Source organism: Lineus longissimus, chromosome 17, assembly GCF_910592395.1.
Source record: "Lineus longissimus chromosome 17, tnLinLong1.2, whole genome shotgun sequence".
NCBI lineage: Eukaryota > Metazoa > Nemertea > Pilidiophora > Heteronemertea > Lineidae > Lineus > Lineus longissimus.
In genome coordinates, this window is record NC_088324.1 from 2025253 (window position 1) to 2097341 (window position 72089).

At 42.5% G+C, this 72089-nt stretch overlaps 1 protein-coding gene and 1 long non-coding RNA gene across 2 annotated transcripts; both read right to left on the reverse strand.

Annotated features, from left to right (window-relative positions):
• Window positions 1-18402: 18402 nt before the first annotated feature.
• Window positions 18403-19660, reverse strand: LOC135501455 (uncharacterized). The gene is made up of 2 exons (XR_010449592.1): window positions 19230-19660; window positions 18403-18634 (listed from the first exon to the last, which is right to left on the reverse strand). It is a non-coding gene; the product is annotated as an uncharacterized LOC135501455 (long non-coding RNA).
• Window positions 19661-22833: 3173 nt separating this feature from the next.
• Window positions 22834-23897, reverse strand: LOC135501703 (P2X purinoceptor 7-like). Its single transcript, XM_064793947.1, has 2 exons — window positions 23404-23897; window positions 22834-23017 (listed from the first exon to the last, which is right to left on the reverse strand). The coding sequence occupies exons 1-2, from the start codon at window positions 23895-23897 to the stop codon at window positions 22834-22836; spliced, it is 678 nt and encodes a 225-aa protein (XP_064650017.1).
• Window positions 23898-72089: the final 48192 nt, after the last annotated feature.

The following is a 72089-nucleotide window of genomic DNA, read 5'->3' on the forward strand; positions in this document are numbered from 1 at the left end:
TGGGAAGATAAGCTACACGATCAATCCCTCTGAATCGACTCAATGCTCAAAAAGGAAGACACAGAAAGAGAGGAAACGCTTCCGCACAGTCTTCATGGTTGAGAAGAAGATAGTTTGTCGGACTTCATTCAGGTTCATGCACTGGTAAGTGTTCTTGCATTCAATTCATACTGTCCTCGTATCTTTAATACATGCCTAACCTTTCAGGTGCAGTTAATAAAGACATTGTATTTTAGTGTTTTCTTTTCAGCTTTGGTAATAGCAGACTAGACAAACTAATCAAAGGGTATGCTGCTGGTGAGGTTACACCACTGATAAAGCATGCAGGTGGCAGATTAGAAAACGCGAACTACCTGACCTAGACGACGTTCAACGTGTTGTTAGCTTCCTCGACAACTATGCTGAAGCCCATGCTATGGTGCTCCCTGGACGCGTCCCAGGGTTCAAGAGGGATAACATCAAACTCTTACCCTCCCATGAAACCAGGAAGTCGATTTGGCAGAAGTACAAAGCTGATGGAAACGTCAGGCGAGTTCATTCTGTCTTACTTCAGGGTACTTGTCTTAGCATTTTTTTTTCTCCAGTCAAATGCAGGATATTAAAGACCTAGACTGGTGACAGATTTCTAACAGTGAATTCTTGGCGAATTGAAAAATGAACACTGTATAAAACACCGCATTGTTGTCATTCATCCAATAAAGTAATGTTATTGCAATAAAAACATTCTTTCAATGCGGCATCGATCGGTCCCACCCGAACGCGATAACTAGCCAGGTTGAAAATAGGTCATATGCAAATCAAGTCGGACAAAGGTCAAGTGACGTATGCGGAGGAATCTCCCAATTCGACCTAGTCTCGATCAAGTGCCAACATCATGGAAGACGACAGCTTCAGCAGCGATTCATCATCAGATTTATTGGATTATTCAGCATCAGACAGCGATGGATCAGAATTATTTTTTGATGAAGATGATCAAGCGAGACTGGACGAAAGCGTTGATCAGAATGAAGCACGGATTCTGCCTTATATGTACGAGCCCGAGCCGACTGAAGTGGACGCTGGTCAACCGGCAGTGATTGCAGCCGCAATGGAACCTGTGCCGGAGATCGACTTTTCCGTCTTAGAAAATTGGTAAGTCACCACATTATCTTACGGAAGTAGGCTCTCTCTTGGCAGGGAATGAGCTGATGAGAATATTAGTCAAGTGTCAACCTTACCATAGATATCAGAATCGGTGCAATTTTCTCGACTACTGCAATATGTTTACAAATGTACATCCAGTATACAAGGCAGTGTCAGTGAGTAGTCAAAACGTCCATGTCCAGCTGTGCATCAATCAGAATGACCAACAAAAGAAAATATTTGTTTTCTCCAAAGTGTTTTATCGACACTTTCTTTCATATAGTGCTCATGAACTAAAAAACATGTTTTGAATAAATATGATAACAATAATTGAAATGCATGATTCATAAAGATGATTGACAGGACCGAAATTATACATTACAAGTAAGTTGCTTGTTGGAGTCTATTATATTACTCCAAGCATGTCGAAAATGTAAGTTGGCCATACAAGGCCTAATTTAAACAGTATTGGTACCATATAGTTAGTACTGGCTCTAGTACGCATCAACCAGAAATCATCACATTATTCTAATTCTCAATGTTCTATCTTACAGGTGCACCTGCGACAACTGCCAAGTTCTACCAAAAAGATCAGAGTGCATTTGCTGCCAAAAGATTGACAGGTACCAGGCAAAATTGGTGGATACTGCCGAGGGTGAAGAGAAGGCAAGGTGCATCACTGAACATCGGGGTTTCGATCCAGTCTGCCTCAATGAATTTGTACTGGCGACTGCTTGGCTCCAGTACACCCAACAGTACGGAAAGAAGGCGTACACTGGACCAAGGCACAAACGTTTACGCCATGTTGCATACAGACAGTTGGTTTGTTGGTGCTACGGATTTGTGGGCAAGGACATTCGCGTGATGATTCCATCAAGTGCAGTTTCAAAAATGTGCATTCTTTCCTCCACCAGAGTTGGAGGAAAATGCTCAATTCGTTGGTTTCATGGATGTAGATGAGGCTTAGATTGACTGATTCATGACAATACATTTTTACAAGTATACTTTTCTCTTTATCTTGACAAAATCATAGTCATATTTACAAAGATTCCATTGCCAAATCATAGACTGGAATACATTATTAATCAAAACAGACTTTAATCTTTAAAATTACTCTGCTGTCTGGTCAAAAATGTTTATGATAGATTATTGTGTTTACAGATAATAAATATTCATCAGAGTTTCAGACATATTTTTGAACTATTTTTGAGTGCCACTTGGCAATGCTTGATTTAATTGAAATTACATGTCTAGACGTTTATAGACAAAAGAGACTACAAATGAGGATACACAACAAAGCGTAATCAGAACAACAACAGGATTTGGTTACTTCATACATACAATTTGTGTAACTATCCAGAAAATAGAAAGAGTCCTGATTGCACACAAGATAGCATTACTTCTGAAAGCGTGCATGAACGAGGTACTCCGATACTGCCTGCTGTTTACTTTCGGGGCGCTCATACGATGCACACAGTACAAACAGTGCAAACGTGTGGTAATATGGTAAATGAAAAGCATTCTTCTCCGACAACCCGTGGAGTGCAAACCACTCAAGGCCGCCGTCCTTTTGATATAAATAAAAGGATAGCATTTACTTTGAGGCAGATGGGGTGTGGGCCTGCAGAATTGGATATGTTCGCTACATACAACAACATGCCCTCATCTATTCACCATAAGTCATTACTGCGGCATGTCACTCAAATTTCCAAGGATATGGAAGTATACATCAGTGACTTCCTACGTTCTCAAGCAGTGATTATTCGGAAAATATATGAGAGCCTGGATGATGATAATTTAGAGAAAGACGTTTTGGACATTTCTGTTTCCTATGATGGAACGTGGCAGAGGAGGGGTGGTGGTGGACATGTGTCCTACTACGGGATAGGATTTGTAATTGAAATATTTCCTGGCTTGGCGATTGACTTCTATGTCATGAGTCAATACTGTTATGGTTGTGTTGGTGCTCCAGACAGACACACCAGAGTACGAAGTGTTGTGGGCTACCCATGGACCCCAGTGCCAAAAAAATTACAGTGGTTCAAGTGGGAACATGGAAGTCCATGGTGCTCTAGTGCTCTGACGCAGGTCAGTCGACAGATTTCATTAACGTTACACAACAATGATTGGCGATGGAGATTCAGCATCATCGAAAAATCATGTCTCGAAGCGCATGTTTACGGCACTATCGAACTTCAAAAAGAAACAACCAGCTGGGGAAAAGATTGGCGGTCGCGGCGGACTCACTGATAAACCTATCAAAAGACTGTCAAATTATTATGGTCGTGCGATCAAGGATAATCCCGATTCAGTGGAGAAAATGAAGGCGGCAATATGGGCATCTCTGTTCCACACAACCAGCACTGATGATGAGCCACATCATCAGAGGTGTCCAAAGGGTGAAAATAGCTGGTGCTTTTACAACAGGGCACTACCCTCCATTCTAATGAGCCACCTCCCTCTCACAAGGGACATGCCAACATTAGACACGAAATTGCACAAAAGATGAAGGATATTTATGTGCGCTTATCCAACGAAGAGCTCCTTAGCAGGTGTACACATGGTCGTACATCTAACCCCAGCCAATGAACGCTTGAATGGCAAGGTTTGGGAGAAGGTTCCTAAGGAGACCTTCAGGTCTAAGGTCCATGTTGATATGGCAGCTGCCTTAGCCATTCAAGAATGCACTTGAAATTCCTTCGGGGCAGCCTGCCAAGGATGCTCTGGTGAAACAAGACGGTGTTCGAAAGCGAAAGAGTCGGACTAAAATATCTGAAAAGGCAGTAAAGCGTAGAAAAGCTCGGATATTCAAAAAAGCTTGTGGTGTGGACCAGGATAGGAACAAAGAGGGGCAAACCTATGGGCCTGGGTTGCTAGATGCCTTGGAGAACACTCCTGGGGCACAGTCTAGTGAAAGTGAGAGTAATAATGACACTCATGTTGAGACTGCTAGTGACACCCGCCGGAAGTCCCGGCCTGGTAGGGGTCCCCAACCCAAAAATAGCAGAAAAAAAGTAGACAATAATAGCAGCTCGCTAATTATAAACATTTGTGTGATGGTATTCTTGTTATTAGTAACAATTCATAACTTTCTAACCACATCTTTTTCCACTGTGGTACAGGATATTCATAAATCAAAGTTTGACGGCCATTTTCTCAAAATGACTTTTTTTTCAAAAGCGACAATATCTCAAGAAGTACTGGGAATATGGGGTTGAAACTTTGCAGTTATCTTCTTTAGATATAGCTCTGTGCACTAATACCAACAGTTTTATCAAATATTTTTTAGTTTGGGGTGAATTAGGTCAAATATTGAAAATTATTGCATAATCCATGTACGCAAAACCCTAAAAACCTGAAAATTTCCTAAATGGATTTTTTGGGAGATTTCTTTTGCATTAGTGCATAGATATGGACCTAAAAAACAAATCTGCTTTGGTTAGAAGTTTATAGCTTCACTCATTCCTGAGAAATTGTGACACTTCTGAACTTACAATATTTGGGCGTGGTCGGCCCGTTACCATGGCAACGATGGCATGAATGACAATAAAATCAATGTTTTTTTATACACATTAGTGTCTCACTATATATCTAGGAGGCTATGCCTTAACTCAAAGGATTTCTTGAAATTTAATTTTTTTGTCTCGGACCACCTTGACGCTTTGGTCACGCTCAACTCTTTTCCGAAAGTGCGTGGCGTCAGGATGTTCTTTCAATCGCAAAGGACACCCGTTTGAAAATGCGGCGCTTTTCAACGAATGGCCAATGGATGATGCACCACCACTGGTTAGGTGTCCCCACCACTGGTTAGGTGTCCTCTTTCTCCCGGGCCATTTCTACTCGAGCTTATCTTTTTTTACAAAAACATGACAGTATAAACGCACGATTGGCTGTTGCAAACGAAGCAATTTTCACGTGAAGCAGCACCATACCCAATACACTTAACGCCATTACGATAATGTCTTGACTCTTGATTCTTGATTAGACCTACAAATTCATTCAGTTTTGTTTACCATAACAATACTTAACTGCATCCTTCAATGAATATTGCATATAAACTTGATCATTCATTCCAGGTTTAAAATGCTTATTTGTTTACTCGCCATATATAATTTTGATACTACCCAGTATATCACGCCAAGGCATCAACGTCTCATCCCAGCTGAAACTGCCCTGCTCATAACCAGCCCTGGGACCTCTAGTTACAGCATCAAAGTCGTAGCTGAGTACCAGGGCTTGTTTCTATGACCTCGGAATACCCATTCTCACTTAACACCTCTTGGTCTTATGTTTATCTATGATCGTAGAGGAAGGGCGAAGGGCAACTAGCCTGATCTGCTGCTGACATCCCCTTAATCTTCCATTGCGTAATCAGAAGCTATATCTAACGCCAAGGACCAACTGCACCTTCATTGATCTCAATACTTCGCACGTGTTTGGAGTGGAGTTTTGTATAGTTTTTTAAAGATAGTGTATTATAAAAAGTCAAAGGCCGTAGAGTTTCCGAGATTTCATTGTCTACTAGGGCCTGCTGGACCAACCCGAGTTAGATTTAGACAGCCGCCGATTTAGACTGCGACAACACAAGAGGAGAATATAAGTAAAAGTTTTACCACATTAAGTAATCGTAATATCATCATCATTGCGTCATTGCCAGATTTATGACGTCAGACAGCATCCTGGCGATGCATTACCTTTATTCTTTGATCATTCTTGTTACAATTGCCACTTTTTCGCTCTAAATGATAAATGCCCGCGCATCATGACACCGTGGTCGATCACCGTACCAAAATGATTTCTGCAGGGAGGCCAGACTCTGGTCCATTATTCGGAAGTTACTTTGCAAATTTAAGGGGGACAAGTGCTCGTACCAATATTCTAAAATGACCCCTTTCTAGGGGACTATTTGGTATGAAATCACCTTTGGAACCCATTTATTTCATCCCATTCTCATTATTATGAGTTTTTTTACTGAAAACAAGGCCAAATACGTAAAGTGGTCACACATTTTGATGAAAAAGTACCCCTTTTGAGGAGTTGCAAGAAATCTTCCTGAAAAAGTAACCTCTCTTCTCGTTTTTTGGGGGGATTTGACACCCTAGATTTGATCGCAAAATGACCCCCCTTCCCCTAGAAAATTGGAACGTGGCCCCCTTAGCCATCTGACAGGGGGGGGGGATAATTAGTCGTGTATCTTTATTAGCTTTATTAGTTATTTTGGCAGTCACACTGCAGCCGTTTAGGCGGCAGCTGATTGATAATGTACGGTGGCCACCATTGGGGGGGGGGGGTCGTTTCATTCACCAGATTTATTATTTAAAGGCACCTGATATATATATACACGTATGCATATACGGCAGCCGTATTGTTGATACCAGGCTATAAAGGTACGGGCTCCTCTTCTTTGCATGCGCACTATTTAAAACTTCATGCCGTATCTAAAATCGACAATAATTTTAGTGATGCGGCAGCTGTTCGGCGAAAATGACCTCTGGCGTCTATTGATACATATAGGCCGGCCCCTAAGATAGGGAAAATGACTGTTGATGAAATCAAATTATTTTGTAGTGAAAGTCTTTTTTATGATAAAAAGACAAATATATATTCAAAAATGATGGGACATAAAATACTTGTGGAAAGATTGAAAAAGAAATCCAGTTCTACGTTAGATTCGAACACGGGTCGCTGAGGTGTGAGTCTGACGTGGGTACTACAACCATTGTCTTCTTGACCATCCATCCTACAAAGTGAACATTTTTAATCATTTAAGGAATTGCCCAAAGAATTCCCTACAGAATATTGCCAAACTGCATTTTGAAAACATGTTTTTAAAAAGAATTCATATGGATGGTGAAACGCAGCCGATGGTATACTCTACCTGACCTTAGGACAGGCATTTTGAACCCCCTGGTTTTAACCTGCCAGGGGTGAGAGAAAAGTCGCGACGGTAGTTGGACCAGAAATAATGATGTATTACGGCTGCTCAAATATGTGACGTATCTTCAGCAAATAGTTTATGGGGTACGGCTGCCGTATTAACGAATAGTAAATATGCTGATAAAAAGCTTGGCCTTACGAAAATAGATGCGGCTCCTTAATGGAATTCATTCGTGTCATTTATAAATTTTTGAAACCGAAATGTAGCACCCTGGTTTTCGATGGAATTTCTCTAAGATTCATATAAAAGTGTCTCATAATTATCATGGTCCGCGCAAGAAGCAATAATTATCAGGTCATGCCGCGGACGACGTCACGGGTAGGACCGCACGATCTCATAAATCTGGCGAATGACGCAATGATGACGTTTACACATTAAGGTAGTGATTATGGTCACGTTTAATTAGTGATTGAACGCGGTATAATACAGTCCGAATGAATAAGTCTGTTTTTTTCATATTATTTCTTTGTTTGAAAATGTATCCCTGGTCAGCAAACAGAAAAGTGAACACAGCGAGTTAAGTAATTCTCACTAGGATATCTATCCTGGGCCCGGTTGGTCAATCAGTGTTAGCAACTATAGCGCTAATATTAACGCTGTTAGAATGGTATTAAATTCTAGATTACTGCTAACGTGACACAATTTTTCCAAATCGATAATAATGTATCTGAGCGCTGCTAATGTTGACGTCAACGCTATTGAACAACCGGGCCCAGGTCCAATGAATGATGCCACTTTTACGGTTTCATTATTTTGGATTACATAGTCTATTATACATTATGTCCCGACCTTATCACATTTTTGACCTGATTTGCAATATGAATGAAAATATTCTAATTCAAAAACACCTTAGCCGACCCCCCCCCCCCCGTCCTGAATAGTTTGAGGTCTCACTAGCCAGTGGTGATCAGGTGTTAATCTTGAAGTTATAAGGCATAGAGGTGAAATTTTTCAAATTTGCGTTATAAATACAGGGTGTCTCATGCATTGTGCTACATCAGTCTATGCATGACTGTAAGTCTAGACGACGTTGAAACTTGGTCAGATGTATTCTTCAAGAGACAAGCTATTCAGAAATGTATAGGTTTGTGTGAGAGTAAGGTACTGTCAAGTCTACAGCCGCTGGAACAGGGGTATGCATGAAATGACGTCGCGTCATTTTTGGAGGCAAGTAGGCCTGGCCTCCGCACCGGCTAGTGAGACCTGAGGTCAGCGCGTGCGTTTGAGTTAGTGCGCATGCGCTTTCTGAAAATAGAAATGGCTTGTGTTGTGGACAAGTGGTTTCAGGTTTCAAGGTAGGATTTTGTCATGGAAACGGAGAAATAGACATTGAGACCAATGTACTTTCAAGATTATTGCATTATTAATGGAACCAGACCGTCGACATATTGTCACACCCCATGATATTGACGAAATCGTCGTCGAAACGGGCAGCCCCGGACCGATCATGTTGGTGCGCTTGAAACTACGGAAAAGTTAGCAGACGGAAAATCTTTTGCAGAATTTTGCCAGTTAAAAGCACGATTTCTTCGCGGAAAGAGAAAAATAATCTCTGGCAGCGATGCAGCTTGTTGTTTAATGCATTTCGATTCGCCCCAGGGTATTGTTACACTTTGATTCGGCCCTGTTTTGACGAAATCTTCAACCGAACAGCAACTTCTGTGCGTAAACATCGTAGCGTCCCGCTGAATTGTTTGGAAAAAGAAAATCTCTCCCCAGGTAAATTGCTGTGCATTAGCGTATACGATTCGCGTGCAAGAATGTCACCTGGGTGTGGAGGTTTTCTGGTTCCGGGTCAAGTTTTTTTCGTTGATGGTATACACACACTCTCTAACCATAAAGCTCGCTAGAGCTCCCTATAAAACTTGGCTAGCTTACCTATTCTATCAAAATTAAAATGTTATCTCCTCATCATGTTTTGCAGGACAGGAATGATCTGCAGCTGCATTTGAACATATTTGGTGACCACATCTCAAAGATGACCAAGAGAGAGGATCGAGCTATGACTTTGCACATCCCATCGACTTCGGTGTTCACCAGTGCAATCATCAGAAGAGCCAGGCAATTCTAGTATTCAAGTATTTCATTCTGTAATACTTACCTCAAAATTTACTAAATAAAGAAAACCGCATGTGGCAGTTGGTTAAAAAAATCAAGTCTATCTGTTTAAAGTTTTTACTTGCTATCATTATTATCAACATTTCAATGGTGGCATTCTGCTAAGGTTTGTTAAGAGTTTCACTTGACTTAGGTGTACACTAGTAAAATATTAGCAACATTTTACCAACATTTTACCAACATTTTACCAACATTTTTACAACAATTTTGCAACAAGCCCTTCAAGGCCCTGTGTTCACTAGCAACAAAATTGCAACAAATTAGCAACATTTTTACAACATGTTGGTAAATTGTTGCAAACTTTTTAGTGGGAACAAAGGGAAATAGGTATTTTGGAGGGAAAATGGATGATTCCAAGGAGAGAAGATGTGTTTTGAGTGCTTCTGCAGCAATTTTAGCTGTCATTGTTGAGAGACGGAAGAGGCGGCGAAATAACCAAAGAGAATATGGACCAGGCCCTGGATCAAAATGAGGGTGGATGATGGGGCATACCACTGCCTATTAAGGCCGCGTATCCATAGGGTATGCCCTTGTGTAGTGTGGCGTTATGGCGTAACAGCCTTGTGACCTGGCACTATGCCCTGCGTCTCCATTGGATATTCCTTTTTGGTCATGTAGGCCTTTGTAGTCCTCATTTCGCAGCGGTCAATCGCGTTTATCCGCACGCTGTCATTATTTCAGAAGACAATTTCTTATGAATATTGAAAATGAAAATACAAGTAACTTGTATTTTCACTTGCAACATCAAATTGACATGTACATGTATATAAAACTTGACTTTTAAGCAACAAATTACAGGTTCGTGCTTGTTATGATAATCATCAGTTTCGGGGTCCCAGAGTAGTTCCCGTTGATGAACCTCTTGAATTAATTTCGCCTCAGACATTGCTTCCGTGTTGTTCACTCGCAAAAGAATGGACATGTTCAATCCCAATATGGGCCTATATTCCCAATCCACAGTGCATATATTCCCGCAATGTGACACGGCATAACCTATGGGAACGATCAATAACACCAACGAAGGTTCATTGTCCGTGTGGCGCGCCAGGCGGTAAAAAGGGAATGTTGTGCAGGGCACGGAACAGCCTATGGATACGCAGCCTAAAGGAGTTGCGGCTGACTGACAAGCCGTCATACAAAAACTTCTAGAAAAGGTTTCATCACCCTACGAAGCAAGACACTCACTTGAGAGTTGCTATACCTGCTTCTTGTTCAAGTCACATGAACTCCGGTAGATCACATGACGCAAATCCTATTTCTGATTGGCTGAAGAGTTTGCAACATTTTTACAACATGCAACAAAGAATTGCATTGCATTTAATTTGCAACAATTTTACAACATGTTGTAAGACGCGTTTTGCTCTGTACACACTACGCAACATTTTTGCAACATTTGTTGCAACTGGAAATGTAAAAATGTTGCTAATATTTTACTAGTGTACACAGGCCTTTAGGCAATAATAGAGTTGGGTAGAGCATTTGGTAATGTTACCCTTTTAGTTAGGGAAACTGGTGCCTTCTGCATTAGGTGGACCCCACTTACTCATCTGTCAGACCGGCCTCACACGTCGGCAGTAGAGTTTAAGGTCCAGTCTGCGAGATTTACCCATTTCTACCCAGCCAAAAGCGGGTGATTGGGCTAGTCTCTCCATGTGATTCAATTCGCATGGATTCTTGTGCCCCGGTGCTGAAAGGATCCCTTCACAAGGGCAGACTACATCCGGTGGCACTGAAGTATGGAAGAAAGACAGAAGACGACCAATTTGCGAAAAGGATCATCATCATCATCATGGTAACAGCTGAGGATGAATCATGTTGCTGTGTGTAGAATTGATGGTCCAATATAGGTTAGGTTATCTGTTTGCGCACACATTGCAAGGGTGGAGCTTGCTTGAAGTAGATTGCACCAGTCTACCGTAATTCACTGTTACACATCCAGAAGCTAATATCCTTAGGCTTTGAGTCCTTAGTTTAGTAGAGTTTGACGAGTAATGTAATATATACGAACAACGCAGCAACAACTCAGCTGAGCGCCAGGCCCTTGGGCCTCTTGTTTTATCTAGGTAGCACTTTTCTGGTGCATTTTGTCCATTGCCTTTATTACCGGATACCATTTACGGTCGTATAGCGTCCGTTTTTCAGCAAGACCGAAACTGAACGAAAGCAATATCTTCTTATACTAACTCGAGATACAGCTGACTACAAAATAGAACGCAAGTTCCGCAACTTTATTTGTAATTATTAGTTCTTAATTCGTAATTCACATTAGAAACTCGGTGTCTTGTATTAATTTTTTTGCAGAACTGACAGCATGAAAAACCAATTGTTCTGCATAACTCAGGGTGCCCAACTACCCCCCCCCCCCACACTGAATACAACCTTGGAATTGATTATGAGGGGCAAAGGGAAAAGGGTCATTCATTCACCCGATTTAACTACCACTAACTTTACCCTTTCTAACACCATTTCCCGATACAAATGCAAAAGGAAAATGTGCAATTAAACTCTTGTGGTGGAGACTCACAATTAGGAGGGCGATGACGAGTAATATACCATGACAAACAGAATACATCTTTCAGCATCCTGGTCACCTATGAAGGACCACACACAATAGCTGTGTATTGTCCTCGAATGGTTTGGTTGGTTTTAGCTATATAATCTTTAACAAATGACAGCTGTTTTCACTTCTGTTTTTATTCTTGCATAAGTAATGAGTCAGAAACAATGTTGTTAACAAAAACATGAACAAAATATTTTTTTCTTGATATTTTATGGTTTCTCACAAACTGCTCATCAAAAAATGGGGTTAAGTCACCTAGAAAACACTTGTGTTTGCCGACTCTATCTCAGGTTGGTCACAGCGTGTTGTTGCAACACATTGCGAGAGAGCAACATTATATCATTTTGCGGGAAGACCGAAAGTATGTTGCCGTAAGGTCAGAAAAGTGCCAATGGTGACGAAGTCATTTTACCGCAATGTGTCACTCGTGACACTCAACCTGGCATAGTGTCGGCGGACACAAGTGTGTTTAAGGATTGAATACAGTGCCCCTTTAACATTTCTCACCCAATTAATAGCCATAATGACACAAAAATGCATGGGTTAACAGTGCTTGGCCTAGCTGCAATACATCGCAGTGGATGCAGTGTTAATGATTTATGGGGGTTAAGTCCATACCTGGATTAAACACCCCTGCAGTCTACTAAACAGAACATGCATGTATTTTGGGTCAATTTGATACATCTATGGCACTCATAGAAATCGCAGAATGCCAGTTTACCGTTTCTCAAACAGACAAATCGATGAAAAACAGTAACATGTTACCTGCAAACAATCATGTTTGAAAACTGGTCCGCCATTTTGAATTGGGACTTCCAATGCAACAAGGGGGCTAAGTCCGGGGGTGGACCTAACCCCCTTTGCATACTGACAATTTTATGAAATAAAACATCATGGGGCCGAGGTAGGTCACTGTAGATTATTATATACAGGTAGACCTCGTGCCTAGGCAGCCATATTTGTCACTAACTCATTTGTGCTGAAAATGTGACTTAGCACCCTTGTTGTTCTAATGGCTTCAATTTCTAAGTACACATGATAATGGGCATTACGTTATGATACCAACAAGGACAAGGACCTACCTAATTGTCGCGGACAGCCTGCATTGATAGTAACTTTAGTCACGTATAGTCACGCCTACTTCCTAGTATCATGTTGTCTGGGACCGCTCATCTTGATACTTCGTTCTGATTAGCTTAGATCCTTCCCGCCATCTCATTATTATTCCCAGGTCCACGTGACCCATGTAACTTCCTTGTTCAATAAAGTAGTCAGATAGCATTTAGAATTTACAGTACACACTTCGTTGACTCCTTCTTTATCCGAACCCTATTTCCACGTGCTTTCGCACATTTTGGTGCCGTGACCAGGTTAAGACAATGGACAGGCTAAAGCTATCTGGGACCGCTCATCTTGATACTTCGTTCTGATCAGCTTAGATCCTTCCCGACATCTCATTATTATTCCCAGGTCCACGTGAACCATGTAACTTCCATGTTCAATAAAATAGTCAGATAGCATTTAGAATTTACAGTACACACTTCGTTGACTCCTTCTTTATCCGAACCCTATTTCCACGTGCTTTCGCACATTTTGGTGCCGTGACCAGGATAAGACAATGGACAGGCTAAAGCTATCTGGGACCGCTCATCTTGATACTTCGTTCTGATTAGCTTAGATCCTTCCCAGGTCCACGTGACCCATGTAACTTCCTTGTTCAATAAAGTAGTCAGATAGCATTTAGAATTTACAGTACACACTTCGTTGACTCCTTCTTTATCCGAACCCTATTTCCACGTGCTTTCGCACATTTTGGTGCCGTGACCAGGATAAGACAATGGACAGGCTAAAGCTATCTGGGACCGCTCATCTTGATAATTCGTTCTGATTAGCTTAGATCCTTCCCGCCATCTCATTATTATTCCCAGGTCCACGTGACCCATGTAACTTCCATGTTCAATAAAGTAGTCAGATAGCATTTAGAATTTACAGTACACACTTCGTTGACTCCTTCTTTATCCGAACCCTATTTCCACGTGCTTTCGCACATTTTGGTGCCGTGACCAGGATAAGACAATGGACAGGCTAAAGCTATCTGGGACCGCTCATCTTGATACTTCGTTCTACTTAGCTTAGATCCTTCCCGCCATCTCATTATTATTCCTAGGTCCACGTGACCCATGTAACTTCCTTGTTCAATAAAGTAGTCAGATAGCATTTAGAATTTACAGTATACACTTCGTTGACTCCTTCTTTATCCGAACCCTATTTCCACGTGCTTTCGCACATTTTGGTGCCATAACCAGGATAAGACAATGGACAGGCTAAAGCTATCTCGAGGGGCCCATCGGGGCCAGTTAACGAAACTACTTCAAAAAGGAGAACATATCATAGCCGCACCGGCAACCACGGAGGATAGTTTACGTTCCTTGCATACGAACATTCAGAATATACTGAAGAATGAAATGGCCAGGGCCATTGTGCTCACCTCACGTGGAGGAAAGATGGATAAAGAGCATGGTATTGTGTCATGTAGTGTTAGGTTTGATGTAGGTCCAAGCAATTACAATTTCCCCAAAATGGCCAATTTACAGTATATTCGACCTCTGTGACCTTGAAAAGTAGGTCAAATCAAAGAAGACCCGGGTGACACATTGAATGGTTGTTAGAATTAGATGTACCTATGATATAAAATTGGTGCCAATCGGGCAAGTCATTACTAGGAATAATGGCATTTTGAAGAATTTAGGATTTGGCCCCCTCCCTGGAGGCCAAACGTCAAATCAGATCGCACCAAACTTCAGTACCTGAGATCATCTGACCAAGGGGTACATGTGTACTTAATTTGTGATCAATAGTCATTGCAGTTAAGAAACGTGCCATAGTTACAGCCTGACGGCGAATTTACGCCATTTGACCTCTGTGACCTTGACAAGAAGGTCAAATTAAAAACCTGTGTGACATATACTGTATGGTGGTTAGATGTACCCATGATATCGAATTGGTGGCAATCGGGCAAGAAGTTAAGGAATAATCACATTTTTAAAGGATAGCTCCTGGAATAAATCGTTGGCAGCCTTTTTGAACGAAACAATGGAAATATATTAAATGAGTATTCCTCTTTACCACAAACCTTTTGAAAGTGGAAGAAATATAATAGTTCAGGAAGAAAAATTGATATTAATAGTGCCTTTTTTACTGACATGGACGACACCATTTTGAGTCAAATTTCCCTCGGTGATGACGCGGTGTGTGCAATGGCAGTGATTGGCTGAAATTCCGAAGCATATTATGGGCTTGTCACTGCTTTTCGCGCGTGCGCAGTGTGTGAATCCATGTCAATATCCGTTTCTTCACGTGTGGTGAAAATCTGGAAAATCCTTGATCAGCCAAAACAACATCATCTGCAAGATTCGTCTTTGATTTTTTCCAACTTAGATCTGCTGCATTGCCTAACTGATTTCACTATTTCTGTCTTAAATCATTCATAGTATCTCCTCGACCTATAATTGTGCAACTATTGCATGTTTTATTGTTGTTTTATTTTGTACTATATACTGCATTTGCAAGTACTGTACAAATCATTCTAATTTCGTTTTATTTGGACATTCGCGTAATATATTGATTGCTTGAATGCAAAATGCCTCGGTGCATGGTCCCAGGATGTGGGAATATGTCCGTTGTGACGAGTGGAATTCGATTCAAACAGTGGCCACTGAAAGATGAAGAACTTTCTAGGAAATGGTTGCATGTGATTCGGCGGGCTGACCTAGACAAAAGAAAGAAAACATTCACAAAGAATGACCGAGTTTGCGAGCTACACTTCGAGAAAGACTGTTTTGAATCTGAAGGTGAGCTGAAGGCCAAAGCATTTGGAAGGAAGACCCCGAAAACTTGGATTAGAGCTGACGCAGTGCCCACCCTTTGCAAGCCTGGCCAGTTCCCCGTGCCCTCGCCCACCCCGTCCTCATCATCGAATTCCGCCAACGGTGCAAGTGGGAGTGCCTTGATTTCGACTCCTGCATCATCAGTCAAGGTTAGAACTCCGAAACGACCAAGAAGTGTTGACAGGATTCAAAGGCTAACCCAAAAAAATGTAAGTAGCCTAGTGGTGTAGTAGCCCTAGGAGTATAATATAGGAAGGCCGAGCCATACGCCTACGGCCTACCGCTAGGCCTAGGCCTAAAACGAATATGACCTAGGCCTAGCTCTAAACGAAGGCAGTAGAGTAAGCCCTAGACCTTCAGAATATGCAGTCTCTCGACTCTAGGCTCAGCCCAGCATGACCAGCAAAACCATGGAAATCTAAACCGACCTTTTCCTTGCCAAAAGCACTATAATAATATAAAAGCCACTACCAGTACCACAACCCCCCTACTTTTGAGTCTGTGGCATAGCCTGTGTGCCTTAGTTATATGAATCATACCCCGACAGACATGGGGCTTGGCATGTTGCGGGCTACCCTCACCGCTCCATCAGCCACTCAAGTATATACTCTTACTGTGTATTTACATTGATTTACTAATAGTCCTGCTCTACTTCCAGATTGTACAGTCATTACTTCAAGACAGCCCCAGCAAAGCAAGTGAAGTCAGCAACACCCCAACGGTTGGGAAGAAAAGGAGAACAAGAGGCCCAAGGGCCTGGCGCTCAGCTGAGTTGTTGCTGCGTTGTTCGTATATATTACATTACTCGTCAAACTCTACTAAACTAAGGACTCAAAGCCTAAGGATATTAGCTTCTGGATGTGCAACAGTGAATTACGGTAGACTGGCGCAATCTACTTCAAGCAAGCTCCACCCTTGCAATGTGTGCGCAAACAGATAACCTAACCTATATTGGACCATCAATTCTACACACAGCAACATGATTTATCCTCAGCTGTTACCATGATGATGATGATGATGATCCTTTTCGCAAATTGGTCGTCTTCTGTCTTTCTTCCATACTTCAGTGCCACCGGATGTAGTCTGCCCTTGTGGAGGGATCCTTTCAGCACCGGGACACAAGAATCCATGCGAATTGAATCACATGGAGAGACTAGCCCAATCACCCGCTTTTGGCTGGGTAGAAATGGGTAAATCTCGCAGACTGGACCTTAAACTCTACTGCCGACGTGTGAGGCCGGTCTGACAGATGAGTAAGTGGGGTCCACCTAATGCAGAAGGCACCAGTTTCCCTAACTAAAAGGGTAACATTAACAAAATGCTCTACCCAACTCTATTATTGCCTAAAGGCCTGTGTACAATAGTAAAATATTAGCAACATTTTTACATTTCCAGTTGCAACAAATGTTGCAAAAATGTTGCGTAGTCTTACAACATGTTGTAAAATTGTTGCAAATTAAATGCAATGCAATTCTTTGTTGCATGTTGTAAAAATGTTGCAAACTCTTCAGCCAATCAGAAATAGGATTTGCGTCATGTGATCTACCGGAGTTCATGTGACTTGAACAAGAAGCAGGTATAGCAACTCTCAAGTGAGTGTCTTGCTTCGTAGGGTGATGAAACCTTTTCTAGAAGTTTTTGTGTGACGGCTTGTCAGTCAGCCGCAACTCCTTTAGGCTGCGTATCCATAGGCTGTTCCGTGCCCTGCACAACATTCCCTTTTTACCGCCTGGCGCGCCACACGGACAATGAACCTTCGTTGGTGTTATTGATCGTTCCCATAGGTTATGCCGTATCACATTGCGGGCATATATGCACTGTGGATTGGGAATATAGGCCCATATTGGGATTGAACATGTCCATTCTTTTGCGAGTGAACAACACGGAAGCAATGTCTGAGGCGAAATTAATTCAAGAGGTTCATCAACGGGAACTACTCTGGGATCCCGAAACTGATGATTATCATAACAAGCACGAACCTGTAATTTGTTGCTTAAAAGTCAGGTTTTATATACATGTACATGTCAATTTGATGTTGCAAGTGAAAATACAAGTTACTTGTATTTTCATTTTCAATATTCATAAGAAATTGTCTTCTGAAATAATGACAGCGTGCGGATAAACGCGATTGACCGCTGCGAAATGAGGACTACAAAGGCCTACATGACCAAAAAGGAATATCCAATGGAGACTCGGGGCATAGTGCCAGGTCACAAGGCTGTTACGCCATAACGCCACACTACACAAGGGCATACCCTATGGATACGCGGCCTTAACAGGCAGTGGTATGCCCCATCATCCACCCTCATTTTGATCCAGGGCCTGGTCCATATTCTCTTTGGTTATTTCGCCGCCTCTTCCGTCTCTCAACAATGACAGCTAAAATTGCTGCAGAAGCACTCAAAACACATCTTCTCTCCTTGGAATCATCCATTTTCCCTCCAAAATACCTATTTCCCTTTGTTCCCACTAAAAAGTTTGCAACAATTTACCAACATGTTGTAAAAATGTTGCTAATTTGTTGCAATTTTGTTGCTAGTGAACACAGGGCCTTGAAGGGCTTGTTGCAAAATTGTTGTAAAAATGTTGGTAAAATGTTGGTAAAATGTTGGTAAAATGTTGGTAAAATGTTGGTAAAATGTTGGTAAAATGTTGCTAATATTTTACTAGTGTACACCCTGCTTAAGTCAAGTGAAACTCTTAACAAACCTTAGCAGAATGCCACCATTGAAATGTTGATAATAATGATAGCAAGTAAAAACTTTAAACAGATAGACTTGATTTTTTTAACCAACTGCCACATGCGGTTTTCTTTATTTAGTAAATTTTGAGGTAAGTATTACAGAATGAAATACTTGAATACTAGAATTGCCTGGCTCTTCTGATGATTGCACTGGTGAACACCGAAGTCGATGGGATGTGCAAAGTCATAGCTCGATCCTCTCTCTTGGTCATCTTTGAGATGTAGTCACCAAATATGTTCAAATGCAGCTGCAGATCATTCCTGTCCTGCAAAACATGATGAGGAGATAACATTTTAATTTTGATAGAATAGGTAAGCTAGCCAAGTTTTATATCAAATACAAGGCCAACAACAACTGATAAGGCGCTAGGGCCGAATGATCAAGGAAGTTCATTGATATGATTGGGAATACATTGTGATAAGAGTGATGAATCGGCCCCGTTTGAAGCATTGTGCTATGTACAGTGTGCAAGTGTCAGTGTGTATCATATCGCATTTACTGTTTGTTGACATTTCAAATCGCTGGCGTCGATCCTCAATTACACTGTTTATGTACATTGGCAACCTTACCCGATGATATCAGAACGATGTTTATTATTGTCTTGTTTATTCACATTAGTTCTGCTATGTGACAAGAGTTATTTGTTGAGAAATCCATGATTTAAAGCCGGACTTTGACATCGTTTCTCAGACCAACCAAGCTGCATTTCGCAGATCGTTTTTCAACGATCGTCGACGAACTATTTCAAATTAATCACATCCAATTAAACAATCCAAGCCTTCCCTAATGTCATCAACATGCAATAACACAAGCAGCCAAATATTGTCGCCTATGAAATTGTGAATTTAATGAGAACTTACCTCTGAATTGACAGAACGCGATCTATTCCATAGCATGGTCTCCTTACGTCTGAACTGCGCAGACTCGAGACGTGACGTTCGCTGCATGTGTGATTGGACGTGGGATAACTCGCGTGAAATTTAAAATGCTCTTCTTGGGGGGTGCTCACTAAATTGCGCCAGTAACACCACCTGGTGAGAAATTCATGAACTACGCCTATTGATAATGAAAGAGAAAGCTTTGCTCTATAAAATTAGATTTGATTCATGATCCCCAACTGAGAAATCAGCTGCTGGAAAAGTTTTTGGAAAATTTCGCTTGGTGCCACCTAGTGGCCAAACCGCTCATCCTGCCGGACCCACATTTGGTCTATTCAGGAGTCCTGAAGGGTCTCAACGCCTCAGAGGGAAAATCTATCGCCTATCCGCCATAGTTTTGAAACGTGCCTGTTTAACGGACAGACAGACACACAGACAGACAGACAGACACACAGGCAGACACACAGACAGACAGACAGACAGACACACAGACAGACAGACAGATAGACACACAGACAGACAGACAGACACTCATTCTACCATTTACTCATATGAATAGCTCAGCTTTTCAGCTGAGCTAAAAAATGATACCGAGCCACCCACGCCACCAGATGCCGATGTCATCCCCACCCCACCACCAGTGAAGCATGATGTTGATACCCAAACAGACTGGGATATGGCATTCATGCAGAGGATAGATGGCATGTTGTATGGCTCAGTGGAGGTCATACAGCATGATCATTCCTATAGTAAGGTAATTGTAAAATGAATCCTAACTTCTAAAGATTTGGATGTAACAATAGAAATACAATAACCATGGTAATTCATGAAATGAATCATGTTTACCTATTACAAGTACTGTATACATTAGCAGTAAGCATACAGCATACAATGAGGCAAATGCAGAATGTCCTACTGTACCCCAAATGATGAATATACTATTACTAAAGAAAAAAACAATCCATTTATTGATTCAAATAATGGTTAAAAGTATACGTGTTCAGTAATAAAAACATTCAAAAGCTTTGATGTACTAGTAGTAATGTGACATTTCCCACTTTTCAGGCTAATCAACCGGATCAAGATTCCACTCTCCGACCAAGATCAAGCAGTGAAGGTACAAGAGAAGCAGACTTGCAACCTCCTCAGCCTAGTCCTGATATCAGCTCAGCAGATGTGCTACAATCATGCCAGGTTAGTTATTTTCAAAGACGCTCATTGTCACCAATGCTGCTTCCTAGCTTTGAGGAATAGGAATTTACTTACCATTACCAACAAACAGTGTGCATGTGATGTATGTGTAGGTGGTTGGCTTGTTATACAAGCATTATTTTCTGGTACATGTACATTACGGTATAATGGAGCTAAATGTGTTCATCAATACCCCCCCCCCCCCCCGAATGTGAGTGATCGCTTTGCTCTTGATATTGTCTCTAACTAAAACCAAAAATTCTGTTCCAGCTTCTGCCTGGAGGAGGAAGTAATTTACATGTAGACGATGCACTAGCTGCTACCTCAGAGTCTGATGTTACCAGTGACGACTCTGACTTCGAGCTTCCTACCACAGCGAGGAAGGTGGATGATTGTGCAAAACACTTTGATATATTAGACGAGGACCAATTTTCCAATAGTGCTGGTGATTACATTGAGCAGGAGAAATTCATTGTGTACGAGGGTAAACTATTAGATATATTCCTATCTTATGGCACTTGTCCAGACTGTGGCCAGAAGTTTGGAACTATTTGTAAGAATCAAATTCAGCGTGGCTCTTTAGTCACATTTCGTTTGGTTTGCAAAAACCACCATGTCTTCTACTGGCATTCCCAGCCTGTTTGCAACAAGGCTCCAGTTGGGAACATTTCATTGGCTGCCTCAATTCTCTTCACTGGAAATACTTTCACCTCTGTAATGAAATTTGCCAAACTAATGAACATCCGCTTTATTACAAAATCAACGTTTCATGGCAAACAGAATTTGTACCTCTTTCCTGTGGTAGATGAAGCTTGGAGAGAGCACAGGTCCAAGCTTGTTCAGGCCCTGCAGGACAGGTCAATTACTGTCATTGGCGATGGACGGTGTGACTCACCTGGACACAGTGCCAAGTATGGTACGTATACCGTTATGGGGGCCGCCAATGAGAAGGTGATTGATTTCAGTTTGAAACAGGTTAGACCTGATTTGAAGAGCTGCAACATGGAGAAAGAGGGCCTCATCGACTGCCTTGACAGCTTAAAACATTCTAAAATTACAGTTGGAGTTTTGGCTACTGACCGCCACCCCCAGATTTCAAAGATGATGCGAACTAATTACAAAGAAATTAACCACCAGTATGACGTCTGGCACTTTGCCAAAAGCATTTCAAAAAAACTGAACAAAGCTGTCAAGAAAGCCGCTTGTCGCCCTCTTGGTCCATGGATCAAGGCTATCATTGTTCACCTCTGGTTTTCAGCTGCATCTTGTGAGGGTGACCCTGTGTTGTTGAAAGAGATATGGACATCCATCCTGTATCATGTCCAGGATATCCATGAATGGGGGGACAAAACCATGTTTCATGCTTGTAACCATGCCCCCCTCACAGACGAAGAGTCTAGAAAAAAGAAATGGCTTGAACCAGACTCTCCTTCACTAAAAGCATTGGCAACTGTTGTCAATGACAAGAGATTACTGGCAGATGTTGGTAAACTGAGTAGTTTCTGCCACACAGGAATACTAGAAGTGTATCATTCAGAGATGATAAAATACATGCCAAAGAGCAGGCATTTTTCTTACAAGGGCATAGTTGCAAGGACCCAGCTAGTTGCATTGGATCACAATGAACATTCTGAGCGCAAACAGATCACCAACAAGTCAGGGAAGCCACGATATTACCACAGTTGTCCCAAGGGACGGGACCATTGGGTTGCAAAAAATGTAAAAGAGCACAAGGATTATGCTTACCTCCCAAAAATTATGACAACTGTGGTTGAACATGTCATGTCTGGCACAAAACCCACACCGGTGTTGGAGCCAATCCTTCCACAGAGAATAACCTCTGTTGAGAGACCTGATCTTGAAGAGTCGCTCCGATACTCTAGGTTCATCAAATGAACGAAGGTGGGAATTGAACAGACATGACATGTAGGGTGGGTTGGGTTGGGGGGAATTTTTGAAGCTAAAAAACATATTTTATTGGTCTTTCAGGCCATCGAATAATGAAATGATTTAGTCTCTTTTGTTAAACTTTGAATAAGAATGCTTTATTGAATTTGTATAACATCAAGTGTATAACTTTCTGGGGCCACTTCTTGTTTGGACCCTTTCATAAATAGATTTATAAAAAATATTTAAATGCATTTTTCTAAAGTTTTTTTACAGGCCCTTGTCTCATGGTTGGCCCGGGTTAGAGATCAATTACAGTAAGGGGATGCCACCCAGGAGAGATTACAGTGCATAGTATTCTAAAAGTGAAATATTTCTGAGGTAACCGTCTTCTCAACTGGGAGTCAATTGAAAAATGTCCTTGATTGCACTATGTCCTCTTCTTTAGATAAAATGTGTCAGCAGTTTTTGGACTAGGATACCAAATAAATAGTGAGCGTGAAGAAATTCAGTCTGACTGGTCAAGGTCATCCATATTGGCTTCAAGAAAGCCAACATATTGGCCATTTGCAGCTGGGAATACCTCCCGAATACGCTTCACCACACAACTTGGGATGACACGACGAATTTTCCGGCCGAGGAACCCATGGGCCCAAAAGATCATTTGACGGTAGGCCCCATGCCTGAGGCACCTGAAAGAAGAAAATTCAACTCCAATAATATTTATTTTTTTATCAGGAACCTATTCAGTTCATCTTGTACACTAGTATTATATTTACATTTACCATGAATGTTCAATAAAATTGCTTGTTATTCACATAAAATCAGTTCTTATCTTATGCCAGTTGCTTCTCATTACTGAGGCCCCCATGTAAAAAGTGATGGGGTGGGGGTTAGAGAAGAAGTTATTCTCTAGCAATCCTCGAGAAGAATGACTTAACTGTGAAAGTTATGCCATTGCCAAATTTTGTTGAAGCAAAGAGAAATTAAATTTTTTTCGCCTGTTATGGGAAAAAATAAAATTGTTCATTTCTTTTGACTTTAATTTTGCTACAGCCCATGACTCTGAGCCCCTTACTTGTTTGTCGGAGTGTTGTCATCCCTCCTCTCGATATAGGCGTGATGTAGCCGGGCCATGGTTGTTTCGATCACTGCCCTGTTCAGGCAGACGGGGACGAAGTCCTGGTGGTCTGTGATGCATTCCATCAAAACGTCCCCACTGTCTGGGTCCTCAAACTTGGCTGCCACTACATCCTGATCATGGCAGCACATGCACTCAATATGTGTAGCCATAATATCACAGTGTGTGCATTTGCACCACTCCTCAACATTGAGGGTGGTCCGGTCCTCATCGGCGACCCCATCCACGTCCTCATTTCGGCCATCAACATCGGGTCCAGCTGCATCTTCAACAGCTTGAGCCATAGCGGCAAGCTCCCCCTCTTCATATTCTGGCTCAAACTGGTAGCCCTGTACACTTACATTTCCCCCTATATCCAAATCTTCATAACTCCCGCTGCTCATCGAAGTGTCACTGCTGTCAACATAGTTTTCATCATCCGAATCCGACATGATTACAATACAATAAAACGATCTCAAAATATCAATCAGCTGACGGCTATTGTACGAATCCTATTGTACTGACATGCGGTGAATTGCACCCGTGACGTCACGATTCTCCGGTTTTCGAGGAGAGATCGCGAAAAAAGTGAGAAAATGGCGCCCTCCATGAACTCTGTGTTTAGTGGATTAAAAACACCTTTATTGGTACAAACGCAAATTTTTGTGCGATATACAGTCCTATATTGGAATAATAATGATATACGGAATATGCAGGTGTGTTAGTTTTCCCGATTATCGCTATAGTGATTTATTCCAGGAGCTATCCTTTAAGGTTTTTGGATTTTGCCCCCTGGTGGTCAAGTGGTGAATCATATTGGACCAAACTTCGGTCCCTGAGATCACCTGACTAAGGGGTGAATGTGTACCAAATTTGGTATCAATAGTCATTGCAGTTTAGAAACGTGCCATCGTTACATCCTAACGGCCAATTTACACCATTTGACCTCTTGTGACCTTGAAAAGGAGGTCAAATCAAAAACCCGGAGGATATATGATGCACCTTTGCTAGAAGTACCTACCATATTTTTTTCAAAATTTCCCGACTACTATTAAGGGAGATATTGCATATTTTCACTTTTAACGTTTGGCCCCCTGGTGGCCAAACTATGAAACGAATCGGACCGAAACTTGGTCTCCAAGGTGTCATTACATAAGGGTACATGTGTACCAAGTTTCAACTCAATAGCTCTAACAGTTACGAAACGTGCCCTGCTAACGGACGACGGACGACGACGAGGGACGACGGACGCCACGGTATGGGATAAGCTCACCTCTGCTAAGAGGTGAGCTAAAAAGGAGGTACTTCTGGATTTAGACAAACGTATTTTAGATGCAACGGAGGATGGAAATCTAGAAGCTGCGATCATCGAAACGGACAATTACATCCTAGGAATCACGGAAAGGTTGGTTAATTTACAAACTTTTTATGAAACACATCACAACCCCTTTCCCGCAGTAATCCCGCCTAGACCCCAGGCTCATGGGAGCACGATGAAGAACGTCAGCCTCCCGAAACTTACCATCGAGAAGTTCGACGGCGACTTCCTTAAATGGAACTCGCTCAAAGACAGTTTTGAAGCGGCTGTTCACAAAAATACGAGTCTTGAGGATGTGCAGCGCTTCCAATACCTTAGAGCGCACGTTTCCGGTCAAGCGGCTTAAGCCATTGAAGGCCTCTCCCTGTCCAATGAAAATTACGTGCAGGCGAGGAACCTGCTGGAAGAACGTTTTGGGCAAGCACACAAAATAATCGGGGCCTACATGAGAGCCATGTGGGACTTGCCGCGCCCTTCAAAAACAGTACATGACCTGAGACTGTTTTACGACAAGTTGGAGTCCTATATCAGAGGATTACAGTCACCGGGGAAATCCGATGACGGGGTATGGTGAGTTACTGGTGCCGCTCGTATTAGAGAAGATATCCGAAGCGACCCGCCAACAGATCACACGATCCCACGGTTCAAACGACTGGACTTTAACCGATCTGAGAAAATCGCTATTCAAGGAGATAGAAGTATTACAATCAAGTGAAACTCAGGAAAACACGGACGAGGAGGAATTACCACTTACGGCAGCGTTCTACACGGGAGCACGCGGAACAAATCGTGATCGTCAATTCGGGAAATCTCGCCATTCGGAAACACGAAATTCTGATACTAAACAGGTATCTCATTCATCTGGATATACGCCACCGCCAACTGCCAGATATACGCCGCCCCGAGTGAGAAATTGCAATTTGTGTCAAGTTCGAAACCCGCAAGAAACGCCTACAAATAGTAAAACGGGATAAGTTGTGTTTTAATTGCCTTGGGTCACATCCGGTTCATTCCTGTAACTCTAGATTCAGGTGTCGCAGCTGCAAGAGAAAATACCATACCGCTCTTTGCCCAGGTTCAAACGAGGAGCACCCCGCCGAGCATACCGATGCAACCAATCTAACGGGGTTATTAACCCCTTCTACATCTAGTGGTCCAGTGATCCTCAAAACGGCCATTGGAAAGATTACTTCCTATTCGGGACATGCAACCTTTGCGAATATTCTGCTGGATGAGGGAGCGCAAAGATCATTCATCACCTCGGAATTAGCCAATAAACTTGGGATTACCGCATCCCACTGTGAAACCGAAAACCTGTGTCTTGGTGCATTTGGTTCCGAAAAGGACAATGTACGCGCTCTGAAGTCTACCGATATCAAACTCGCAACTGAATCAGGTGATATTACAATCCGCTCTTTGATCGTTCCAAATATCTCCACACCCGTAAGAAATTACATCAACGTATCTGTGCAAAAACACAAATATCTGCAGGTATCCAGGTATCCATCATGAATACTACGATATTAAAGGTGATCACCCCCACTGCAGATGACCAGCTTAACCTATCTCGCTTCTGGGACCTCGAAATGATTGGTGTAATGGATGACCACGAAGAAAGGCACAAACAAAAGGATGCGTTCGAGGAGTATCGAGACAACAAGGTCAAACGTGAAGGAAACAAGTACGTAGCAGGACTACCCTGGAAGGAAGACCACGCCCTCCTCTCCACCAATTATGCGATTACCAAGGCCAGAACACGCTCCATGGTGAAACGACTGGCAGCAGACCGCAGGATGATTTATCTCAAGATCCTACAAGAGCAGTTGGAACTAGACTTCATAGAAAGAGTGATTGATGATGACGTCACAACCAGACACTACATACCACATCATGCCGTCAGCAAGGACTCGGCGACCACACCCATACGTATAGTCTACAACTGTAGCGCGTCACACGGAGATCATCCAAGTCTCAATGATTGTCTTGAGCCAGGACCCCCTCTACTAAATGATCTAGTTGCCATGTTGGTCCGGTTCAGACTAAATGATATCACGATTTCTAGTGACGTTGAAAAAGCCTTCTTGAACATTGGCCTCGCTGAAAATAAGCAGAACTTTGTGAAATTCTTGTGGCTTTCCGATCCTCACAACCCAGATAGCGATCTGGTGACATACTGATTTAAATCCGTGCTTTTCGGGGCCACATGCTCACCCTTCATGCTAAATGCGGTGATCAAGGCTCACCTGGAAGCCACACCATGTGCAATCACGAGGATATGAAGAACAATATCTTTGTAGACAATGTACTAACTGGTGTCACCAGTTCATCTGAAGCCGTGGATTATTACGTGAATGCTAGACAGATTATGAAAGATGGTGGATTCAACTTGCGATCCTGGGCCACGAACGACCCAGCCCTTCAAACATTGCTGCAAACGGAAGGTACAGGCGAAGACACCAGCAATGTCAACCTACTAGGATTACGATGGGACACAGAAATGGACAAAATAAGCTATAACACGTCGAAAAAGGAAATGGTATCAAACGTTTATAAAAAACGAGAAGTTCTTAGCGCCACCAGAAGTGTATTTGACCCCCTCAGCCTTCTTTCGCAAGTACACATCAAAGCAAAATCTTTCACACAAAAACTATGGAGGTTGGATATGGACTGGGATAGGCCCTTTGACAATGAGCTAGTTGCAGAATGGATAGGTATTCGCGCAGAGCTCGATGCAGCAAAGGAAACTGTGCTAAACCGGAAATACTTTGCTGAAAGTGCCGATGACTCAGATTCTGAACAACATATTTTCGCAGACGCCAGCAAAACTGCATATGGAGCGGTCGGATACATTAAAAAAGCACAGGAAACGTCAATTGTGCGTGAGTTAACACTTCCTCGGTTAGAACTTAACTTTAACAAATGAACTCCGCGACACTATTCACTCTAACAAAAGGACCGGACCTAGATTCCAGAGGGAGTTGCATTTCCTTTACGGGACGAGAAGTATACCCGAATCTCGGGATGAGCGTTCAGTGGTTACTATGGACCGGTTACTATATCCCTAGTAATTTGCAGATATATATCTCATGTTCCTGTTCAATATGAGTGATAAAAATCCACACAAAGATTATATAAGGCCTGGTTCCCATGCTTTTTAATGATTGGAACCCATTGTGATAAAGCCTAATAAAAAATGCTATTGTTTATATAGGGTCGAATTAGAAGTTATTATTATATTATTTTTTTCCGTTGCTTTTTTTACTCGTTGTCTTTTTTACCTAGATTGTTGCTTTTTTTTCCGTTGCTGTTTTTTCCGTTCCTTTTTTTACCTGTTGTCTTTTTTCCGTTGTCTTTTTTACCTGTTGTCTTTTTTACCGTTGTCTTTTTTACCGGGCTTTTTTTCTGTTGTCTTTTTTTCCGTTGCTTTTTTTACCTAGATTCATTCTCATTGAGTGATATTCTCGTTCATGTTTTGATAGGCCTATTGACCGAACTACTTAAGAATGTTACCTTCATCATGTTCATTGGTTATTTTTTTCTGAAGACGACTCAGTGAACTGTACTTATATTACTACATGTACATGTAGTTGTGTAGTTTCTTTTAAAACGGTGTGAATGATTCTATATAGAAACTCTTGGCTTGAAAAAGCATTGGGTGTGGATTGGTTTGGAGATTTGTAATAGAAAAAAGGCGAAATTGTGCTAATTGAGTCCCAGTTGCCGGTAAATCGCGTCTAAGCGCATCTAGATTTTTAAAATTTCCCCTGGACCCCGCGGGGGCTTTGCACCTACGATGCTAGCATTCGGACTGCGCCCTCCCTGAGATTGGGGTTGCACCCCCCCCCATTCGGAAACCCCTGATCCGCGCCTGAAACTCCACCCTTAATATCATAGCAGCAACCTTAGAGGAATTATACTAGACAAGTATAATTCCTCCAAGCAGCAACTAACTGCTTTCCATACTTAACGCCTAAATAACAAAAAATCAAAAGATCAGCACGACCCCCCCTTTACTGCACTACATTTCTGTATTTGTGTAAAATTTGCATTTTCTGTGTATGTATCATTCTATAAACTGAATATATCACTTATGTAAAGAAAAGTACGCTACTATTTATGGAGTCTATGATACCCGATAATATTTTAGCTTGATGAGGCCTATTTATCGAAATTTTATTGCACACTTGGCATACTACTGACTTTGGAATGAGGAGATTTCGGGCGCATTTTTCAAAAATAATACGGTTTAAACTCTAACATATATACTAAGTATCAACTCCTTTTATAAAACTATCATATCGAAATTTGTTTTTGGAAGTCAAGTGTAACAATTTCTTGTGTGCTTTAGGGTAATTCTTACGGAAAACTACTATGTTTGTAAATACTATGTACATACATACGTGTATAGGGCAACACACATTTGCGCGGGCTTAAGCTAAGGGCACACGGGCGACAAAATGACAAAAAACCTGAAAACATTTGTTTTCAAATATTTTTTCACAATTTGTTGCCCGTCTGCGGGCGACAAAAACAAATGTTTTTCGAAAACATTTGTTTTTGAAACAGTTTTCGAATATTAAACATGCAATATATTTTTGACCTGGTCAAAATGTTTTTCGTCAAAACGTCGCCCGTTTGCGGGTGACTGCAACGAAACGTAAAACTTGTTTTGCGTCATCGTCATTAGCCAATCACGATGACGTTCAGCGTCATGTGATACCACCCAAGCCAGGTTAAAATGGCAGCGCCAATTTTAAACGAAATGGAGTTGATTGTGGATGAAGAATCGGAATTGCATGAATTAATATGGACGACTGAGCTCGAGGGCAGGTTGGTCGAGTTGTGGCAGGAAAGGCCTGCCCTGTTCGAGGTGACCTCGCCGCTCTACAGCGATAAGAACAGGCGGTATGCCGCAATTACTGAAATAGCAAAGACCCTAGAGATCGAAGGTAGGTCAAGCGTGATGAGCCATGATGAGGTGGGTGCATGATGCCTCCATGGTGGGTATATTATGACTCTATGAGATACACTCTCCGCAGTGGTTTTTTTTGCAGTTCATAATACTAGAATATGATGATGACCTCCCAAAATGGCAATTTGCCTCTGAAAATCATATGGCCAGCAATTCAAGCCTACCATGGGTTGAAAATTGGACACATCAATTTCCTCAATACGGCGAATAAACAATAAATTGCATTAAACTATTTTATACAACACTATCTAGAATATCAATAACAATACCATTTGCTTCATGGTTATTGTGAATTAAAATTCACAATGACCATGAAGAATTTTAATTCACAATAACCATGAAGATGTTATTGCAGTTAAAACTGCAATAAAATCTTGTCAGCATGATAAAATGGCAACCACGAGGATTTGTTTATATAGTGGTACTGTTTTTAACAGGTAACCAATATATGTTATATTGAATTTAGCGACAAAGAAGTCATTTTTGTATCTTCGTGTCGGGCATCTTTATTTATGTCAATTAAAACTGATTTCATGGGCCCAAAAAATGTTTTTGTCATGTAGAAACAGTAGTCGTGAGTGACACGTAACGGCCAGCTAGACGGGTCAGAGGTCAAACTTGCGCGTCATCACAAGAATCTTGTGATGACGTATCAAAGTACACAGGGTCTATGGTTCAGCATTTTGAATTGGTAATCAAATAGACCCCGGATGCAGAGGTTGGCCTCTTTGCAAACCGATCGCTTATTTCCTTTTCCACATCCGCGGTACTGCTTTTCAATATGGTAGCGATTAACTAGTTCTCAAGGCGTTGTAAGGAACCCTAGTGTCAAGTTAACTTCAACTGAATTGGAACTTAATGCTTCGGGTCTTTTTGGTTATCTCCATGACTTATTATTTGGCGCCAAAATGGTTCGTCTTGCGATGGCGGGCAATTGAATCTCACAAAGCTACACTAGAGACATTTGGACAACGACTTGTCAAGGTGTCAACTTCGTTTGTTGTTGTTTAAATAATTGGCCATGAATAATGTAAATAATGTAAGATTGCTTGAAATCGCCTTGTGCTGGATGAAGATTTCCCTGTCCACTTTCAGTAAGATCTTGGATAAACAGAGACAGAACTTTATTGAAATTTTCTTTGTCATCATGGCTGGCATCTCAGGGTTAGGCTCATGCTATCTTAATAACAGATCTTAACATTTGATATATCAAGTCGCATACTTAGATGGGCTAGGTAATGTAATTTGTCGCGCGTACATTGCCTGTACATTTTTGACAATACTGCTCCAGAATATCTCCCGACTGAGCATTACAATTGCAACCAAATTTTGTCATTGCTTTGACAGGGGACTGAATTATCCGGAGAGAATTGCTTTTTAATTCCAATGTTTCAAATTCATGATATTGCGCCCTAATATATAAAACACACCTTTTGACTTGAGTGACCGCATAACATCCACAAAGTCTAGTTAGATCAAATCGCTCTTAATGATCAGTTTCGAAAAATTCTTCACAAAATCTCATACTCACCCACATAGCTGCCCTGAACCAGCTGCCCTTCCGTGCACTTGCAACTTGCACACACAAGAAGAATCACTTCAGAAATAGACCTTTGCAAAAGAACCTCTCCGTGCAATTTCACGGACTATTACGGTATTTAGCCCAGATATCATATCATAGCATAGCATAGCATAGCATAGCCATTTCATTTCAGATGCCCCGCGGCCCAGATCGTAATTATCAAAGACCGAGCATTAAATACCAAAAACGGCTGCTCTGCGGAAGAGAAACATTGACGAAATTAAAGATGAAAGCTTTTTTACCCCCTAGGAAATGAAAATTGTGGACTTTTCCATTGAATACGCAGGTCATGCCAGATGCCACGGTTGGGAGAGAAGGTAGCGGCGAAATGTCAAATACATTTATTGGTCAGGGAGACGATAAGGAGGATAGTAGGGTTGACGAAATAATAACCAGTATAATAAAGGTTGACGAGAGCGACAGAGATGATGCCGATGAAAGATTGACGAACCAGAATGAGGCTGAAGAGCGCAGTAGGAGGGTTGATGATGAAATGACGGAACAGAAGCCCCGCGGCCCGAAGCGTAAGTCTCGAAGGTCGAGACGGTACAATAGCACTGAATACGAAATAGGGCTGCCTCTGCGCAAGAGACAATTTGAAAAGGATACGGATGAATGCCTTATACCCATAAAGAAGTGAAAATCATGGACTAGATACGAAATATCAAATAGTTTGATGGGTCAGAAAGGGGATGAGAAGAATAACAGGGATGATGAGGACAAAGAGCGAAGATTGACAGAAGAGAAGGAGGTTAAGGAACGATACGAGAGTGATGATGAAAGCTGGACAGAACAGAAGGAGATTGAAGACCAAGGTGGGAGTGATGATGAAAGCTGGACAGAACAGAAGGAGATTGAAGACCAAGGTGAGAGTGATGATGAAAGATGGACAGAACAGAAGGAGATTGAAGACCAAGGCAGGAGTGATGATGAAAGATGGACAGAACAGAAGGAGATTGAAGACCAAGGCAGGAGTGATGATGAAAGCTGGACAGAATAGAAGGAGATTGAAGAGCGAAGCGGGAGTGACAATGAAAGATTGACAGAACAGAATGAGGATGGCGATAGTGGCGGGGATAATGATAATGAACGATTGACGGGCAGGAATGAGGATGCCGAGGGTAGCAGGGATGATGATAATCCTTTATCATTCAAAATGACTCTTACTGTCGAAGAATGGAAGAGGGTAAAACCAACATTTAGTGCCGGAGGACAGCGAAAACTCACGGGAGAGTGGACAAAGTTATTATACGACAAATTTAACCAGAAGCACCCTGAATGTGTACTGTCTTTTTTCTTTAATCGTGTGCATAGACCAAAATCAAGGAAGCCCTCATCTGTATTTTTTTCGCGGCAAAGCTAGGTGCACCGGAGAACTGTGCCAAGCACGTTTCCTCTTTACCATTGACGAGGAGCCTGATCTAAAGGAAGCTGTTATGGTCGGCTGTCAAAGTTTTGGTGGTCCAATTTGCCATAACGAAACTGTAACAAGTAGAAGGCCATTGACAGGAAGAAATCGAAGAACAGTGGCGGATGAGGCAAAACGGATTGGCGTGGCAAACCAATTCTATGAAAATTTAGCTGATGCTCCTCAAGAAGAACTGGAGGCTGGCAATCTGACGCACTGTCCATCACAGGTCGTTCTGCGCAAAGCGGTGTCAGAAATAGTGGCGAAGGAAATCCTTCATCATGATTTTATTCAAGAGGTGATGTTGCTAAAACACGTGTATTTGGATGAAGATGAAGATGCTCCAGGTATGGGATATATTCAGAACATTTCTGCGGACCCATTCTACGTTCATTTGTATTCCTGGAGGCAAGTTGACCTGATGTGTGACTTGTCCAAAAATGGCCAGTTGGATCTATATTTTGATGCAACAGGAAGCATTTTGCAAAAGATACCCAAGCAGTACAGATCACTCTTTTACTCACTTGTCATAAAGGATGCAGAGGACTTGCCTCCAATCTCTGTTGCTGACATTTTTTACAACTGACCATACCGTCCCAGCTCTATGCCATTTTCTCAGCTGCATTCTCAGAGTAGGTGTAGTTTAGCAAAAGCATCGCCGAGGAAAGTGGAAACCGACTGGATCTGGTCCATCATTCAAAGCAGTCTCCAAACATTTAACCGAATGTCAGTCAAAGCGTACCTCAATATATCAATGAGTGTACACCAACATACCTACAGTTTGGTGGGGGAATTGACAGTGGTACATCTGAGCACCGCACATATGATGTACAATTTAGCAATAAACCTAAGAGACACAACAAAGAAGAGGAAATCTCCAAGAAAAATCCTGATGCAGATGTTTTCCTGTCTAATTAATACAACTGGGCTGAAGGAAGCATCTGTGGTATTTAAAGACTGCTGCCTCATTCTCAAGAGTCAACGCCTGAGCAAGTCTGTGAGTGAGGCCTTAAAGAGAATTACGGACATGGCACCAGCACTGAACCAAGAAGATGTCGAAGAGGTGACGAACCCTGGGCCTATCGGTGATGGTGATCATGATCCATTCATCGATGGTGGAAAAATTCGAGAAGCATCACCATTCACTGAGTTCTTTCAGAAGATTGCTGATGGCATCGAACTCAATGAAGATGAAGATGATGAGCCAAACCTGCACAAGTCAGAGGAGCACTTCGATCTCTTTCTTCGCAAATATATGCCCATCTACCCTTTGATTAGTGGGATGCTACTTGGAAATCTGGAACGATATCTACCAGATGCCACTGAAGCTCGAGAAGGCGAAGATGAAGAGAAGGAGACGCGTGACACCAATGCACCCGTTGAAGCATGGTTTAAAACCATCAAAATAGATGTGCTACGGAGAAAGCGTGGGCTGAGGCCTGCTCTCTTTATAAAAGCACTCAGGAAAACAATGAGGGGTAGGCTGAGAGAAAGGGACTTTCCGCACATTCAGAAGGGAAAGAAGGGCAGAAAGACGCCGAAGAAGAATAAGACAAAGGGGGTGTATCAAAAATCGAGGTCCAAGAAAAGAGGACAAAAAGCAAGGTGATGCCAAAGCATCAGTTAACAAGAGGCCCAAGGGCCTGGCGCTCAGCTGAAATGGATAGGTGAAGGCAAGGGCCAAGTGTGTGTCGGTACCGTTATTATGAGGCAACGTGAAGCTATAACGTCTAGCACGCAGAAGTGCTGGTGCGAAGACCTTCTTGCTATATCAGTGCATGCTGAAGTACTGAGTTGACGTCACCCTGCTATATGACGTTGCCGTTGCAGTAGTGGGAGGGTGTGATGACGTCAAGGAGATGTGTGGTGACGTCAAAGAGTGGAGTCCTTGTCTTCATGCAGCGTAGGTGGAACTAATAACATGCACATGGACACAAGGTACATAATTATTACAGTGTATTTTGTGAGGTGGGGCCTGGTGCTTTACAATGGTCAAATGAACCGACTGTTGTCTGGACATTGATGAAGTGGATGCAGCCAAATGTTTGGGACGGTCTTTTTTGTATGTGAAGAAAAGAAGATAAAGAGTTGGTTCACAAAATGAACTTTATTGGTGTGACAGATATTTGATGCCTTTCGGCAGATATTTGAAGCGCCTTGCGGCAGATATTTGTTGCCTTGCGGCAGATATTTGATAACGCTCTCTGGGAATGGAAAGCAGTAAAACGAGTAAGCACACCTTACTCTGAATGTGGGAACAGCAAGTGCTTTCCTGGACTTGAAATGTGCCAACGACTCCTCTTGCAATAACAAACAACAGTAAATCTATAAAATGAAATGGCCAGGGCCATTGTGCTCACCTCATGTGGAGGAAAGATGGATAAAGAGCATGGTATTGTGTCATGTAGTGTTAGGTTTGATGTAGGTCCAAGCAATTACAATTTCCCCAAAATGGCCAATTTACAGTACATTCGACCTCTGTGACCTTGAAAAGTAGGTCAAATCAAAGAAGACCCGGGTGACACATTGAATGGTTGTTAGAATTAGATGTACCTATGATATAAAATTGGTGCCAATCGGGCAAGTCATTACTAGGAATAATGGCATTTTGAAGAATTTAGGATTTGGCCCCCTCCCTGGAGGCCAAACGGCAAATCAGATCGCACCAAACTTCGGTACCTGAGATCACCTGACCAAGGGGTACATGTGTACTTAATTTGTGATCAATAGTCATTGCAGTTAAGAAACGTGCCATAGTTACGGCCTGACGGCGAATATACGCCATTTGACCTCTGTGACCTTGACAAGAAGGTCAAATTAAAAACCTGTGTGACATATACTGTATGGTGGTTAGATATACCCATGATATCAAATTGGTGGCAATCGGGCAAGAAGTTAAGGAATAATCACATTTTTAAGGTTTTTGGATTTTGCCCCCTGGTGGTCAAGTGGTGAATCATATTGGACCAAACTTCGGTCCCTGAGATCACCTGACTAAGGGGTAAATGTGTACCAAATTTGGTATCAATAGTCATTGCAGTTTAGAAACGTGCCATCGTTACATCCTAACGGCCAATTTACACCATTTGACCTCTGTGACCTTGAAAAGGAGGTCAAATCAAAAACCCGGAGGATATATGATGCACCTTTGCTAGAAGTACCTACCATATTTTTTTCAAAATTTCCCGACTACTATTAAGGGAGATATTGCATATTTTCACTTTTAACGTTTGGCCCCCTGGTGGCCAAACCATGAAATGAATCGGACCGAAACTTGGTCTCCAAGGTATCATTACATAAGGGTACATGTGTACCAAGTTTCAACTCAATAGCACAACAGTTACGAAACGTGCCCTGCTAACAGACGACGGACGACGACGGACGACGACGGACGACGACGACGACGACGACGCCGACGGACGACGGACGCCACGGTATGGGATAAGCTCACCTCTGCTAAGAGGTGAGCTAAAAAGAGAAGAGAAATTAACACAGACTGAATAAAAAAGGGTGACATAGACGGGGAAATGTACACCACCGGATACAGTCTGTGCTTGACCAGGCATCGGTCAGATGATATCCTGAACAAGGCATCTATGGAAGCAAATCCAGAAAGAGACTTAACCTTTGAAGGGCACACTTATTACTCAGTGAAAAGTCAGTCCTGTGGGCTGTTTTCCAATTCAAAATAAAAGTGTAACCTCTTTAAATTAGTCTCACAGACTGAACCATAGTGAGCCGAGAGCTGGGCTTAAAGATGAGCGAGTGGTGTACTACATTTTGAAAATTGTCTATCGTCTACGACATGTGACAGAACAGGATCTAGTGGACTTAATGATGAGGTACTATCAAATAAGGTGTCCATCAATTGAATCATGAGGGCCTGTTGAGTTATCCTCTTAGGCTATCGTTTTTGTCTTTTTTTACAGCCAACAGTACAACCATGCACAGCGCAGTGTACAGACAGTACAGGATTGCAAACCAAAAACATGAGCATTGCTGCCTAACGAAACTGCAGTGGAATTCATACTACGATGTCATAATGTGACTTTCAAAATAATTTTTTTCACGGCCAATGACCAGACAGGGAGAAAACAAACGTAAATGGCGAGATTTGTTGCAAAATTGCCAACCACAACAACTCAGGGACCGTAGCCAAAATGGCCGACGGCGAATTCTCCGGTCGCTCGCGCAGTCCATAAACAAGCATCAATTTTACCAACTTTGGGTGCAAGCTTGGTCATCAAAGTTACAGAACTGTTAGAAATACATCTAAACAACATAAATATACAGTTAAAAGTGCATAAAAATCCCGTTTCAACCTCCGGGTGCTACCTTTTTTTCTCCGCCAGACTTCGGGCCCTACCGGTCGTTATTTAGTGCGACCGCCACCAGAGTGTTCATCAAGATCTTTCGCCGTTTTAATTGCCCGTTTTAGGCAGATTAATCAATTATTACATGCATGCATTATATATCACCGAAATGATAACTGCGTAGGCTATTTGAAACTAAGTTCAGATATTATTTTCGATCTTTGAACTGAATTAAGGCGAGTGATTCTTGACACCCGGTCGACAAATCAGGACTTGCAAAATTCACGTGAGATCGCTTGCATCATCGGCACGTTTGAAAGCCGAATTTCACAAATTCCACAAATATTTATCACATACTATATGTATCACCACAAAGGTAACTCTCTAGACTATTTGAAACCAAGATCAGATACTTATTTTCACAAAAATTCGAAGCTATGCAAGCGATTTTTCAGTGGTAGAGATCGACGGAAACAAATTTCTCGCTCCAAAATGACATGAGACGAGCACCAACTTTCGCTAATTTGTGCACAAAATTTCCGCCATATTATAAAAAACTATCGATAAATCTGAATTATATAGACTCTTTGCAGTACCTTCACAAATTTCAGGTATCAACCGAGTATCAACCGATTGAACATGAGAAAGTTCACTCACCTTCATTGAAGCAGCGACTACCGCCATTTTTAAATGGTGGCATCTCTTCTATCGATCGGCCAATCAGCAGCACTGCTTGCAAAAAAGTTGAGCCACCGCCAAATTTGAAATCGCCAAAATCACCTGCAGCGCCAACTGGCGGTGAAAACTATATTAATTCCATTAAAAGTAAAAAATGAAAAAATATTTAAAAATATTCAGCCATATTTGAAATCAATATTTGCTCTGTGGACCGAGGTAAAAAGGGAAAGAAATCTAAACGCGAAATGACCTCATTCTCTTAATATAGGTCGGATCGCGCTGATTTTTCGTTTTTTGAGTTCACCTTGGGCAACTCCTAATTTAGCACCGTCAACGAAGTGGCTAGGCCTTCCCGGTCAGAAATGTCCAATTTTGTCCACAGATGGGTCCCTAGATGGATGGATGGATGGATGGATTGCAGGACGGACACCATTTGAACAGCTATTCTACTAGCTCCGCTGACTTTGTCAGCTGAGCTAAAAAACCGCAAAACCATCAGGTTCAAGAGCAATCCGGGCCTAAGGCATTGAAGGTTGACCGCAGTTTTAGAAAAAATGGGTAACCGGAGGAACAACTGTTGGTTAAACGCTTCAGTTCAAGCTATCATGTCGACTGCAGCCGGAAAAGGATTAAGGAATGCACCAAATGAGATGTTTACAGATGAAGAAAATCATGGGAAAGCTGTGCTTCCACTCCTTGTAAAATACGGTGGTCACCATGGTGACACAATACCCTGGTCAGTAATCGAAAGAACCCTTAGAAAAGTGACAAAACGTTTAGTTCTTGGTGGACAAAATGATGCACAAGAATTCTTCCAGAGATGCCTTGGTTCTATGATGCATGTGTAACAGGTTCAATTTGAACAGTTTGAAGAGTTTATTCCCCCTTTAAGTCTGCTATGACCAATGGTTTAGCTCAGGTTATTTTGGGCCTTCACGGTCCCTGAGCCTTATGTCATTTTATTGCATGTGCTTTATCAGCTATTATTGTTTGTATAGTTTTCCTCGTCTACTGAGTTTCCCTCCAAATTGAGTTAGCCTTGGGGTCCCGAACTGTGAACATGCACGTTGTAGACCTGGTCAGATGATTTTAATATAAACATTTCCTCATATTTGATTTCTTCCTTTTCCTCCATCAACAATGTCACAAGGATTGGAACAGTGAATCTGTGGACCTGATGACTGATTTAATTCAGTATTACATTTGGGGGCTCAGCCGGGATCCCAAGGCTAACCCCAGAGTGATGACGAGGATGTCGATGTGATGATTTTGCCACGTGTTGATGATGTTCCTTCTTCTTTTACATCCATCAGATCTGATGCTGCACCTCCTTCTGATATTGTTCCGTCTACTTTGTCTACCGATTCTACCCCACCATTATCCATTACAGATGTCGTTCCGGTCCAGCCCGCTGTTGTTGAGCCTGCGTCCCAGTCTTCGGTTGATGTTAGTGCGTCCGAGCATGCTGCTGTTGAGCCTGCGTCCCAGTCTTCGGTTGATGTCAGCGCGTCCCAGCCTGCCGTAGATGCCAGTTTTCCTATTCCAGATGTGACCGTTCCTCCTCCACTGATAGATGTCGATACGCCGTCAGGAACTGCGCTTGACGAGACTTCGATCGCTGATGGTACTGTCCCGCCTCCAGTGGAATTTTCAACCGTTGGTCCAGTGGATGAGACGGTCCCTGTAGATGTTCCCCCTGGTGAATCCTCTGCTGAATTCCACACAGCCCAGGATGACGAGGAAGAGAGTGCTCCGGAGGACAGCCCTGTTGCAGCCCCGAGGAGATCTAAGAGGGACCATAAACCGCCTGACCGTTTCAAGCCTTATCAGATGTATCAGCAACAGCCGCGCGCGCCGCCTGAGCCTTGGCGATCCAAGGTTGATTATTTTATGTCGCTTGCAAGCAAGCCTGAGTTTGCGCAAAATCCCGCTATTCTTGACAAAGTTCTGTCTTTAACCCAATAGAGCCACTGCCGCCCTGAACCGCCTTGCTACGAGCCGCCACGTCCGCCCTGAACCGCCATATCGACGATGTCCTTTAAAACCACTGGAAAACCCCACTTGGGAATCTCCGGCTATGTCATCATATTCATATCATCAAGGGAATGCCCTTAGGTATCCAAATATGGAATAATATATGCGCGTTCCTATTCTAGGTTTCGCGGAATCACATGGGGAATCCCCAAATTGCGAGGCGGGCTCCTCCTTCTGTTTTTGTGTAACAACACTGATATTGCATGTATTGATTGAGAGTTCTCTGAAATGGCCAAGAATTTGCGTCGTTTGGAGGAAATACTGAATGAATTTGATGATTCAGGAGATGATTCAGGACCCCTCGATGATGGAGAGTCGGACATCGATGTCCACATCACAGTAGAATCGGTGAGATTTGCATCACAATAATCAGCTGAATTCATTGTTTGCATTACCATGGCGCCAATGTAAACAATAACAGATGCACGTGTGATCGAGGTATGGTTTGGGAGATGTTTTATGCCTCGGGTGTTCATTCAAAGCATCTATCAGCTATGTTTCCTCTTATTTTATTCAGGTCACAAGGTAACACTGACAACAGTTACACATTTATGCAGTTTGAATGTGGCTGAAAAGAGGATTTTTCATCAAAGGTCAAAAGGTCAAGGTCAAAGGTCACGAAAAAATGACCCCCCCACCAAAATGTTTGAAAATCTTAATTCTTTAGTTCATGACCTTTCATATAAATATAACTTGTAATATATGGTTTTGAAGTCGAACAATACATAAAAATCATTTTAAAAATTCATGTCTGAATTTGTGAAACCCTTAAAAAAATAGGTGGTTATAGATGGAAAGTGCAAAAAAAATAGGTGGCTCTATTGGGTTAATGAAGGATTGAATGATAGTTGGTTTTCAATTTTGCTGTAGACTCGTGATTATTTTCTGGTTTGAAATATATATAACATTTTGACTGAATGTTGGCTGGTTTTGGCAGGCCATGTCAATCAATATATTGTTTTCTACTTGAGTGTGTGTTTTCTTCTTTTGTTTCGATATTTCGTGGAGATTTATATCAAGTAATTCTTGGTATTGATATTTTGTACTGTATGATTAGAGTCTGTATAGATTCCATAGATAACTCATCAGTACTTATTCTGTTGCATCTCTACTCATATCAGTTATTCAAGGTTTTGTTTGACAGTTTATCAATGTAAATCCCTTTTGGACTAAGGGTTTTTGGTCAAACAGTTACTAATTAATACCTTCCAGATGTTTTGTAAGTCTTTTCCCTACAATTTTCCTTTTTTTCCCAATCTTGTATCATCTTATTGATTGTTGTTTTGTGGTGTGATGGTAAGATTGAGGAGGTCATTACCCCTTCTCTTCTATTATATCTTCTTGCAATGATCTTCAGTAAATCAAACAATACTACAATAGTTCTTCACAGTACCGTATTCTGATAATGATTCTAAACTTATATATTTCAGTATCTTGTCTATTCGCCTTAATCTCGTTCTGATTCGTGCGATACAATTATTTTTTCAGTGTGAACTCTAGAAGTTTACTGTTAATTTGTAAATACAATAATAATTCCATTTCTTGTAGCTCTTTACCTTATGGTGTTTTTCAGTTTTCAGGATGCTGGATTGAAATTTTCACTTTTCAGTCTTTGTCTTTAATGATTCTGAATTCTGCTCTTTGATGGTTCCATTCTTCCCTTCTTATTGTTTGAAGGTTTTGGTTTCGCATCTTTCTCAACTCGGTTTCGTTTGGAGTTTCACCAGGTATTTTGGGTTACATGTTTTGTATATATGGTGTACATTTCTTTTTATCTTTGGTAAATGTCAGGAGCCATTTTCTCTTGACAGGGGAATGTGTAACAGGTTCAATTTGAACAGTTTGAAGAGTTTATTCCCCCTTTAAGTCTGCTATGACCAATGACTTAGCTCAGGTTATTTTGGGCCTTCACGGTCCCTGAGCCTTATGTCATTTCATTGCATGTGCTTTATCAGCTATTATTGTTTGTATAGTTTTCCTGATCTACTGAGTTTCCCTCCAAATTGAGTTAGCCTACGGATCCCGAACTGTGAACATGCATGTTGTAGACCTGGTCAGATGATTTTAATATAAACATTTCCTCATATTTGATTTCTTCCTTTTCCTCCATCAACAATGTCACAAGGATTGGAACAGTGAATCTGTGGACCTGATGACTGATTTAATTCAGTATTACACATGCATTGCAAATAAACAACTTTCCCATAAGTCAAACAATCCGATGTCACGAATGCGGCAGAGCAGTAGAGCCAGTGAATACTGAATCCACAGAGCTGATTGTCAACGTGTCCAAGGCCAGAGTGACATATCTACAGGATGTAATAGATAATTACATCAGAAAAGAACCGTTGCCCGATTGTAAGTGCCCCTGTAATGGAGGTATTATGCACAGGGAAACTGCAATACGTCGCCCACCAAGTGTTCTTGTTTTTGTGATTTCACGAAATCAAGGTGAAGCGGGAGGCAAGTTGAAATCCCGTGTTGAACCTGCAGATGCGTTGACTATGAAACACCTGCAGCGAATATCATCCTTTTCGCTGCGGTCCATAATTGTCTATCGTGGCGTGAGTGCCCACGTCGGCCACTACGTCACTCATGTAAAGGAAGAAGATGGAACGTGGGTACGCTGCGATGATGATAGCATTGATGTTATTCCGAAAGACAAACAGTGTAGATAGAAATGATGCATCCATTGAATTATAAGGCCGTTCCTGCAATATCAAGATATATCCTTTCCTAGATGCCATGCAAGGCCCCATTTGAATTTGCGCTTATGGAATGGAAGGAATGATGAAGCAATGAATAAGTTCTTTCCAGCAAAGATAATTTAGGGCCCATCAGGTCCTTGGGGCTTTAATAGAGTCTGTCGTGAAAGGACTTAAATCCCACTTAAATATGGAGATGCTGAATTAACGCCAGGGTCAACATTTTGTTTTTAATCAATTGACCCCGGTGTATTATGAAATATGATTCTATTGATACCATGCTCTTGGCCCTGGCTTTGTTTAAAGGGAATATAATACCATGAGGTTTAGAATGCCTTTACCCTAAACGTGTGATAACTGTATATGGGGTTAAAGAAATAGTCCGGAATGTATAGATGCAAATGTAAATGCCATAAAAGAATTGTTTGTTGACCATTGTTATCATTATCTTGTAGTTTGCCTCTATTAGTGCTGACAATGTTGAAAAACGTCATAATTGAAATGTTTATAATATTATTAGTATTACCAGTATTGTGTTCTTCTTGGCGTATATGCCATGTAAGCTTATATTTGGTTGGGAATGTGGTGAAAGAAATTGCGGGGATTATTTCAACAACTGCCGTTTATGGTACATGTACGGTGTATAATCGTGCATGTACCGTAGTACTATTACAAATCTCACATCTAGATGTGGTATGTCAATCATTTAGGAGTGAAGGTTGGATTTTTATGATCGCTAAACAAGTACTTCGTAAAAGATCACGACGACAGAATATTTAACAAAGTGACTGCAACATGATTCGAACCGGTTCGCTGCTGGAATTTCTTGATCATCTTCAATCAGTCAGCGTGATCATGTTGCCCTTACATATAGGCTGGTATGCACCAGATTGGATTAAAATTTGGCTTAAGCCTAGATTTACTAATCGTGGATTAAGCCTAGATAAAATCATCTGAACTTGAACCTGCACCACCCTAGTTAAACCAGAGATTAAGTGATCCATGGTTTATTCATTGTTGAAGCGATGTCATAACATTAATGGCTATCACTGTCGGGTTAGGTAACACGCTGAGGACACGATCCCATTGTAATGAGCTCTGGCGTTATGGTGCGACTAGTATAGTGGTGTATACATCGTCATATGGTGAAGTGTACAGTACTGCAGCATGTCAGGAAAAAGAAACAAGAACTTTATGGATGTAGAAAAGGCCATCCTACTGGACCTAGTTGATCAAAAGGAACATGTGTTGGAGGATAAGCGCAATAGCAGCGGTATTAACGCCAGGAAAGATCGGTGTTTGGCCGAAATAACGAAAGAGTTCAACGCAGAGAAAGGCGTCCATCAATGCGACTGTAAACAGCTGAAACTGCAATGGAAAAATTCAAAGATAAAAGCCAAAAAGGAGATTGCCTCTGAAAAACGTCAGGTGAAGAAAACGGGCAGCGGCACCCCAGGAAAAGAAACATCGCAAATAACTCAGCGTATTGCTTCAATGATCCCGGGCCAGATCAATTCGTTGGATAATCCATTCGATGATGATGCCACGACTGATGATGGCCTCATGCAGATGTCGGATGACGATGCAAATGAGTCAGACATGTCGAATGACGACGATGATGCAAGATCTTACATATTTGAGGGTAGATATGAATACGTTTAGCACTTCACTCTGTTTTTATCCTTACATTCATTTTATTTCCAGGTTACAAATGTTCCAGTTTTGATCGAAAAGTTGCAAATGTCTTGTTATTGACAAAACAAAACAAAAACAGTTTATGATGGTTATAAGCGTGGAACTGGAATGGGCAATTCACCCTAGTATGACAACAACACACATGTAGCTACAACAGTTCATTCTTTTTCAAGGTAAACATGGCAGATCAAGTGACGAAGGTCACTCAAAGAAATCTCGGTCATCAAACAACGAAGGCCACTTGAAGAAACCCAGCTGTTCAGCAAGCAGGGCAAATGACGAAAAACAACAGCCACTCTTCTTCCCAAGGGCAACCATGGCATCAAAGTCAACAGCATCTGCAAAAGGAAAGGCACCTCATCAAAAGAATGAACAGCAGAGTTCAGGAAAACAAGTTCCCGCAGGAGAGGCTCGTGGTGAGATCCTTACCATGTCCCAGAAGAAACATGACCTGGAGATAAAGTTGATTAACCTCCAAATAGAGCAGTCCAAGGAAGAACACCAGCTGAAGATGCAGGTTTTGCACCAGCAACTTTCTTTACTTAATGGAGGTACACATCCCCCAGTGCCGATAGCATCCCTGAACCAGACCTGATTGATCTAAGCATTAGCAAAATATGTACTAGCCTTTAAAATGTAAGACGCTATTGGATGGCACTCGAGTTCCATTCTACAATAAAAGGGTACAGTTTTCGAAAATCCTCGAATCGTGTGTCGATCCAGGCCAGCGTGCAACGATATTGTAGAATTGCAAATTTAGAACCACCTCTTGCGATTTCTGTACAGTTCTGCATCATCACCACCGGGACAGGAAATTCGAACATGTGACCCATCAATCGACCCAATGATTCCAGGGAACTCAGCAATATCACAGACAGCTGATGTGTAACACGTTGTTGATCGCCTTCAGGAAATTTAATGAAATGTTTCCTCTGGCGAGCAATTGCTTGGTACACCTGTTTCACTATGCGGCTGACTGTAGTCTGGTGAACACCTGCAAGATCTCCATCGGTCATCTGGAAATTACCGGTGGCGTAAAATCGCAGAGTGAGTAAAAACCGGTTAATTGGTGATACAGCAGCATTCCTGGTAGAGTTGGGCGCAATATCTTCCTCTATCCAACCCAAAATTATTAAAACGTTCTCCTTGGTGAAGCGATATCTCTTGTGGAATTCACCATCTCTAAATTCCTCCATCGGATTGCTCCTATCTCGAATCAACCGTTCAGGCAATTCAAAATGGTTGACTTGTTCAAGAGCGTCAATCCAGTCCATCTTTTCAGTTCAGCCACTTCTTCAAAAATGACTTAATCTAAAATTAAACCTGCCCCTCGGTAGGTTTAAAATAATCTTTGGTTTAAACCCTGGATAACAGTTAATCTTTGTTGGTGCATACGAATTATTTTTTTAAACCATACTTAAGCCTAGTTTAAGCCTAATCTGAGGTTCATCCTAGCTGGTGCATACCAGCCATAATGATCCAAAATGATAAGTCTTGAATTTTATATTCGCCCAGTGGGTGTAGTAAAAGGATTCCGGTTAGAAACAAAAGTCGCCTAATGCAATTTCATAGGTCGACAGTTAGTAGTACCCAAATATAGCTTTGGATAGTTTTGGTTGCATGAAATAATCGTGAACGAACCGTCACTTTCGAGCTTGCCACAAGTCGTGGAAATGAGCAAGTGAATTTTTGGCCGATTATCACCCGTTGAAGTTACACAAAAATAAACGTATCGAAAGACATGTTGAAAGATCAGAAAATCGAAAAATCAAAATATGCCAAAATAAAAATGGTGAAAGTTAAATTTTTCACTTTTTGTGATTCTTACAATGAAGCCACCCGAAGATGTTAGCCGCTTTGTACATTCGTTTCATTCTAAAGGCGTTTATTCATGCATTTTGTTAGCAGCACTAAGTACTTATGTCGTATGATATCTTGGGGCAGTCATGTTACATTTTTGTTTAATGACAAATTAATGGACAGGCAAGATGTTCAATAAAACCGTTACAGGGGAACAATTTACAGTTGGAAATGTTACGTGTATAGAACAGAGTATTGTTAATAAGCCAAAAAGAATTACCATAATAGACTATGTAATTCACTTGATGCCAATTCATCTGGGAGTAAGAACTACTGGTTAATCATCAAGCAACTCCTAGGTAAACGGTTCTGCTCTGGTATTCCCTCATTGGATGTGCCTAATAATATTCTTTCAACGGACAGAAAAAAGGCCCAATTTTTCCTTCAAAGTTTTATGAATAAGTTTCACCATGGTTATGATGAATCTGTTGTGCTTGATTTCCCGCCTCGGACTCAGTCGGTTGTTCACAATGTTACTATTACCCGAGATGTGGTAAGGAAGCTACTGACTGGCCTTGACCCCTCCAAACAAGGAGGTGAAGATTGTATTACCAACAGAATTCTTAAACTTGTGGCATATTCATTAGATTTACCACTGAGCCGTTTGTTTCAAAGGTTAGTAAACAACGGCTCCTTTCCTCAGTGTTGGAAGGCCGGTATAGTGGTACCCATTTATAAAAATAAAGCTTCATAGACAAGTCCAGCAAATTACAGACCAGTAACGCTCTTGAATTCACTATCTAAGGTATTTGAACGGCTTATCTATAATGAGATGTTGAAACATGTATTTGACAATGATTCATGTTCTATTATCAGCTTCCTAGCTATATTGCACACTACTGCCATCTACCAACAAGCAGCTGACTTATTGTCCTTAAGATAATGTCACCTCTGATCTAGTTGTTTACAAGACCATAAAAGGAATAGGCCTATATCTGCATCTTCTTAACCTACTTAGGGTTGCTTCAATTCCACCAGAGCCAAGCAATGTTGTAGCCGTCTCATCTCTACATTAAAACCACCTGAACCAGAATACATATCGATCTTATTCTTATTCCAATGGATCACACGGATAAAACATGGTGTCAGAATACTTTTGGTGCTATTTAAAGTGCCTTTCACATAAGGATGTATGAGGATTTATAAACTTTTGTCATCACCCTCTGGAAAAAGACTTGACTCTTGCTGAGAACAATAGATTCCAACATGGCTGCCATGAAAAGGGGGTGGATCCTGGAAAAAAGTTAATTTTAATCCGAATTCAGCAAAAGGAATAGGAAAACGATAGTACAAATGGAAATAACTATAACATTCTGGTAAGATTACGAAGTTTCACTCCTGAACTCTGAACTGCAAAGTGGCAAAAGTTCCCTTGGACTAACCACGTACACAGGGTTATATCTAGGCCATTTTGGAATGGCGCTGCGCCATGCCCCCTTTCAGTCCCGCCATGCTGCCCCCTTGATCTCAAATCCCGCCAATACTGCCCTTTTTTTGACGCCAATGTTCCCCCAGTTAATCCGCCAAGCCCGTTATTATCTTCAACAAATGATTGCCATGCCTTATCTACAAGCCGCCATGTGCCGTCGTGTATAATTTATGCAGTTACCGCGAGCGCGCAATCCAATCCGCCAATCCGAGCCTCAAGCTAGCGATGGGTCTACCTCACCAACAGCCGTCGCCAACAGAACGTCTACCTGTATATCCATCTGCACATTATTCATCACTGAACGTGGGGTCGTCACACCAATGCCACGTGCAAGAGGACGAAGGGTGGCGCAGACTGGTGGTAGTTGAAGAAACTATTAAATCATGCCGGGCAAAAAGAGGCGGGCGAAGGAGAAGGAGGCAAAGTTGGCTCAGTTGGCGGCCAAATGTCCTCGGATAGAGGCTTTATTTGGGTAAATAAAACAGAAATAATCTTTATCAAATGAATAATAGTGAAATTAAGCATTGTTGTGCCGATATATTGCAATGTTTTGTTCTTCAGCGGCGGTTGCATGCGCCGATCGTGATGGTGGGTGGGGCTGCAGTCACGGCCACGTGCTTTGGAATTGATAGAGTTAGATCAGTCCTACGTCTGTGCCGTGCATGTATATCTTCCGGGTATATCTGGGGTATATCTGGGGTATATTTTCTTTGCCATTCTTGTACAAATCCCTCTTCAACTGCGAGAGCAAGTTCACTGAACGGGCTGCTGGCAATGCCATATCAGATTATGTGACTACATTCTTCGAATTATTTTTTCTTTCCAAGCACAAAGGAGAAACCACTACCACCACCTGAGCCTGCCTCTAACACTTCTGAGGAGGAAGAAGCATCTGTAGTGTTACCTCCACATTATACACCAATTAGTGATGACAGTGGTGATGAACATAGTGACCCAGGTAATTATGTTTAAGAAAATGATGTTATTCAGTTGTGTTATTTCAAGTTTAGGTCTTAGAAATCAAAACTGTTGACTGGAATTGTTCTTTGTAAACCACTTTTTTAATGAAATGAAAAAGATATATTGATTCTTTAGCACTTTCCAAAAGTGTTCAGTTTAAAAACCCTGGTTTTCTCTCCAAAAACTCATATTTTAAAAAGAATCTCTCATGAAATTTTCGACAAACTAATTGTCTAACACTTTCCAGATACTGAACCAGCAGCAGCTGATCTTGAAGCGACACCAGGACCTAGTCAGGAGAAAGCATGCAACGCCAAACATTCAGAAGGGTTCAACATGAAATGGTTTAATATCCACCCTAGCCTGAGGAACTGGTTGATACACCAGCATGGTGGTGAAGATGGAAGTCATTTATTCTGTAAAGTGTGTAAAAAACATAAAGTAAAGGCACTGAATGGCAGTGTCGTGTGGACTGAAAAGCCATTCCGAACTGCCCAGTTGGATGCTGTGAGGGCCCATGAGACCAGTAGACAACACACTGAGGCACTAAAAAAGGAAGCAGATGCCTCTACCGGAACTGCTCTTCAGACTTTAACAGTCAATGATCGCCCAATCAGACAGGGGGTTAACGACCTGTTCAGAATTCTGAAGTACATTTGTTTCAATGACATGCCTCTGTCAAAGTTTGGTTCAATGGTCGAACTGTCTATATCTGTAGGAGCCCCCCGTATACCACTGCTGCAAAAAGGCAATGAAACGGCCAGGGGCCATTGTGCTCACCGTATACATCTTTTAGTAGGCAGGATCATGCTTAGTTTAGAGGTGAATATGGTGAACACAATCAGGCATGAAGACTTTTTTTAGATGTGTATTGATGTCAAGTAATAAGACAGGGCAGTATATATAAGTTTATGATCCAACCAATAATTGTCTATGACATCAACAAGATCAATATTGTGTGATTGCTAAGAGTCCCTGCAATAAAAAATTCATCGAAAAAAAGTCATTAATAAGCGAGATATTGCACGTCCTACTTTTTCAGTTTTGACCCCCTGGTGGCCAAATCAAGAATCAGATCAGGCCAAAATTCGGTGTCAGAGATTATCTGATGTAGGGGGTTACATGTACCAACTTTCAAGTTCATAGCTTCAGCAGTTAAGAAACGTGCCATAGTTACACTCGAACGGTCAATTTACGCCATTTGACCTCTGTGACATAGAAATGGAGGTCAAATCCAAAAATCATAGGAAATGTGATGTATCCTTGCTAGGAGTCCCTGCCATAAAATTTTATCGAAAACAATTCACTCAAATAAGCAAGATATTGCACTTCTTCCTTTTTCCGTTATGGCCCCCTGGTGGCCCAATAAAGAATCAGATCAGGCCAAAATTCGACATCAGACGTTATCTGATGTAGGGGGTTATATGCACCAAGTTTCAAGTTCATAGCTTTACTGGTTAAGAAACGTGCCATAGTTTACACTCTAACAGCCAATTTACGCCATAAGACTTCTGTGACCTTGAAAAATTGAAAACCCGTATAACATGTGATGTATTCTTCCTAACAGTACCTACCATAAAAATTTATGGAAAACAAGTCACTTATAAGCGAGATATCACACTTTTTAGATTTCCACTTTTGGCCCCCTGGTGGCAAAGTTAGGAATCAGATCGAACCAAAATTCAGCACCAGAGGCTATGTGATATCGGCGGTTATATGTACCAAGTTTCAAGTTCATAGCTTTAGTGGTTAAGAAACGTGCCATAGTTTACACTCTAATGGCCAATTTACGCCATATGACCTCTGTGACCTTGAAAAGTAGGTCAAATTGAAAACTCGTACAATATAAAATGTATATTTGCTATGAGTACCTACAACAAAAGTTTTATCGAAAACAAGTCACTTACAAGCGAGATATCACACTTTTTAGATTTCCACTTTTGGCCCCCTGGTGGCAAAGTTAGGAATCAGATCGAACCAAAATTCAGCACCAGAGGCTATGTGATATAGGGGGTTATATGTACCAAGTTTCAAGTTCATAGCTTTAGTGGTTAAGAAACGTGCCATAGTTTACACTCTAATGGCCAATTTACGCCATATGACCTCTGTGACCTTGAAAACAAGGTCAAATTAAAAACCCGTATATTATAAAATGTATATTTGCTATGAGTACCTACAACAAAAGTTTTATCGAAAACAAGTCACTAATAAGCGAGATATCACACTTTTTAGATATCGACATTTGGCCCCCTGGTGGCCAAACAGAGAATCAGATCGGACCGAAAATCAGTGTCAAGAGGCCAGCTGACCTAAGGCATTCTGTGTACATAGTTTCAAGTTCATAGCCCTAACAGTTAAGAAACGTGCCACTGTTAGGATACGACGACGACGACGACGACGACGACGACACGACGAATTGTTGGAGATATTGGCCAGTGAAGTTGAGGAGAGCCTGCTTGAGGACATTCAAAAAAGTCCATTTTTTCACTGATGATGGATGAAACATGCGATGTTGCAGTGAAGAACATTTCAGCTTTGGCATGTAGATATTTTGACACTGAAGAGGGCATGGTACAAAATGCATTTGTGCAGGATATGTTTGTCCCTAATGGTTCGGCAGATACGATTTATGAGGCAGTCGTGAAGACAGTGAATGAAAAGGAACTTGATTGTAACAAGCTTGGTGGAGTGGGCACTGATGGTGCCTCTGTCATGACTGGTCGGGTGAATGGTGTCATTACAAAAATGAAGGCTTTAGAGCCAAACATCATTGCAGTTCATTGTGTTAATCATAGGCTTGCCCTTGCAAGCAAGGACAGCTTTGGACAGATGCCAGTACTTGTCAATTTAGAAGAAACATTGGAGGCCCTCTTTAAGTACTATAACTACAGTTCTAAGAAAAAAGGTTCATTGGAACAGGTAGGCTAAATACAGTAAATCCGATCGCCTAAGCCAGAGTCGCTAAGTCCGATTTTGGCCTAATAGAATACTTTTTAGTATGTATTTTATAAAGCAGATAATGTGTATTGTATCTCAGATCAGATAAATTATATGTAAAATTCTCTGGTCTACAGAATCGATCTTAAGCACTTCAGGTGGTGGTAATCTCATTTTCTAATCACGTCCTTGTCCTTTCTTTCAGTTGCAGACTTTACTTACTTCAGAGGAAAGAGGACGAGATGTGACAATCAAGCATGCAGCCCATACTAGGTGGCTGTCACATGATGCAGCTGTAGATAGTGTGAGAAAGGCATATGATGCCATCCTTGTTGACCTTGAAAGTGAGGTGGTAAAGCCAACCACTGGAGAAGCTGGGGCCAAGGCTAGTGGTCTGAAAAAGCGTATGATGCAGTACAACACACTGGCTTGCATTTTGCTGTTGGCTGACGTGCTTCCAAGACTGGCCCAACTTAGTCTGCATTTTCAGAAGGAAAAGGTACTAGTAGGACACAGTGCTAATAGTTTTTTGAGTCTATGCCCATCCATGATGTAATTTTTGACTAGATATCAGTTGGTATTAATTCTCAGTGAAGTCACCACTGAGATTTATGCAGTGTCATCTTCATAATTTGTGCAGTGCATATTTAGTTCATGGTTCTCCTGAAATTTGAAGCTTTTATTCAATTTCAGGTTGATTTGACAATGATTGACAGTATGTTGTCATCAACACTGAAGTCAATTGGGGACATGAAAGAAACCCCAGGGCGACATCTCGCAAAGTTGGAGACACTTGCTGAGAAATACAAAATAACCAAGTCGCATAATCAGAACTTTGAACTGACTAAGTGCAGATACATAGATGCTACAATTGCCTCAATAAATAAACACCTGGAAAACAGTAGTGTTGTCCGTGCCATGGGTGTCTTGGATTTTTCAAATGTGAGTGGTCAGAGAGTACTGCTTCCTAGCCTCTATGGGGAAGCCCTTCATCTGTCGCGTGGAGCACATGGCATTAAAGTGGCTCTTTTTCCTCAAGGACGCCAAGGGCCGCGTTGCACGGTGGATCGAGATCTTGTCAGCTTACCAATTTACCCTGGAATGGATACCAGGCAAAAAGCACCAGAATGCTGACAGCATGAGTCACTGTCCCAACCTGATGGACTGCGCCTGCCCTACCAATGGCGAGGGCATCCCCTGTGGGTTATGTGCCAAATGTGACAAGAAATCGGCTGACATGCAAAGTACTATGTATCCTGGCACCCAGCCAGTGCGGCGAATAACGCGTGCCAAGAACAGGCCTAATGTTCAGGCCCAGCCTGCCCTATGCCCCACCGGACCTAAGACGTCATCAGGCCAAGGACCCAGACATAGGCCCAATTCTAAGTTGGTTCGAAACAGGCGCACTGCCATTTGGGGCAGTTGTATGTGAAGCCAGCCAAGCCACCAGACATTATTGGAACTGTTGGGACAGCCTTACCCTCACTGACGGCATTCTGTTCAGAAAATTCAGCAGGAAAGACGGGACGGGTCACCACGAACAATTCCTTGTTCCCAGAGTCTTGAGGTCAGAAGTCCTACGAGATATGCATGATTCTCCATTGGCTGGTCACCTGGGAAAGAAGAAATGCCGTGAGAAAAAACATTGCAGCTATTCTACTGGTATGGGGTGCGGATAGATGTTAACCTGTGGGTGTCCCGATGTGATCTCTGTGCACAGATCAAGAAGCCCCCAAAACTCCCGAGAGCCCCGATGGGAAAGATGACTGCAGGGGGGGGGGGGTATTAGATAGATTGTCGACCGATGTACTGGGACCCCTCTCCACCTCAGCGCGTGGAAATAAATTCATACATGTCATTACTGATTCTTTCAGTAAGTGGGAGGAAGTATTTGCCGCGCCAGACCAGACTGCCACCACCACAGCCAACCTCATTCTCAACGAGGTGATTGCCAGGTTTTGAACACCAATTGACATCCACTCAGATCAGGGTCAAAACTATGAGAGCAACATCGTCAAAGAGTCGTGTAGGTTGCTTGAGATCAGGAAGACAAGGGCGTCTCCTGCAAACCCCCGCTGTAACGGGCAATGTGAACGTTTCAACAAGACCCTGATCCGCATGATCAAGGCCTATCTGAAGGGTCAGCAAGACCAATGGGATGTTAACTTAGGATGTCTGGCTGCTGCCTACCGAGCCACTCCAAATGAGTCGACAAAGTTAACTCCAAACCTGCTCATGCTAGGCCGTGAGGTTCGACTACCGGCAGAGGCGATGTTCCCGTACAGACCTGGCATCGAGGATGATGAGATAACGACTTATGGCGAGTATGTTGACAAGTTGCGTGACACGATGGTCCATGCCCACGATGTCGCCTGGGAAAATTTGAAGGCCGCGGCTGAAAGACACAAGCAGAATCATGATGGCAAGGTCGTCTTTAACAAGTATAAAGTTGGGGATGGCGTCTGGTACCTCACAGATATAAGTCAGCTTGAGATAGCCCCAAAACTAAGGAAGGCATTTCAAAGCCCATATCTAATCATCAAAAAGGTGAACGACCTTGACTACGTCATACAGATGGATAAGCGGGGAAAGACCAAACTGGTAAACCACAACAAGTTGAAACCATATGAGGGCCAGAGTCCGCCGTTGTGGTTTAGGAGCGTCAGGCAGAAGTTGCCTGAATGATGTCATACACGGTCATGTATAGAACATGTACATCACTGGTATACATGCCATAATTGTCCTGTTTTGAATGCTGTACTAGTAGCCCTTTCTATTGATGTTTTTGTCTGACAGTACTTGGAACTACTAGTACCACTATATCCACTGTAACCACAGTCATGTTGATGTCACTTATTATGCACTTATATAAATCTGCATTTTGGGGTTGACCAGGCCCCCCCCCCTCTGTGTTGAGTTTTCGTATATTATTGATATGCTGGCTAATGCTGCTGCCATCCATGGTAGATTGATGTGAGGGTATGCCAGGCCCATGATGTCTTCATGGCCAACTGGGTCACTGGTATAGCCCAGGGTGGTGTTCCAGTCACCTGGAAGGGAAAATAGAAGACCATATTACAACTCAGGAACTGGCTGATGGTTGTTTTTCATTCACTATCCATACTGATGTCGGGTCGTAGTCGACTTGTGGCCGATACTTAAACACAGGGTGTGGACTTTAGCGAATATGACATTCCGATCCGAGGGTGCATGGCTGACGCATGATGTTATTTCACCTGATATGTTTCACCTATGTATATGATGAATATGTCCTGAGATATGCTTATGCTTCACTTCTCTCGCTTCCAGATGGACACCTTCTCCTTTGACATTGAATTGGATGCCTTCTTGAATGAAGACTACCAGCCAGAAGGCCAAGAAATCCTAGATTGTCTCCTTTCCTCGCCGAAGACAGGCCCGACCGAGCAAGTCCCACGGGCAGCCACCCCACCACCCGCCCATCCAGCTCCGTCTCACCTGTTAGGGATCACGTCCAAAGTCCGCACGCGATATTCGCCGGCGAAATTCACCCTACAGTATTTCGCCTGCGAAATCTGTCCGAAAATCGACCGGCGAATGTGAGGCGATAATATGAAATCGCCGGAATGTCAGATGCGAAATTCGCCCACAATCGCGCCAATTCTTCGATTTCGCCCCAAAAATCGCTCCAGGCGATAATGGAGCGATTTTACGAAAGTGGTGGCTCTTGCATGCTTGTCCGATATTCGGAACGATTTTGCAACGACTTTCGTCTTGTTTTATTGGCGGAAAAGTGCAGTCACGTAAACAAATCGGGTCATACTAAACAGCGTCCACCAGGTTTAAACACATACATACATTAAAGCCATCAAAGTAAAATCTAATGGTCTTAAACGAAATAAGAATGACATTTTTAGGAAATGTATTTTTTATGGTGTACGTATTACGTTTTGGCAACAAAATTTTATTTTGATGACTTTATGCCCGACTTTAAACCTAGTGAACGCTGGTTGGCGCTGGTGGACGCTGTTTAGGATAACCGGATACTACAACGATCTTGATTGGTTGGCTGAGACTCGGAAACATAAGCCTAACTATGATTAGCTGTATGATTCGGTACATTCCGCCACAATCCTTCGGAATACATACCATAATACTAAGAACCTCAAACCTCTGTGCCAAATTTGTGTAGCTCCTCGTGGATAGATGTGATGTATATGATTACTGCAGTCAGGTTGACCGGGAATTCCAGTTTGTGTTTTTGTTCGGTCTGCTATCAGCTGATGTCGGAATAGGCATACTACAACACATATAGGCCTCTAATATTCGCTTCGTTCTGATGGTCGGTGAGAGCGAATTAGGCGTGATTATTATTTTCGCCGGCGATTTTTATTCAGTCTGAATTTTCGCCTGATCATAATAGAATCGCCGAAGCAGGGAGCGATTTGGAGGCGAATGAGTGTGGCGATATTCGACCAGGCGAATTTTCGCCCCGATTCACGCAGCGAATATTCGCGTGCGGACTTTGGACGTGATCCCTTACAAGGGGCGGCGATTGATGAGGCGACTTTTCCGCCCGCTCCCCAGCAACCAGATGTTCTGGATGCAATCTTCAGGCTAAGCACACAAGTGGAGGGAATTCGGGCCATGCTACAAGACATACTGGCTAGAGTTGGCCCTCCAAACCAAGAATGTAAGTGTCAGGAATGGGCAAGACACCCCTGCCTCACTTTTAACACCAACTGTCCAGCAGGAAGTTGTCACGGCAGGACCAGAGCCGACCATGCCACCAAAGAAGCGGGTGTGCCAACACTCCCCAGTAATGCCGCCCCCAGCTGAGCCACCACGACCCCGCAGTCAGCGCGAACCAGAGACATCTAGGCAGCAGAGACACCAGGGACAACAACTCAGGAGCACCGTTGAGTTGCCCACTCGACTGGCCGCGTGGCAAGGGGGAGACTCCTGGAGGTTATATCCGCAGGCACCTCAACTCCCAGCGCCGTTAATCCCCTGCCCCTTTGTCACCCGGATTACCCAGTCGATGTTGTAAATATATATCATGTTGTTCAGTTTCCTGTCATATCATTTCTTTTACCATGTTCTAGATATACATATCATATTATTACTGGTTGCCATGTAGTTCAGTAGTTTGTTTAGTTAGTTAATTTAAACCCGGAGTTTCTGATCCTGGTGCTATATAAGGGTGCTGGACAGATGAGTGGCGTTAGCTGTGTCTAACCAGCTGTTATAACATTGTGATTGTAAGTTCATGAATTGAGTGTGGTAACTTTTTGTTTGAACTTGCTGGGTCCATGTGTAGTTGATACCAGCGCAGTTATAGTTATCCAGGAAGCAAGTTTAGAGTAGTAATAGTTCCGTTCGTATATTTGTTTCTTGCCAAGGCGTTGTTTTCTCGACATTTTCAGCCACATTCACTGTCCCTTTATATTATTGTATTGTATTGTAGTGTACATTCGTCATATGATATACCACACACGTTTTACCTATATTGAATTAAGTCCACCGAGGATGGCTGTGTTTTAAAGAGGGGGATAGTGAAACGGGCACCAAAATTACCTTCTCATTTTCGTAACCTTTTATGTAAACCTAGTTCCGTTTATTTCGTTTATTTTCGGACAAATTGTCAACAACTCTTTCTATCCATTTCCTGGATGCGTCGCCATTTTATCGGTCATGTGACCAGGATGGCGGCCATCGCTGTGTACAATTTTCTCGTATTTTTATTGGTTCTTCCTATCACGTGAGTGGCTGAGGAATGCCGAATGACCTCCTTTCCTACAGCACCGCTAAAGTCAAATTACATTTTTAGTTCTCTCACAAAAACATCTTTTAACGTGCAAATTTGGGATTTATCTCAATTTATCGTCAGTTTATTTAATCACTCCTTAGCATGTGCCTCGAACTACGGTGTTTTAAGTTATATTCAGTGCGATCTCTGCCAGGAAACGAAGGCTTTGTATCGGGTTGATTGGTGATCTTTTCATATTTTAATTGGGGGTGTCTTTATGTGCGCAGTGCATTGTGGATCGGAATGTCAGTTGAATTATCATGTGGTCACGTGGACTTCTGGTATTTAAAGGGATAGCCTGGGTTTCCTAGCAGACCGGCTCAGATGCGATTAGATGCAAACGTTTTTCTCCTCTTGCTCAGAGTCGAGCATTGGTACACTTTTTTTCATCTCCTCCTTTCTTCAGGAGTTGAGGGTACCCTTTTTATTCCTCTGTCTGTGGAGAGGCCAGTGACTTGCTCAAGTCTCTGACTGATATAAATTCATTTTTTTCTGCATACCCCTCATGCTGCTGGTGGATCACTGGGGCCTTGCGGTCACTGCAGACCATTCGAAATCGCTAGACCTCCCGATATGCGTGTTGAGCTCGCGTAATTTTCTTTGGAACCAGTTGTTTTGCTTCTGGCGAGCTCACCAGGTTGGACTGGTAAACGGGCCCAGAATCTCCTGTATTGGGTAACTTCAATTGCGGGAATATTTCTGTTTTGCTGGGGCAAAACTTTTATACACCTGGAATCGAGGTGTGGCTTGATTGTTTTTGGAATAGCTTTATATTATTTTTCCATGCCGGTCTCCTGAGGATTAACCCCTGGCCAGTCTGCCTTGGTTTGCAACAGTTGGTAACTGTTGCCCTGACATATATTTGAAGTGATTGTATTGTTCCGATTGATGACGTTCATGCCACGGATGAGTGGCCTGTCTCCCTGTTGTTTCATGAGGGACCATTTATGTGTGATTGTTGTAACTGTATTGTGATGTACCTGTATATATCAATGTTGTAACCGGGTGTGGGTGGGGTGATCATTGTGGATAAATATTGTATATTTTAACTGTTGGCCTGGACCTTATTTAATTGGATTATTAATTATTAATTGGAATATTTATTATTAATTGGAATGAGCTGCCAAATAGTGTTCGTGGCCAGAGTACCCTGGGTCGTTTTAGAACTGCACTAAAAACTCATATTTTTAAGAAATTCTTTTGAATCCTTTGCACGTTTTCTTTAGTAATGACTTTTATTCTATCATGTATTAATGTTATGTTTTACTATAAATTGTAAAGCGCTCAGAAGTTTTGACAACGTTAAGCGCTTTAAAAATGTTTTTGATAATAAATAATAACTAGTAAAGTTACCCATGGTATGGCTTAAGCCACAACCACATTAGCAATTTTTCTTCAGCAAGATATGATAACACCAGATGTCGGGTTGAGCTACTTGGAGAACTAAACTTGCTGTGTCGTCCAGACTAAACATGAATTATCCACAACACTTCCTAAAGATTCAGTGGGAAAAAGAGTCCAGATCAAAATTACTCGTTTACTGGCCTCTCTTTAGCAAGGAGGGTGCTAAAGGTTGGGTTACAGCATATTTCACAATTCGAGTGCCTGTTTTATACACCAAACCTAAAATGCAAACGCCATAAAAATTTCCAACTTGTACAAAAATACGCCCCAAATTAATTTACAATATAGACCTAGGTCAAGGTTTTACATTACAACCCACCAAGAATGTAGAAATGCTTGTTTTCCCCTCAATGCTGTTGAAAACACTGGTTAGAAAGTGGTGCTGCACCATCCACATTACAAATAGTGACCACCTGGAGTGACAACATGTTGCTTGAAAATAGAACAGGCAGCTCAGACAACAACACTGGTGGAAATTATCAAATTACTTGAATAAGAAAAGTTGTTGAGTTGACCACAATATTCAGGTGTGTTCTGAGGTCTGGATGGAATTAAAATTCCATTAAAAATTGCTAATCTGGTTGTGGCTTTATAGGTCGAAGACCACATTCCTGGTGTAAGGTTTGTTGTTGACTGTGGTGAAGGTGAGGACTTTTATGGTGTCCAAAGATTTGGCTCTAGAGAGGGCGACGTAAAGTTGTCCATGTGTGAAAACTGGCGACAACCTGAGAGGGAAGTGGGACATTGTAATATTGGTATGAATAGGCGTACAGAAAGTAAACGTCCACTCCTACAAATGACCGGCAGGAGGCGCAGTCCATACTTACGCAAAAGAAGGGGGCAGGGGGTGTACCCCAATGCGTGTAGGCTATAGCATGCATTCAGGGGGGGGGCCAAAAATCAGCTTTGCTTTTCATGCGTAATTTTAAATGGATGGACCCTTACTTATGCTAAATGGATGGCCCCTCATGACTGCTGATGTCCACTGCAGGGATTACAACAAATGACTGCATGGCAGGCAGTTCAGTTATGCACGCAGCATACACACACAGGGATCCGTTTGAACAGTTCAAGAATAGGAAAACCGGGAAAAATCATCACTAAAGTGCCTTCGGTACTCCCAGAGATTAATTTTTTTTCTCTTTTCCGGTGTTTTAACTGCTGAAACGTGTCGTGCCGGCCGGCACAGTGTACAGTGTGTCAGCATGCACAGGCCGGCACAGTGTGCAGTGTCAGCAGGCACAGGCCGGCGCAGTGTCCTGTGTCAGCATGCAGCCAGAGGCCGGCACAGTCATTGACAGTGTGCAGTGCGAGTGACGAACAACAGGCCAGCGCTTCTGTCTATTTAATTCCTCTAAGTTCTGTGTCAGTCTGCTGAACATGTTTCTGCACGCATCATTCTGCACGCAGCATGCACAGGCCGGCGCAATGTGCAGTTGTCAGCATGCACAGGCCGGCACAGTGACGTAGGCCTACGAACGACAGGCATGACAGGCCAGCGCTTCTGACATTCTGTCATTCTGTGTCGGTCTGTCTACCGAGCATGTTTCTGCCCGTGTAATTTAAACAACCAGGGGCCTTATTCACAAAGGTCCCGTAAAATCATCTTTTTATGCATGCTTAAGTTATGCGTAACATAATTTTGCGCAATCGTTATGGATCACTTACACCTGATTCACGAAGCCCGCACAAGCCTATCTTATGTAATGCGTAACTAAGTCGCACGTATGTTGAATGTGCCATGTATTGACCGTGACGATCTGCTGATGTAATAATATTTAACTATATAAGCGTAATCTGGGGAGCATGCAGACATATGATTTCTGCATTTCACAATGTCGGATGCGAAACCAGCTCGAGGGGCTAATTTTACTGCCAAGGAGATAGCAAAATTGGTTGATTTGGTAGAGGCCAACTATGTGATTATAACAAACAAACTCAACGACACTGTCTCATGTGAAAAGAAAACGAAAGTCTGGAGTGAAATCGCCAGTCGGGTGAATGCAGTTTCAGATGTGGTGAGGAAACCGGAGGCCTTCCACAAAAAATGGGATGACTTAAAACTAAAGGCGAAAAGGAAAGCAAACAAGCTGATGGGAATTTCGAATGATACTGGAAACGTGCCATTATCGGAAGAGGAAAGCCAGAGTTGTCAACCACTCACCGAACTCGAAAATCGGATAGTGGGCCTACTCGGCGAGGATCCTGTTTACGGGATAGAAGGCGGGATTGACACAGAGAAATCTGTATCTGTCTCTAGAGCATCAAAGGTATGTCCACCACTATTTTCACATCATTTGTATCTTAGGTTTTCGTATTGGAACATTCTGTTCGTGTGTTCATCTCGCAGATGAGATCTAGGTAAAACTACACGAGTGCCAAGAAAATACCATTCTATTCTATGATAAGCTATTTCTAATGGCTGCTTTGACCATATCATCATGATGTCTCTTATGAGATTTTTACTGAGTGTGTGACGGTATGAGTTTATGCGGCGGTATGAGTTTGGAGTCATCGAGAAAAGGGGGACACATTTTTTTTGGCAAATGAGTGGATCTTGAGCGAAGCACAGAATGACGCGGGGATTACGTTTCTGAGAACGTCGTAGGAATAGTTCGCGCCTGCGTAGTTCGTTCAGCATATCATTAAAATTGTGTCGCGGAAATTTCGATTTTGTCGTCCGTAATTCTTGAATATTCCCCTCCACTTTCCAGGTAAGTAACCTTAAATCATTTAGTCATGTGTAGTAAAACTGGTAGATCAGATGTATATTGACATGCAAAAGGTTAGAGATGTTTGTAAATAGTTTTCGGCAAATTTGTTGAGCGTCGAGCCTCGGGCTGTCAGAATGGCTGGATCAGCTGTGCGCGCTTGAGCGTCAGTCAAGGATTTTGGGCTTCAAACTATTCTTTAATGGGAATGTAATGTTCGCAACTATTGTTCAGAGAAGTCACGCTAAGGTATATTTTTGTTGTATAAAGTTTCCATATGTTTGATTAACGTTTCATGTCAGAAACGGGGATTTTAGTTTCGAACACAGTGTCAACAATGCAACCGCGTTGGTATTGTTGACATCAGGCGACGCTCTGATTGGCTGTGGCTGGGGTCACGTCAGCGATGAATAGGTCAGATGTGCCATATTTGGGAAAGTGCGATGCTGTGATTGGTTGGAAGTTTAAAGGGATTTTAAATACGTCACAGATTTTTGCCATATTTGTAAACCACTTTCCGTATTCGGAGAGACGCACGCATTCCAAATGACATGTGAATCAAAATGTGAATCACGGAAATTCTTGGGTTTTTGCGGGTTTTAACACTTTGTGTGCGGGGATTTCTTGATGTTTTCTCAGGTTTAGGCCTAACTCTGTCAATTTCTTTTAGATTAACCAGCACGGTTAGTCACTCTAATGTTTATTGTATATACTTGGATTATATAGGCAGTGGGCCTATATCGGGTATAATTACTATAGATATCACTGGTATTTTGATTGTACACATTTCTAAAGGTCAAAGGGCTGTTATGTGACAATATTTCTCTTTCATGTATGTAGTTCGCGCCTGCGTAGTTCGTTCAGCATATCATTAAAATTGTGTCGCGGAAATTTCGATTTTGTCGTCCGTAATTCTTGAATATTCCCCTCCACTTTCCAGATCTGTCCAGGTAACAATTTTGGGGGCTCAGCCGGGAAATACACAAGTTAAAGGACAGAAGGAAGGATATAAAACTGAACCATGGCATTAGAGGGTGAACGGACGAAGGTGTTGCTGTCCTTGCGACGCAAATTATACAGTACGAATAGCGACCGGTTAGAGAAGGCCGTGGAGAGTTGCTTCGAGGAAAACAGTGGACTCGGTATGGAAGAGATGCTATCTCTTTACGAGGACGAGATGGAGAAATCGAAGGAAACCGAGGATCATGGTGTGAAGAGGTTGACCGAGTTACTGGAGGGCCTGACGGGGGTTACAAAGCCAGGAGCTACGGACCCCGGCGTCATCTCGGAAAAGAAACCAAACGTGGTCTTTCATACACAAAATTTTAAATTATCAAATAATATTGGAGAACGCTCCAATTGTTTGAGTTATCTAAGTTTTCTTCGTCAAGTGGAAGCAGGTCGTAAGCGCGGATACTCGGAAATGGACATTTTGGACGGTGTGGTCCGGGCAATTGAGCCCACTTGTAGGTTACGCGAATATCTGGAAGGGATTGAATCATTGACCCTTCCAAAGGCACAAACCATCATTCGGGGTTACTACCGAGAGAAGTCCGCCACACAACTATACCAAGAACTATGTTCATTGAGTCAGGTTCAAAAAGAGTCTCCGCAGGACTTTCTGTACAGGGCGCTCGCGATGAGACAAAAGATCATGTTCGCTTCCCGAGAGGATGCTACTAAAACGTTCGACACTAGTCTTCTTGAGCAGCAATTCAGGCAGTCCGTCTGCACCGGTCTCAATGATGATCTCCTGCGGGTGGAACTACAACAGCATATTGAGAAGGACTCGGACGAGGAGTTAATTGCAGCCGTTAACGATATAACACGACGCCAGGCAGAGACGCAGGCCAAAAGAACGGTCAAGGTGAAAGCCGTGTCGGCTGGTACGGAGTGTCAAACGACCGGGACAAACGCTGTGTTGGAAGAGTTGAAAACCATACGGGTGGAGATGAACGAGTTGAGACAGGCGGTGAGGTCCAAGGGAGGAAGCTCGAGTGCTACCGAAGAAGCCAAACCTACCACTGGGAATCGACCACAACAGCGTTCTGGCAATAGGCGGCAGAACAAATGCCCCAAATGTGTGCGGGATGGAGCTACTCGCTGTTTCCATTGCTACGAATGTGGCTCAGATGAACACTACCGAAACTTCTGTCCGCAACTAAGAAACCCTACTGGTGATGCTGGTAGTTCGGGAAACGAGAAGGGATCACTGAAAAAGGGGGCACAGTGATCGAATCAAAAGAGACCCTCTCCTCAACCTCGCAGATGCGTTGTAGGACATGTAGTGCTCATGTTGATTTAAAACGATGCGCTGGGTGTCACGGGCAAGTTCTATATTGTAGTCGGAATTGCCAAAAACAGGGTTGGGGTGAGCATAGAACGATATGTCAGACAATCCAAGGAGTTGGAACAGCTATGGCAGCACAAAAGGTGCAAAGCTCGCATGAAAGTGAAACTGTTACTGAACTTACTCCTAGAAATCAAAAACGATTGATAAAGCTTGTCGGGGAGAAGTGTTCGGTCTCCTTGATGGTTGAAGGACAGTGTGAGGAAATGCTATGGGATACTGGAGCCCAAGTTAGCTTGGTAGGACTTAATTGGCTCCGTGAACGATTTCCAGATAAGGACATTAGACCAATCAAAGAACTAATTGATGAAACGCTACGTGTTCGGTCGGCTAGTGGGGACGACATTGTTTTTTTGGGATATGTGGAGTTGGAGATAAGTCCACCTAATGGTCAAAATGTTGCAGGGGTACCATTTTTGGTGACAAAAGCTGAACTCCAATCACCCATCTTGGGGTACAATGTAATAGCCCACTGGTTGAATGACGCTGGTATTTCATCTATTTTTCCAACTGTTGATAAAACAAAGGTTTCATCTGTTCTGTCTGTTTTGGAGAAAGAACAACATAGTGCGTTGGGTCTAGTCAAGATTGGAAAACAGAATGTGGTAGTTCCCAAGGGGAAAACTCTAAAGGTCAGGTGCTTCACACGTGTCGGCGCAGAAAACTCTAACCACCAGGCAGTATTTTCTAGTGAGGGGTATAACCACTGGGATGGAGCAATACAAGTTCCACAGGCGCTAGTTAAAGTACAGAGGGGGGCTAGTTGCGCTGTAACTATTCCAATTAGCAATTTTTCAGACCATGACGTCGTCTTACATAGAGGAATGACAGTGGGACGGTTAGAATCAGTTAGGTCTCTCATCACTGTGGTACCACCCAGAGACGGGGAAAAGCTGATGGAAATTGGAAGAGAAGTCCATGGTAGAGAGGTTGGAGCGCAAGAGGTAAGTATCGATAGTAGGACGGATAAGCCTGATTCATGGGATCCAGATGTGGAACTAGATGAAACTGTCTTAAATCCAGAACAAATCACTATGGTAAGAAAGATGCTTAGAGATGAATGTCATGCCTTTGCTAAGGATGAAAATGACATTGGTTGTGCTCCAAGTTTGCAATTAGATATTAAGTTGAAAGATGATTTTCCAGTCTCACAACCGTATCGGGCATTGCCACCACCACTCTACCAAGAGGTAAAAGATTATGTCACTGACCTACTGAACCGAAATTGGATACAGAAGAGTACATCTTCTTATTCTAGTCCTATGGTGTGTGTCCGTAAGAAGGACAACACTCTTCGCCTGTGCATTGACTATAGGGCCATCAATCAAAAGAGCTTTGTTCCGCAAATTCCAATGCCACGAATACAGCATGAAATTCAAACTCTGATTGGTAATCGCTTTTTCTCTGTCATTGACCAGTCCAAGGCCTACCATCAGGGTTTTGTGAAAGAAAGTTGTCGACCTTACACTGCTTTCAGCACGCCATGGGGATTATATGAATGGTCTCGCATTCCTTTTGGTGTGTCAGGGGCTCCAGGTTGTTTCCAGAATTTCATGGAGGAAACTTTGGTAGATTTGCGTGATAAATGTTGCATTCCCTATTTAGATGATTGTCTCATTTTCAGTAAGACCTTTGAACAACACATTGAAGATGTAAGATCGGTTTTGAAACGATTAAAGGATAAAGGTATCAAAGTGAAACCAAAGAAATGTATGTTGTTCAGGTTGGAGGTCAGGTTTCTGGGGCAGTTGGTTTCAGAAGGGGGCTATCGGATGGACCCAGCAGATATCAAACCTGTTCTTGCACTAAGAGAGAAAGAGCCAAAGACGGTAGGAGAGGTGAGGCAACTCATGGGACTACTTGGGTATTACCGGAAATTCATTCCAGACTTCAGTAGGCGGGCCAGAAGCTTGTATGATCTGTTGAGCGAAGTCGATTCTGGTAAGGAACAGAAATCCAAAGGACGACAGAAGAAGCAAAGTAGGAAGACAAAGGGAGGAGGTCAGAAAGCATCGCGAGAGCGGATTGAGTGGAGAGACGAACATCGTCGCACATTGGATGAGCTGATTGAATGTCTGACATCGACCCCAGTGATGGCATATCCGGATTACGAAAAACCATTCGTTCTGCACACTGATGCCAGCGGTCAAGGACTTGGAGCTATTCTCTACCAGAGACAGGCAGATGATGAGTTGAGGGTAATCGCTTACGGTTCAAGGTCATTAAGTCCAGCAGAGAAAAACTACCATCTACATTCTGGCAAGTTGGAGTTTTTGGCGTTGAAATGGGCCGTGGTGGAGAGATTCCGGGATTTCCTGTACTATGCCCCACATTTTGACGTCTACACCGACAACAACCCGTTAACATACATTTTGACTTCTGCGAAGCTGGATGCAACACGTCACCGTTGGGTTGGTGAACTGGCAGATTTCAACTTCACATTGCATTACAAGCCAGGGATAAATAATACAGACGCTGATGTATTGAGTAGGCAACCTTTGGACTTTGAGGTGTACATGCAGGGTTGTACTGAAGCTGCAGGACCTGAACAGCTTGGAAGTGTAGGAAAGGCATTGACTGGAGAAGGCTATGAAGCAGGACTCGGATGGATTGAGGTGTTATCGACCAACCCTGTGGGTATTGCTGAGGAAATGGAAAGCGTTTTGGATTTAAACAACGTGGAGGTGATACCTACCCAAGAACTAGCCAGGACTCAAGATAAGGACTCGGAAACTGGTTTGTTGAAACGATGGGTGAGCAGTGGTGAAAGGCCAACAAAGGAGGAACTCAGGACATATCGAGGAAAGTTGCGGAGGAAACTTGGAACTTGGATCAGGAGCTGGGATAGATTGCATTTGGATTCGGATGGGATTCTACGAAGAACTTGTAAATTACCTGACTCTCGAGATTGTGCTCAAATATGCCTGCCAGAGGAATACCACCAAATGATTTACGAGATGCTTCATCGAGACATGGGACACTTGGGACCAGATAGGGTGATTGCCGTCGCACAGGAACGATTCTACTGGCCTGGTATGGGTGAAGATATTACCAGATACATTCAGAAGAGATGTCCTTGCCTCAAAGACAAGAAACCCACGGTGACCAGGAGAGCAGAGTTGAAACCGATCGAGACAACCCAACCATTTGAACTGGTAGCAATTGATTATGTACACTTAGAACGCTCAAAAGGAGGATATGAGTACATGTTGGTTTTGGTGGACCATTTCACTCGTTTTGTGCAAGTGTACCCAACCAAGAACAAGTCTGGTCGTACAGCAGCGGATAAGATTTTCAATGACTTCATCCCTCGGTTCGGATTTCCGGGAAAGCTTCATCACGACCAAGGAAGGGAATTTGAAAACCATCTGTTCCATCAGCTTCAGAAGAGATGTGGAATTGGTAGAAGTCGGACAACACCGTACCACCCTGCTGGCAATGGAACATGTGAAAGGATGAATAGAACTATACTTGGGATGTTGAGGACCCTAAGTGAACAACACAAGAAGGATTGGAAGAGTCACGTAGACAAGCTAGTACATGCGTACAATTGTACGAAGAATGACTCTACAGGATTCTCCCCTTTCCGTCTTCTGTTTGGTAGATCCCCAAGACTTCCAGTTGATTTAGTTTTTGGATGTAATCAAGATGAAGGTTTGGACACAGTGGATAAATGGACCGGTCAACTGAAAGAGGCCTATGATATGGCCAGAGAGAACATAGGAAAATCCAAAGAGAAAGGAAAGAAGAATTATGACAAGCATCTGAGAAGCACAATTTTGAAGGAGGGCGATAGAGTGTTGGTACGAAATCTCAGTGAAAGGGGAGGCCCTGGAAAAATCAGGTCGTATTGGGAAAAGGATATCCACATTGTGACCAAACGAGTATCGCCAAATGCACCAGTTTATGAGGTCAAACCGGAGAAAGGGATGGGCAGGACTAGGATTCTACACCGGAATCTACTCTTACAATGCGACGAGCTGCCATTTGAAGGACCACCAATCAGACGATTGCGAAAACGGAGAGACCGACGACGACCAGAGGTGCATCAAGAGTCTGATGAATTGGATAGCGACATTGAGAGTTCTGATGAGGGATTGGTACCAGGATTTCGAAGTGAGGAGACAACTCCAGAAACACGGAACCAAGAACCTACACCGACTGACAATGGCGCGGACATAGAACCGGAGGTAGAAGCAGAACAAGATGATTCAGAGAATGCAAGGGATGAATCAAGTACCCAGAATTCCGGGACTGAACAATCCAATTCGAGTGATGAGCATTCAAGAGAATCATCCACTGATGGACCAGTGGAACGACCGAGACGGCAAGTGAGACCACCACAAACGCTGACGTACAATACGCTAGGGAACCCTACAATTCAACCAAGAGCATTTCCAGTAATGCAAGAACCAAGGGCATATCCAATGGTGCATGGAGTACCTGTTCAGCAGATGGGGGGTTGGCCGTCAGCTCCATGGGGAGGATACCCGATCTTCGTGCAGTATCCGATCCCAGGCTTTAATGGACACTAGATAGACTATGTTTCTAGACGCATTTCAGGCCAAGGGGTGATTCATGGATTTTGTTAGTTAAAACATATTATCGTATTACGGAACAGGTGTAAATAGATTAAGGATTTAATCATAAATTTGCTTTTCAGGTATATTATACTGTGAAGTAGTATTTTTCAGGTGGTCTTTGTGAGAGTTGAGCCATGACGTAAGATGACCTTATGAAGAAAATAGATTGTCCAAGCGCTTCTAAAGTCATGAGACTAGTTGTACAAGATAAGCGGAATCCACCAGATGTTTGCTGAAGAGATTGGCCATTTCTTCAGTTTGTCTTTACCGCCAGGAAGAGGAATGCAGGTATCCTCTAACCTGCAATTCGGTGATGTATATTATTTAGAGTAATTTTGCCGTTGGGGTATTTACCAGTATGTTGTACAGCGCCTGTGGAGTAGCATTTTAGATTCAGTTCTTCTTGGGCAAGTATTTTCTGGAATTGAACTAATGTCGAGGACGACATCATTTTGAACGGGGGGAGAATGTGACGGTATGAGTTTATGCGGCGGTATGAGTTTGGAGTCATCGAGAAAAGGGGGACACATTTTTTTTGGCAAATGAGTGGATCTTGAGCGAAGCACAGAATGACGCGGGGATTACGTTTCTGAGAACGTCGTAGGAATAGTTCGCGCCTGCGTAGTTCGTTCAGCATATCATTAAAATTGTGTCGCGGAAATTTCGATTTTGTCGTCCGTAATTCTTGAATATTCCCCTCCACTTTCCAGGTAAGTAACCTTAAATCATTTAGTCATGTGTAGTAAAACTGGTAGATCAGATGTATATTGACATGCAAAAGGTTAGAGATGTTTGTAAATAGTTTTCGGCAAATTTGTTGAGCGTCGAGCCTCGGGCTGTCAGAATGGCTGGATCAGCTGTGCGCGCTTGAGCGTCAGTCAAGGATTTTGGGCTTCAAACTATTCTTTAATGGGAATGTAATGTTCGCAACTATTGTTCAGAGAAGTCACGCTAAGGTATATTTTTGTTGTATAAAGTTTCCATATGTTTGATTAACGTTTCATGTCAGAAACGGGGATTTTAGTTTCGAACACAGTGTCAACAATGCAACCGCGTTGGTATTGTTGACATCAGGCGACGCTCTGATTGGCTGTGGCTGGGGTCACGTCAGCGATGAATAGGTCAGATGTGCCATATTTGGGAAAGTGCGATGCTGTGATTGGTTGGAAGTTTAAAGGGATTTTAAATACGTCACAGATTTTTGCCATATTTGTAAACCGCTTTCCGTATTCGGAGAGACGCACGCATTCCAAATGACATGTGAATCAAAATGTGAATCACGGAAATTCTTGGGTTTTTGCGGGTTTTAACACTTTGTGTGCGGGGATTTCTTGATGTTTTCTCAGGTTTAGGCCTAACTCTGTCAATTTCTTTTAGATTAACCAGCACGGTTAGTCACTCTAATGTTTATTGTATATACTTGGATTATATAGGCAGTGGGCCTATATCGGGTATAATTACTATAGATATCACTGGTATTTTGATTGTACACATTTCTAAAGGTCAAAGGGCTGTTATGTGACAATATTTCTCTTTCATGTATGTAGTTCGCGCCTGCGTAGTTCGTTCAGCATATCATTAAAATTGTGTCGCGGAAATTTCGATTTTGTCGTCCGTAATTCTTGAATATTCCCCTCCACTTTCCAGATCTGTCCAGGTAACAAGTGGCCAATGCAGATGCAAGTGCGGAAGGACTCGGAGCTGTGCTGTACCAGAGACAGGAAGATGAACAGTTGAGAGTGGTTGCCTATGGCTCTTGTGCACTCAGTCCCACAGAGAAAAACTATCACTTTCACTCGGGGAAGCTTGAATTTCTTGCACTTCGGTGGGCTGTTGTAGCGCGGTTCCGAGATTTTCTGTATTATGCCCCAAAGTTCGAGGTGTATACAGATAATAACCCTCTGACATACATAATAACTTCAGCTAAGTTGGACGCTACAAGGCATTGGTGGGTGGGCGAGTTTGCCGATTTTAATTTCAGCCTGCACTACAAGCCAGGGAAAACCAAAGTTGTTGCCGATTTCTTGTCCAGACAGCCCATGGATTTCGAAGCGTACATGAGGAGTTGCACCGAGATGGCTGTGCCTGAACAGCTGAATGGAATTGGCACAGCGTTGACCGGAGATGTGATGAGGGTGTCGGTGGGATGGAGCACAGAGTGATAAGATTGGTGGTGCCGCCATGCTGTTACCTTTGATTTAATCAACATGAACTTATTTTTTTGGAATCTCCATCCTTTTCTCTACAAAATTGGTTCACATTATTATAGTAAAAATAGTCAAATACAGCTGAAAAAAATTGCTTGAAAAAAAAAAACCCTAACCCTGAAGGTACCCTCCAACCCAGCAGGCTTCAAAAGCACATGGTTCAGTGACGTCCATTTTGTCTAACAAAATCGTGTTTCTGTGTCCCTATTTTTCCGTTTTTAACCTATTTCTTGTCCGTTTTTCACGTGTTTTTTTTGCATTTAGTCAATAGGCTAAGTATCTAGATCATATAAAACCTATATTCAATCGTCTAATCATCTTGTAATCATGTAAATTAATCAAGTTTGTTGTGTGCATTTTTGTCAATTTGTATTTTATTGTATTGCATGTAACTTTTTCATTTCTGAAGCTTTTTAAGCCCTTTTTTTGTTTTCTTAATCAGACAGGTGTCTAGATCTTCTCTGTTTTAGTTATCAATCATTTTGTACCATAATTTCCTTCATATCTCTTCATAATTATCATATCTGTAGGCATATCTGTTCATTTTTCGTCACTGAATCATAGCCTCCATATTATATTTTTGCACCTTACAGTTTTGAATCATGTCATCTGGTAAGAAATTAGACACAGGGGGGGATTTCTATCAGGGTGTTCAAACGCCAGACCTCCAGTGCCCCATATGCCTGGTGCCTTGTCTCACCTTTGAAGAGCTACAGTTACACATCGAGAGACAGCACCTGGCACCAAGCCTCACCCGCGTTTATCTAACAGAACAGGCCGCAATTGTCGCAGAGCGGGTGGCGCAGGGAAAAATGACCTCCAACGAAGGCGAAAAGGAGCTGAACAAGTTGAAGGATGCAGATACAGAAGACATCTACGCCTGGCTAGAACGCTCTAAACTCGTCGCTATAGTCGACAGCCAGGACAAACCTGTCGAGAAGCCCAAGCCCAAGCCATCCCCGAAGATGAAGAAAGGGAAATGTCCGATCTGTCAAAAGAGAGTGGTTCAGGTGAAGCGACATCTCAAGCTTTTCCATAAACTTAGCGATCAACAATCACAAAAGAGGAAAGCTGCCTATATTTCGGAGGAGGACATTAAGTACCTTGGGCGTCCATCTGGAAAGCGAAAGGATACCGCGAAAAACGTTTGGAGTGCATGGTGTGTGGCACAGCCACAAAACGACTTAAGCAACACCTCAAACTGAGACACGAGATCGTCCACCTGGAGGAAATCAAGGGGTTGATGGATAAGGCCGAGGAAAACTTCCACGGTGAGGACGACGAACCGATTGAACCGAGAAAACGTGCAAGAAAGGAGGCAAGTGTTGAAAAGAAAAGAAAGGCACCAAAGAAACAAGCAGAACAACCTGACCCTGCCGCCGCATTACCCAAGAAACGAGCAGAAAATCCTGACCCTGTGGATGACGTCCCCGCCGCATTGACCAAGAAAAGAGCAGAAGAACCTGACCCTGTGGACGACGTCCCCGCCGCATTACCCAAAGCCCACCCACGCGCGGCAGCCATCACGATGGAGGCCAGGCTCATGGTACAGTCATTTGAGGCACATCTGGACATAGCAGATGGTGGTGGCCTTCGTGAGGCTTGCATCGAAAATCATGGCAGCCATCTGCGCAATATCATCCATCAACTTGAAAATAATGGGGAGAGTATTGAGGCACTGTCAAATGGGGACCGCTTTAACAAAGCTTA

Excerpts from the sequence above, each read along its gene's own strand:
- LOC135501703 (XM_064793947.1), bottom strand. The coding sequence starts at position 23,897 with ATGTCGGATTCGGATGATGAAAACTATGTTGACAGCAGTGACACTTCG. Across the intron at positions 23,018-23,403 it reads GACAACACTCCGACAAACAA|GTGCCTCAGGCATGGGGCCT; the intron begins GTAAGGGGCTCA and ends TTCTTCTTTCAG.